The sequence below is a fragment of the Hypanus sabinus genome, chromosome 13 (genome assembly GCF_030144855.1).
Source record: "Hypanus sabinus isolate sHypSab1 chromosome 13, sHypSab1.hap1, whole genome shotgun sequence".
NCBI classification, from domain to species: domain Eukaryota; kingdom Metazoa; phylum Chordata; class Chondrichthyes; order Myliobatiformes; family Dasyatidae; genus Hypanus; species Hypanus sabinus.
The window spans coordinates 78,267,006-78,327,953 of NC_082718.1; the positions used below are offsets into that span (position 1 = coordinate 78,267,006).

A 60,948-nucleotide genomic window follows, 5' to 3' on the forward strand; every position below is an offset into this window, starting at 1 on the left:
TTGCACGTCTCAACTCTAAATTATAGATGTGAAGAGTTTCTTTATAAATGTTGTAATGGACTTGGAGTTCTGTTTTCCACCACCTGTGTTCAGTTTTTTGACAATCTTTTTGGAGTTTAACCAGCAAGGTGTTTCCCCATGGTGCTTTTTCTTTCCCAGAAGCAGCTTTTATTTTTGTTGGAGTAATTGCATCAACGACGTCCGTAATTTTAGAGTTGAGATAGTCTAAATAGTTGAGATAGACAGAGGCCGGAGGTAAGGCAGTTGTGGAATAAAAGGCCTGTGTGAATAACACCTTGGTGTTTTCAGTGATATACTGTTTTGTGATTACCTCAGTTTGAGCGCTAGTGAATAGAACTTGGAACATAGAAATCTACAGCACATTACAGGACCTTCAGCCCACAATATGGTGCCGACTCTAGAAATGCCTAGGTTCTCCCTACCGCATAGCCCTCTATTTTTCTAAGCTCCATGCACCTATCGAAGAGTCTATTAAAAGACCCTATTGTACCCATCTGTATCACACTCACTGGCAGTGCATTCCATGCACCAACCACTCTCTGTGTGAAAAGCTTATCTATGACATCTTCCTTGTAACTATTTCCAAGCAGCTTAAAACTATGCCCTTCATGTAGCCATTTCACCCCTGGGAAAAAGCCTCTGGCTATCCACATGATCAATGCCTTTCATCATCTGAAACAACTCAATCAGGTCAGTCCTCATCCTCTGTCACTCCAAGAAGAAAAGGCTAAGTTCATTCAACCAATTTTAAAGAAACACAGACATGATCAAAAAGACCGACATCGGTTACCACATCCTCAAAAGCGTTAGGAGCTTTGGAAGTGACTAGATCAAGGGTGTGGGCCTTGCTGTGTGTTGGCCCTGTCACATGCTGCATCAGTCCATAGTTGTCTAGGATGCAGAACAGTTAATTAGCATGGCTGTCCTTGGGGTTATCAGCATAAATATTAAAGTCATCAACAATAACTACCCAGTCATAGTCAATGCAAACAATAGACAGTAGTTCAGTGAAGTCATCAAAAAAGGTTGCACAATATTTTGGTGGCCCATATATAATTAAAAATAAAGCACAACAGGAGGGTTTTAACTGAAAAGCAAGAAAGTCAAAAGTTGCAAATGATATCTGCTTACTCTTATAACAATTATTAAACAGAACAGCTACTTCCACTATAAAAGATATCAATTCATCTAAAAGACTATTGAGTGACATCAGACAGAGCACTTACATTAAAGAATGTAAGTTAGCATGGTAAATAGTGCAACTTCATACATTCCCATTCATATACTTGAAGAGTTCTTCATTGTTATAAACTTCTACCTGTACACTGCAAACGAATTCTCTCTCAAGTGCAGCTTTTTAGTGAAGTTTCAATTAATAAATGTAAAAGTTTCATTAATAGTATTGCTAAATTGGTTTATTATTGCCACACATATCAAGGTACAGTGCAAAAGCTTGCCTGTCCATACAGATCAATTCATAACAGTGATGCGCTGAGGTAGGACAATATAAAACAATAACTTACTTGCTGCCTGTTACAGCACTGGTGTTTAAGGCAGCAATAAAGGTCCTCCATCTCTGCCTGTCCTTGGTCATCTTCTCTGTTGTGCCCCCGGTGTGGTTCAGGGTCTTGGTCTTGACAGTGTTTAGGGCTTCCTTCATCATGGCAGTATCTTCCTTTCAGTTTTCACTATGGTTAGCTATGCAAGACCTGGATGGAGACCCAGGAATACCATCACATACAGATATAGAATGATTCTTCATTGCTGTCTCCATGACAATTATTTTTCACCAATTAGGGTTGTTAGCCCTGAGATGAACCCCAGAAACTGGAAGACTGGTAGGCCCCTCTTAGTCTAGCCTCCACCCTTTGAGCTGTTTAGCAAAGGTGACCCTACCCTTTTCTCTTTCAGAACAGCTAGACAGAGAGATAATTTATTGATACAAAAGGAATTTACAGTAGCACAGTAGCATTACAAGTGCAGTAGCATTAGAAGAGAAGTAAGAAAGAATAAAAAAATAAGTCACCTAAACAGTCTAACAGGAGGGTGCCATCACTTTCCTGGCTATAGGCTGACTCATTATAGAGTTTAATGGCCGAGGGTAAGAATGATCTCATATAGCGCTCTTTGGAGCACACAGGTGTCTTAGTCTTTTACTAAAAATGCTCCTCTGTTCAGCCAAGGTGGCATGCAGAGGGTGAGAAACATTGTCCAGAATTGCCAGGATTTTCTGTAGGGTCCTTTGTTCTACCACAGCCTCCAATGTGTCGCATTTGACTCCTATAACAGAGCCAGTCTTTTTAATCAGTTTATTGAGCCTATTGGCATCACCTGTGTTGATGCCATTGCCCCAGTGCACCACAGCATAGAAGATTGTACTGGCAACAACAGACTGGTAGAACATGTGAAGTAGAGGCCTGCAGACTCCAAAGGACCTCAGTCTCCTCAGGAAGTAGAGATGGCTCTGGCCCTTCTTCTACACAGCCTCTGTGTTGGTGCTCCACTCGAGTCTGTCATCCAGGTGCTTGTAGGTCCTCACCACATCCATGTCCTCTCCATCAGTAGTAACAGGGAGCAGCGCAGGCTTAGTCTTTCTAAAGTCCATCACCATCTCCTTTGTTTTACTGATGTTGAGCTACAGATGACTCAGCTTGCACCATTTGACAAAGTTCTCCACCAGGGCCCTGTATTCATCCTCCCGTCCTCCCTTTATACACCCAACTATTGCTGAGTAATCAGAGAATTTCTGCAGATGACATGACTCAGTGTTGTATCTGAAGTCCGAGGAATACAGGATAAACAGGAAGGGAGCCAGTACAGTTCCCTGTGGGGTCCCAGTATTGCTTATAGCCATGTCTGACACACAGCTCTGAAACCGCACAAACGGTGGTCTACCAGTCAGGTGGTCCATTATCCAGGATACAATGGAAGTGCTAATCTGCATTGAACGGAGCTTCTCCCCCCAGCAATGAGGGCTTATGGTATTGAAGGCACTTGAGAAATCAGAAAACATGATCCTCACAGTGCTGCCCTGCTTATTCAAATGGGAGTAGGATCTGTTCAGCAGGTAGACAACAGCATCGTCGACTCCAATGTGCTCCTGTTAGGCAAACTGCAGGCGATCAAGGGCTGATCTGACCAGGGGTTGGAGGTGAGCCAGGATCAGCCTCTCTAGAGTCTTCATGATGTGTGAGGTCAGGTAGTCATTCAAGACCTTCGGTTGGCTCTTCTTGGGTACTGGGACCACACGTGATACTTTCCATAGTCGGGCCTCTTTCCAGGCTGAGATTCAGATTGAAAATGTGCTGGAGAACTGCACACAGCTGCTTAACACACTCCTTGGGGTTCACGCCATCCGGTCCCGATGCTTTGCCATGTCTGAGTTTCCCCAGAGCCCTTCTCACCTGCTCAGTAATGAAGGTGAGTCCATGATGACTGGGGAGTTGGTGGAAGGTGGGGACTGGGGGAGGTGAAGGTCGGGATGATAGCAGTTGGTATGTGGAGGTGTAGTTGGTAGGTGAAAGGCAAGGAGGGGATGTTAATAGTGGTAGCCTGTGTTGTTCATCCACATGTTGAACTGGAGGGGGGAAGGAAGCAGGAAGGGAGGTGTTGGTGCTGACGGAGCATTGGGTGCCTCGGCACCTGGACTGATGTGCTAAGGATGATGTGAACTGGAGGGCAATTGTCAAACCTATTGAAGAATTGGTTTAACTCATTGGGCCCATTCTCGGCTGCATTCTGAGACTCTACAGCTAGGATGATTGAAGCCAGTGATGTTCTTCATGTCTCTTCACACCTCCCATGTGCTACTCTGCCCAAGTTTGTTCTCCAGCTCTCTCCTGTATTCCTCATTGGCCACCTTGATCTTCTCCTTTAGCTCTCTCTGCACATGTTCCAATTCCTCCCTGTCTCCTGATATAAAAGAGTCACTTTCTGTGATTGAGAAGAGCCTTAAGATCACTAGTGACCCATGGTTTGTTGTTAGGGAAGCAGTGAATTACAGTGTCCACATAAAAGTTGATGTAGTGATAGAGTCAGTAAGTTCATTAATGTCCTCCCCATATGATTCACAAAGCATATTCCAGTCAGTAACCTCAAAGCAGCCCTTCAAGGCCTCGATAGCCTCTGGAGACCACTTCTTTACTATTTCGGTGGTAGCTGACTGTTGCTGTACTTTGAGTTTATACAAGGGCATAAGGTGAACCAGGTTGTGATCTGATCTTCCAAGTGGAGGGAAAGCTGTGGAGCTGTGTGCATCTTTAATATTTGCATACTAGAGATCCAATATTTATCCAATGTTTTAAGATTCACTTAGCCTGAAATAAATCTAATTCTAATCAGCTGATGAAGACCTACCCAAACTGGTGAATCAGATCCTCTCTATTGTGCCCAGGTGTAGTTCAGGATCTTGGTCTTGGCGGTTCAGGGCTTCATCCATCGTGCCAGTAGCTTCCTCTCAGTTTTCACACCTGTTAGTCGTGTTAAGTCCCTGGTGGAGACTCGGGAATATCATCTCACTCAGATGTAGAAGAATTCTTCATTGCTGTTTCGGTAACAACTTTTTTGACCAGTCAGATGGAGCTGAACCCCCGAATCTGGAGGACTGTTAGACCACTCTTAGTTTGTCCTCTACCTTTTGACCTGTTTGGCATGGGTGACCCTACCAAGAGCCAAAGCATAAAACCCTGACTCCAGACAACATAGCTTTCCGGGCACACAAGCCTCCAAACCATGACAGGACTGTGGTCCTCTTGGAAGGAAAAAGAATAACAGAGTACAGAATAAAGTGTTACAGTATAGAGAAAGTGCAGTGCAGGTAGAATGTGAGGTGCAAGGTCACAACAAGGTAGACTGTGAGGTCAAGAGTTTATATTATCATACAAGGGGGACAATGGATAATCTTATAACAGTGGGGTAGAAGCTACCCTTGAGCCTGATGGCATGTGCTTTCAGGCTTTTTGTATTTTCTGCCTGATTCGGGGGTGGGGTGAAGAGAAAATGTCTGGGATGGGTGAGATCATTAATTATGCTGGCTGCTTTACTGAGACTGCAAGAAGTACAGACAGAGTCCGTGGAGGGGAGACTGGCTTCTGTGATGCTTTATTATAAAGTAAATCAGCACAGTTATCCTCATTGTCCTGGTCAATCTTTATTCCTTAACTAAATCTAATAAATATGATTATCTGGCTATTGTGGAACTCACTGTTTCATTAACAATACAATAGTGACTATTTATCAGAAAGCACCTTTTTCACTGGAATGTACTTTGGGAACCCCTGATGTTGTGAAAGGTGATGTACCGTATGATTGGAAGCCATTCACTCAGTGCATGCAGAAGGATGTAAATTATTAAACTGGAAGTAGATAAGTGGAAATCAGGATAGCCAGCCTTTTACCACTCTAATATCAAAATCAGAAATATCTGTTTATCTGCACACAGTAATATCTAGTCCTAAGAGTAGAGCAGGGGTGTCAAACTCATTTTAGGTCACGGGCCGGATTGGGCAAAATGCAGCTTCATGCGGGCCGGATCAGTCGGGCGCGTGCGAACGCAGCTTTCTTTGCCTCCGTTTTTTCAGCCTCTCATGTGTCTCAGTCTCTGCTATAACTACAAAGTGTTTCACTTTACAAATTCCGTTTCTTATGAAGAAGACTGCTGAGCAGGCATTATTTTTATGATTGGTATTAACTTACAATCATAGGCTTCATATCGCCGGGCCATTAATAATTAAAATAATAGGTCTATCTAAAATGATCTCGTGGGCCGGATATAATTGTATGCCGGGCTGGATATGGCCCGCGGGCCTTGAGTTTGACACCTATGGTGTAGAGGAACCACATTACTTTAAGAAAGCACAAAATGTGAAAAACAGCACAAGTGATGCATGAATGCAGATGAAACCAGATGTTTCCTTTGAGATAGACTGGGGAAGAATTATAAGGCAACATTGTCACAGTATAGATACCTTTATGTTTATGATTACAGCCAGTTCTAGAGCAGCATTGGACAAGCGTTGCAGTGCACTTCTCAAAGCTGTGAAAATATAGGGAGATTTAGAACAGAGAAGCTTGCTTTCTTGATTTGAATGTTTGTTATGTGGCCCAACTGCATGAAAGGTCAGCGCTGTGTATAAATAGCTGTGTTCCTTGGCTGTCTTCAATTTAATGCAGACTTTCTAAGACATTGGCAGAAAGCTCAAACCCATCAGCAACATGTCAGAGGATCCTACACTTTCTAACTATTCCCTGCTGCAGCAGTAGCCAGTCTGTTTTAACATGTCCTATTCAAGCCTATCTTACAGAGTATTTTTTGCTCTGACCTTGAAGCGATTTGTATATATTCAAACACCAAAAGACTAATTCAAAGCTTAAGATGCCGACCGAGTAATCAAGGCAGCTTCTTCAACCCAAGACCTTATATCAAACAAAACTTAAAACTTCAGACAGATTCTTACATGTTTCATGCTATGTCTTATGCTGATGAAGTCAAAAATATAGATTAAAAAACATAACTATTGATGTATTTCAAATATGCACTTAAAATACATAAGATTAATTAAAATTTTGTGTCAGATTCCACTGAATGTACTTTAACAATAGTCACTAAGTATTTTTCATATTTACTATATAGCCATTTCATGTTATGACATTTTTGAACAAATTTCTGTCATTTTAATACAACTATTAAAAAGTACCTATTCTTTCTATCAAGCTAGCAGTAGATCTAGGTTTCATCTGATGGATTACTTTCTCTAAAACTTGTGGAAGATATAGTAATTTTGTACTTAAATTAATTAACGGACAAGCATACAAGCATTCAGTCTGCACCATATATCCAGGGATAAGAGTTCAAACAAATGATTGGCGAGTATTCACATAAATATCAAAGAAAGTTAAAATCAGCATGTAATAAAGAACATCCCCTAACTCATGCCCTCCAAGAAAAGAAAGCTGCCTTTATTACCTGATGTAGCCTATGCTTAATATCAAATCCATAATCTGTATTCTGACATGACCCAGCAAACCACTCAATTCTGAAGGAAAATGGAGTTGGAAGATAATTGTTGGCCTTACTTGGGAATATCCATATCCTATGGACAAATACAAAATCGCAACAATTTTGACAGAGAAAAATCAATCAATGCAACCATACCCTTATGCTAACTGTCATAATTTCTGAGCAGAGCATGAGTTATTAAATATTGTTATTCCTAAATATGGTGTAATGAAGGAATCTGAAGTCCAAGAGGACCACGACCTTGTCGTTGGGTTTGGAGGCCTGTCTGCCTCAATGACCCAGAGAGCTATGTTGGCTGGAGCCAGGGGTTTATGCTTTGGGTCTTGGTAGGGTAACTCATGCCAAACAGGTTAAAGGGTAGAGGCCAGACTAAGAGTGGTCCACCAGTTCTCCAGATTCAGGGGTTCAGCACAAGTAACTCTGACTGGTAAAACAAAATTGTTACAGAAACAGCAACGAAGAATGCTTCTACATCTCAGTGTGACAATATTCCTGAGTCTCCACCCAAGATTTGCATGACTGACAGTAGTGGAATCCAAGAGGAAGCTACTGACATGTTGAAGGAACACTACCAGAGATGGAAGACCTTCATGGCCGCCCTAAGTGCAGCATCGTAATGGGTCATAAGTAAGTAAGAAGGAATTGAAATACTCTAGCAATGACTGATTATAGACTCTAAATTTCTAATAATTACCATACTGGAAAGAAATGTAAAATGGCCTTTTAAGGATTATATTAAAGGAGGTTACCAATTTATCAAATGTAGTTGATTGTCTTGACATTGTTTACATGTGATAAAATAATTTCAGGAAATGGACCACAACTTGAAGGCAAACTTTAAAAACTGGAATTGCAAATGCTTCAGTTTACTGAAGATACTGTATTGATACAGTATTTGCATAAAACAGCCAAATGAGGTGTTCTGACTTAAAGATGTAACAGTCTTATAAAGCATGTCACAATAGATTCTGCAAATGATGTTCATTATTTGAGAGCTGGAAAAAAGGTGACAACTAACCTTTTTTTACTCATTCACTTTTCAGGATTTGAGCATTATTGGCAAGAATAGCATTTATTGACTTCCCCTAATTACCATTGACAAGGTGTCAAGAGTAGCTTCTTGATTCTTTGTAGATTAAGATACTCTTTCAATGCCGCTGAGGAGGGGGTGTAGTTTCATGATTTACTTCCATTGATAATGAAGGAATAACAATAAATCTCCAACTCTAAAAGTAGTGAATGCTGAAGAATGGTGAATGACATGGAGGGAAAAATACAAGTCAGAATCAGAATCAGATTTATTATTACTGACATATGATGTAAAATGAGTAATTTTGTGGCAGTATTGTAGTACAGACATAAAGTTACCATAAATTACAAGAATAGTGTAAAAAAAGGAAGTTGTTTTGTTTCGTAACTTCAAAACACTAAACTAATTCAAAGGAAGACGTGGAAGTCTAAAAATAGTGTTTACTTTAAGCGAGGTACACATGTCTCACATGGTAGCTTGATGACATATTACTCAAATATAACTGAAATAGCAATACACAACAGAAGTGTTCATGGATTGTTCAGAAATCTGATGGCAGAGTGTAAGTAACTATTTCTCAGTCACTGAGTGTGGATCTTCAGGTTCTTGTCCCTCCTCTGATATTAGTGATGAGGATAGTGCATGTCCTGGGTGGTGAGGGTCCTTAGTGATGGATGCAGCCTTCTTGAAGCAAAGCTTCTTGGAAATGTCCCCAATGGTGGGGAGAGTTGTGGCGATGATGGAGCTAACTTGAGTCTACAACCCATTACAGCCTCATGTGATCCTGTACTTTGGAGGATCCAAACCAGGCTGTGATGCAACCAGTCAGAATACTCCCCATCTCACATCAATAGAAATCTGTAAGTGTTTAATGAAGCACCAAATCTCTTGAAACTCTTAACGAAGTAGAGCTGCTGGCATGTGTTCTTCATGATTGGGCCTAAGATAGAACTTCTGAGATGTTGGCATGAAGCTGCTCATTATTTCCACTGCTGATTCCTTATGAAAACTGGTGCGTGCTGTCCCAACTTCCTCTCCTGAAATCCACAAACAATTCCTTGGTCATGCTGACATGAGTGCAAGGTTGTTGTTGCAATGCCACTCAACTATCCAATCTATTTCACTCTGTATGCCTCCTCATCATCATCTGAAATTCTGCCAACAGTGGTGTCATTGGCAAATTTATAGATGTCATTTGTGCTGTGCTTTGCCGCGGTCATGAGTGTGCTGAAAATGGACCAGTAGGCTAAGCGCATGTTCTTGAGGCGTGCCAGTGTTGGTTGTCAACAAAGAGGAGATGTTACTGATCAGAATCCAAAAGTGGAAAACTGGTAAAGAAGTCAAGGTTCCAGTTGCAGTGGGAGGTACAGAGGCCCAGGCTTTAAATTTGTTGATTTGTACTGAGCAATAATGGTGTTGAATACTGAATTGTAATAGCTTGTAACAGCAACCAGGGGTATGGTTTGCTGTTCTCTTGTTGTGACATCACTCAACTGGTCAATTGATGAAGACTTGCAGCAAAGCTGGAGTTAATTTTGGCCATAATCAACCTCTTGAAGCACTTAATTTTGATGGATGTGAGCACAATCAGGTGATCATTACTGGGGCAGCTCACATTGTCCTTCTTGGGCACCAGTATGATTGCTGCCCTTTTGAAGCATATGGGAGCCTTGGACCTCAGCTGTGAGAAGTTGAAGATATCCCTGAACACTCCAGCCAATTGGTTAGCACGTTCTCAATACCCTGTTGAGTGCATTGTTGTTATTTTTATTTTTTATTTAGTAATAGAGTGGAGTACACCCTATGAGCCACACCACTCCGCAATCCCCCGACAAGCCCGATTTAATCCTAACAACATGTAACAACCAATTAATCCACCCAGTATGTCTTTGGACTGTGGGAGGAAACCAGAGCATTTCACAGACTCCTTACAGAGGACGGCGGAATTGAACTTCAAAGTCCAACGTCCCAAGCTGTAATAGCATTGCGCTAACTGCTGCACTACTTTGGTACCCTAATATTTATTTGTTTGTTTGTTTGTCACTAGGGCACCCAGGGAAAACCCCTGTGTTCCACCGAGACTCCTTACAGGGGTGCCAGGATTGAACTCCAAAGCTCCGAGCTGTGATAGCATTGTACTAACTGCTACAGTATCATGGTGCCCTTGTTGGGTCCTGATGCCTTGTGATATTCTCATATCAGCCTCTAAGACATTCCCCTTCTCCTCTTTAAAGTGGCCATCTCACTCTCTACTCTCCATTCTGATGCGGGGTTTTGATCTGAAACATCGACTCTTCCTTTCCTCCCACAGGTGCTGCAGGACCCACTGAATTCCTGTAGCAGATTTGTGGTTGTTCCATGTTTTAATATAGCCTATTCTGGATCCTGATGGTCAGGACAAGCACAAGCAGATTAATATATGCAAGCATCTTCTTCATGCATCAATGACTGAGTTCGGAGTGACTTTGGTTCTGGAATAGAGATAACAAAATGTGAGCAGTTTCCTCTTTGCCCTGTATAACTCCACTCTGGGAGGAAGCTTGTTGGAGCAGAAATGTAGTAAAGAGGCAAAGAAGGCTGAAAGAAGTTTAATATGTGATACAGTCTTTCTTGAAAGCCTGTGGAAGACTCAATTGGGATCGTGGCTTGCATGTCATTGTGTAGCAGTAGAATGGTAATGAATGTCTAAGGACAGTCAAACTTGTGAATTCCCTGTACTTGGTTCACATAGTTGAAGACTTTTGTGAGGTCAAAGACCATGTAAAGTGATTGATGCTGCACTCAGCATTTAACTTGTATTTACTGTACAGTGAAGATCATCTCCACTCTTCATGATGTATGGAATATGCATGGTAACTCTGGTAGATCATTTTTGGCTGGGTGAAGGTGACTAAGAAGGCTGCATCAGGAGCATTGGGTACAATAGACAACATCAGCAGATATGCAGATGAAATGTTGCCTCACCTGGAAGGAATGGTTGGAGTCCAGAATGGAGGTGAGGGGAGAGGTGAAGGGGCAGGAGTAGCACTTTTTACTTGCAGGGATAAAAGCTAGGAGGGAGATTAGTGGGAAGGGATGAATGGACAAGATGAAGACCTGCATCTCCTCCATTTCCCATCCCATCTTCCTGCCACCTTAAGAGGATAGAGTTTCTTTTGTCTTAGACCATAAGACCATAAGAAGTAGGAGCAGAATTAGGCCACCTATCTTCATATCATCTGCAAACTTTTCAACAAAACCATTAATTCCATCATCCAAATCAATGACATATAACATAAAAAGAATCGATCTCAACACAGACTCCCACGGAACACCACTTCTCACCAGCAGCCAGCCAGAAAAGGCTTCCTTTATTCCCACTCTTTGCTTCCTTCCAATCCACCACTGCTTTATCCATGGCAGAATCTTTCCTGTAATACCATGGGCCCGCAGCTGGTTAAGCAGCCTCATTAGTATTCTGCAAAGTTGGAGGAGAGTGAAATATGATTAATAAACACAAACAATTCTGCAGATGCTGGAAATCCAGAATAATCCATACTAAATCCTGGAGGAGCTCAGGAATTCAAACAGCATCTATGGAAATGAATAAACAGTCGATGTTTTGGGCCGAGACCCTTCATCGGGAGTGATGAATAGAATCCATCATAGGAAAAGGGAATGCTCAAATTGTTGGACTTTAAGAATCGTTTTTTCCTGGATAACAATGTCAAGTGCTGATAGACGTGCACTTAATGTTTAAATGAGATGTGTAGAAGCAAGCTTTTTTTAAAAAACACCCCCTGGAGGAATGCGTGCCTAGACTGCCAGGGACCGTGTGGAAGTAAATACAACAGAGACATCTAAAAAGCTTTTAGATAGACACGAGAATATGCAGGGAATGAAGGAATATGGATTATCAGAATCAGAATTAGGTTTATTGTCACTGGTATGTGACACGAAATTTGCTAATTTAGCAGCAGTGGTTCAATGCAATGCATAATCTAGCAGAGAGAGAAAAAATAGATTCTTTTAAATATGCAAAAAACAGAAATACTGTATATTAAAAAAAAGTGAGGCAGGGCCCAAAGCTTCAATGTCCATTTAGGAAGCGGATGGCAGAGGGGAAGAAGCTGTTCCTGAATCGCTGAGTGTGTGCTTTCAGGCTTCTGTTTCTCCTACCTGATGGTAACAGTGAGAAAAGGGCATACTCTGGGTGCTGGAGGTCCTTAACAATGGATGCTGCATTTCTGAGACACCGCTCCCTAAAGATGTCCTGGGTACTTTGTAGGTTTGTGCCCAAGATGGAGCTGACTAGATTTACAACCTTCTGCAGCTTCTTTCGGTCCAGTGCAGTAGCCCCTCCATACCAGACAGTGATGCAGCCTGTCAGAATGCTCTCCACGGTACAATTATAGAAGTTTTTGAGTGTATTTGTTGACGTGCCAAATCTCTTCAAACTACTAATAAAGTATATGTGCAGGCAGAAGAGATTTGTTTTAATTTGGCAGACTTCGTGGAAACAAAGGACCTATTCCTGTATTACGTGAAGAGTTTTTTTAAAATTCGGGTTCCAGACCCATGACGGGACTGGGCAGTGCAGCAGGTATTTTACCTGCGGCAGGTTGGTGCACTATTTTACCTGCGGCAGGTTGGTGCACTATTTTACCTGCGGCAGGTTGGTGCACTATTTTACCTGCGGCAGGTTGGTGCACTATTTTACCTGCGGCAGGTTGGAGCACTATTTTACCTGCGGCAGGTTGGAGCACTATTTTACCTGCGGCAGGTTGGTGCACTATTTTACCTGCGGCAGGTTGGAGCACTATTTTACCTGCGGCAAGTTGGTGCACTATTTACCTGCGGCAGGTTGGTGCACTATTTACCTGCGGCAGGTTGGTGCACTATTTTACCTGCGGCAGGTTGGTGCACTATTTTACCTGCGGCAGGTTGGTGCACTATTTTACCTGCGGCAGGTTGGAGCACTATTTTACCTGCGGCAGGTTGGTGCACTATTTTACCTGCATCAGGTTGGAGCACTATTTTACCTGCATCAGGTTGGAGCACTATTTACCTGCGGCAGGTTGGAGCACTATTTTACCTGCATCAGGTTGGAGCACTATTTTACCTGCGGCAGGTTGGTGCACTATTTTACCTGCGGCAGGTTGGAGCACTATTTACTTGCGGCAGGTTGGAGCACTATTTACCTGCGGCAGGTTGGAGCACTATTTACCTGCGGCAGGTTGGAGCACTATTTTACCTGCGGCAGGTTGGTGCACTATTTTACCTGCGGCAGGTTGGAGCACTATTTTACCTGCGGCAGGTTGGAGCACTATTTTACCTGCGGCAGGTTGGAGCACTATTTACCTGCGGCAGGTTGGAGCACTATTTTACCTGCGGCAGGTTGGAGCACTATTTTACCTGCGGCAGGTTGGAGCACTATTTACCTGCATCAGGTTGGAGCACTATTTTACCTGCGGCAGGTTGGAGCACTATTTTACCTGCGGCAGGTTGGAGCACTATTTACCTGCGGCAGGTTGGTGCACTATTTTACCTGCGGCAGGTTGGTGCACTATTTTACCTGCGGCAGGTTGGTGCACTATTTTACCTGCGGCAGGTTGGTGCACTATTTTACCTGCGGCAGGTTGGTGCACTATTTACCTGCGGCAGGTTGGAGCACTATTTTACCTGCGGCAGGTTGGAGCACTATTTACCTGCGGCAGGTTGGAGCACTATTTACCTGCGGCAGGTTGGAGCACTATTTAACCTGCGGCAGGTTGGAGCACTATTTACCTGCATCAGGTTGGAGCACTATTTTACCTGCGGCAGGTTGGTGCACTATTTTACCTGCGGCAGGTTGGTGCACTATTTTACCTGCGGCAGGTTGGAGCACTATTTTACCTGCATCAGGTTGGAGCACTATTTACCTGCATCAGGTTGGAGCACTATTTACCTGCGGCAGGTTGGTGCACTATTTTACCTGCGGCAGGTTGGAGCACTATTTTACCTGCGGCAGGTTGGTGCACTATTTACCTGCGGCAGGTTGGTGCACTATTTACCTGCGGCAGGTTGGTGCACTATTTTACCTGCGGCAGGTTGGTGCACTATTTTACCTGCGGCAGGTTGGTGCACTATTTTACCTGCGGCAGGTTGGTGCACTATTTTACCTGCGGCAGGTTGGTGCACTATTTTACCTGCGGCAGGTTGGTGCACTATTTACCTGCGGCAGGTTGGAGCACTATTTTACCTGCGGCAGGTTGGAGCACTATTTACCTGCGGCAGGTTGGAGCACTATTTACCTGCGGCAGGTTGGAGCACTATTTAACCTGCGGCAGGTTGGAGCACTATTTACCTGCATCAGGTTGGAGCACTATTTTACCTGCGGCAGGTTGGTGCACTATTTTACCTGCGGCAGGTTGGTGCACTATTTTACCTGCGGCAGGTTGGAGCACTATTTACCTGCATCAGGTTGGAGCACTATTTTACCTGCGGCAGGTTGGTGCACTATTTTACCTGCGGCAGGTTGGTGCACTATTTTACCTGCGGCAGGTTGGAGCACTATTTTACCTGCGGCAGGTTGGAGCACTATTTACCTGCATCAGGTTGGAGCACTATTTTACCTGCGGCAGGTTGGAGCACTATTTACCTGCGGCAGGTTGGAGCACTATTTACCTGCGGCAGGTTGGTGCACTATTTTACCTGCGGCAGGTTGGTGCACTATTTTACCTGCGGCAGGTTGGAGCACTATTTACCTGCGGCAGGTTGGTGCACTATTTTACCTGCGGCAGGTTGGTGCACTATTTTACCTGCGGCAGGTTGGTGCACTATTTTACCTGCGGCAGGTTGGAGCACTATTTTACCTGCGGCAGGTTGGAGCACTATTTTACCTGCGGCAGGTTGGAGCACTATTTTACCTGCGGCAGGTTGGTGCACTATTTTACCTGCGGCAGGTTGGAGCACTATTTACCTGCGGCAAGTTGGTGCACTATTTAACCTGCGGCAGGTTGGTGCACTATTTTACATGCGGCAGGTTGGTGCACTATTTTACCTGCGGCAGGTTGGTGCACTATTTTACCTGCGGCAGGTTGGTGCACTATTTACCTGCGGCAGGTTGGTGCACTATTTACCTGCGGCAGGTTGGTGCACTATTTTACCTGCGGCAGGTTGGTGCACTATTTTACCTGCGGCAGGTTGGAGCACTATTTTACCTGCGGCAGGTTGGAGCACTATTTTACCTGCGGCAGGTTGGAGCACTATTTACCTGCGGCAAGTTGGTGCACTATTTACCTGCATCAGGTTGGAGCACTATTTACCTGCGGCAGGTTGGAGCACTATTTTACCTGCGGCAGGTTGGTGCACTATTTTACCTGCGGCAGGTTGGAGCACTATTTACCTGCGGCAAGTTGGTGCACTATTTACCTGCATCAGGTTGGAGCACTATTTACCTGCGGCAGGTTGGAGCACTATTTACCTGCGGCAGGTTGGAGCACTATTTACCTGCGGCAGGTTGGAGCACTATTTACCTGCGGCAGGTTGGTGCACTATTTTACCTGCGGCAGGTTGGAGCACTATTTTACCTGCGGCAGGTTGGTGCACTATTTTACCTGCGGCAGGTTGGTGCACTATTTTACCTGCGGCAGGTTGGTGCACTATTTTACCTGCGGCAGGTTGATGCACTATTTACCTGCGGCAGGTTGGTGCACTATTTACCTGCATCAGGTTGGAGCACTATTTACCTGCGGCAGGTTGGAGCACTATTTTACCTGCGGCAGGTTGGTGCACTATTTACCTGCGGCAGGTTGGAGCACTATTTACCTGCGGCAGGTTGGAGCACTATTTACCTGCGGCAGGTTGGAGCACTATTTACCTGCGGCAGGTTGGAGCACTATTTACCTGCGGCAGGTTGGAGCACTATTTACCTGCGGCAGGTTGGAGCACTATTTACCTGCGGCAGGTTGGAGCACTATTTACCTGCGGCAGGTTGGAGCACTATTTAACCTGCGGCAGGTTGGAGCACTATTTACCTGCATCAGGTTGGAGCACTATTTTACCTGCAGCGGGAAAATCAAACACAAATTCAGCGGCCGATTCGACAGCAGTGAGGTATCCCGGCAGCCCCCATGACAAATGTCCTTGGCAACCGAGGACGCTGTGACGTTTAACCAGGACGTACTATGCCGGGCGATGGCGCATGCGCTGTTCGTTAAGATGCGCAGTGCCAACAATGGCGGACCGTGGATTATGGGAATCCTTGTAGCCGGCGAGGGTAATAACGTAGAACGCTACTTTATCGTTGCCAGAGATGGAGAGGCCTTTGATTTGATGATCTTTTTTACCGAGTGTCGTTTCGAGCTGGATTAAACAGGGAAAAATATTTTTCTCTTTCCCTACCCTTTACTCTCCCCAGGCCTTGTCCTCTTCCTTCCACTAACCTGCTCTGTCCCCCCCCCCACCCCACCTTGTGAGTCCTCGTCTGCTTTCTACATCCCCTCTCCCTTTTCTTCTGCTCCCGCCCCCCCCCTTTCCTCCGGCCCGCATCGGCAGGATGTCCGAGGACGGTGTAGACAGAGTGATCAAGGTAAGAGTCTGATGTATGGAAAGCGATGGCTTCGGTGCGCGTTTTTTGTGTGGGGGTTGAAGGCGCAATCGCTAGTTAGGCGCAGACAGTCACTGCATGTTGATGTTTAAATGCAATGTGGTTACGCTCAATACATTACTTTCCTTTGTCAAACTACTCTCGGAGGGGACCCGATACTACCAGAATTGCACATTGATTTCGAGAATTGTGAACAAAAATGCGGTCCAATTAAACTCGTTTTTCCAACAACCATTATTTTATTAGGGTAAATTGCCCTACTCTTCTCGAGGTAGAACCAGTTAACGTGGGGAAAAAGACTTATCTACTTGGCTGAGTTATGGAACCCCATGACATCTTCAACAGGGGAAGTGGGAAGAGTGTTTTTTACATGAATAACTTTAATCTTATGTACAACAGTTTCTTAGATGATCAGATTTTATGTTGCTGAAAGTAGCATATTCAAGAGTTGGTTTTCCTGACTTCAGCTGTCTCAACTTTGTTAACAGTTAATCCTTTGGCAGCACACGATTTCAAGATTGTTTAATGTAATTTCCAGTACACAAGTATAAAGCAGAATAAAATTACTTTGGCTCCAATGCAGCAAAAAAAAACCCCACCATGAATACTGTACCAAGAAAGATAGCTTGGTTGTATGATTGTTAAAGTGACTCTTGACAGGAGTGTCTTTAGGTAAGGTGACTGACAGGAAATGATTAATTAGTGGTGGGGGGGGGCAGATGAGTGAGTGAAAGTGTTGATCAGCCTTACTGCTTGGGCAAAGATAACTGTTTTTGAGTCTGGTGGTCCTGGTGTGGATGGTACATAGCCTCCTTCCTGATGGGAGTAGGACATACAGATCATGAGCAGGGTGGGTGATGTTACTTCAAGATGTTACTGGCTCTTTTCCAGCACCTTTCTATACATTAGCAATCATTTGACTTTAAAAGACTTATGACAAATTATTCTTTAGTCGTCAAGAGTCGTTAGTAAGCTGTAAATACTTTTCTTTGGTATGTTATTAAATTGCAGGGCAGATGACTTTATTTGGCACCGTTCTGGCATTTGTTAGCAATAAGATATTTAAAAGAGTTTTTATTTTGTTGCACACGTACAAGTGGCATTGATTCTGAGAATTCTCACATTTGTATCTAGTTGAGTTGTAAAAAAGGATAAACTATTGACATATCAGTGTTCAGTATTTCATTTGTTACTTTAAAATAAAACATAGGTGTCTGCATCATTTGCCATTTCTGATGCCTTTAAATATTGGTGTTGTCTTTTGGATTGATAATATTTTATGATTTATTGGATGGTAGATGACAAGCTGGCTGCAACAGTGAGATCTGTTCTTAAATGTTTGCACTAGGGGAAATAACTATGTCTTTGTGGTGAGAAAATACATTATGTTGAATCTCTGCATTACGCAGAGTATGTGGTTCTCAAAGGTTCAAAGTATGTTTTTTTATCAAAGTATGGATTTGTCTTCCCACGAACCGCCAGAAACCAAAAAAAAAACACCATGAAAGCTGTTCAAAGGAAACATCAAACACGCAACACACAAAAAATGAGAAAGTGAAAAACACACAAGATATAAAACATCAAGCCACAGGGTCCTTCTTACCATTTAGGAATGTTCAGTTCAGTCCTCAGTCTCAAACATAAAAAAGGAAGCAGAAGTCATTTTGAATCTGTCATTCTTTAATATTATGGCTAATCTTTTACCGTAGCAACTCTGCTTTAACTCTGGAAAAGCTTCATTTCCCAGCCCTCTGCTCTCACTTCTTATTCTTCTGGTCCTTAACTTTTGTCTCCTAATCTTCTTTCACAATTTATAACAGTTCCAACAATATGTCACCACAAGACATATTTCCTTTTCAGTATTTCTGTGTGGCCCCTGGTGAAAAGAAGCAGTTCCCCCAATAATAATTTCTCCTCCTTCCCCATTGTTCAGATGTTAGCAGTATTAACTTTTAAATAGTTAGCTGTCAATTCTGACAACTCTGAGTTGAGGTGCAATTTCAAAATTCAGATGTTGAAAGTCAGTTTTATTATCAAACTACATAACTGTCACCATATACAATCCTGAGATTTACTTAAGTTTTAAATCTAGCTTCTGCATATCCAAAGCTCTCCAGATGTGCTTGTTTTTCTAAATTGACCAGAAAAGTGACAAAAGTGCAAGCACACAAATTGTACAAGCCTCTTCTGCCAAGGAAGTTTTTGAGAGAAGGAAAACAGACATGGGAATTGGAACCCCTTTTTATTTCTTGTTGTTCTTTGCCTGATCTTCCTAATTTTTGTGGTATGTATGGAATGCATTCTAGTCAAAGAAAGCTCTCATGGTTTAAAATAAAATCATGATTGCTTTTGCTTATTTTCTTGGTGAACTAGGCCTCTCATCTGTTGTCCCTTTTCCAGTTGTACTGAATTGATAGCAGTGCCAGTTTGTTTCTTTTCAAATTCAGGTATTCATTCTGACAGTTCCTAATTTATGCAAGTTCAAAATTTATCATTGAGGGTTTTCCCTAATATTTATTAGTGATGTATTATTACTCTTTCAGGATTTCAACTTGAAACATGCACATTAAGAAATGCTATTTGATGGGAAATGTAGAAATGTGATGGGAAATCTCAAATGTAGAATGTAGAAGGAAGCAGTTTTGATCCTTAATAACAGCTGTAAAAGAAAAAAAAACACTTTATTGTACCTCTTGACATAAAAATATAAACTTAGACCTTGAAGCTAAATGATGGGAGGTCATAGCCCCTGGAATTAGAATCGGCTTCTATTATCACTGACATATGTCATGAGACTTATTTGGTGGCAGTAGCTGTACAGTATATTACATAAGTTCCAAAGAAGTATTAAAAATCAATATGTAGTGCAAAAAGAGAGTAAATAGTGAGGTAGTGTTCAAGGTCCCTTCAGAAATCTGATAGTGAAGAGGAAGAGGTTATTCCTAAAACTTTGAGTCTGTGACTTTAGACACCTGTACCCCCTTCCTAGTGGTAGCAATGAGAAGGGGGCATGTCCTGGATGGTGAGGATCCTTAATAATGGAATTTTAACCAGTTTATAATGGTTGTTCTAATAGATACTTTATCACCAGGGGAGCAATTTCCTCCAAGCCTGTAATTTAAAGGCACCAAAAAACTATAACAGATGCATCTCTATGATTGATACATACACCAATCCCTTTGCTTAGCAAAGAGATCTTTTAATATAAAAACTTCTGGCTCATCGCATTTGATAACAAATGATATGTATTCTTATCTCCAACTGGTAGGTCATTGGGAGAACATTTCAGCGATCATAACCATAAAGATATTAACCTTCAAGATACGATGAAGGGCAAGGATAGACTGGAAGTTAAAGTTTCGAATTTGAGATTGGCTGATTTCTATACAAAACAAAATATGGCAAAAGAAGAAAATCTGTGGTTGAGCATGAAAGGAGGTCATTCAGAATCAAGTTCAGGACCAATGTGTTTACATAATAGTTAATCATGGCTGATTTATTATTCCCTTCCCCCCCCCCCCCAGCCCCTTTCTCTTTCCTTCTCCCAATAACCTTTGACTCATTTACTTATTGGTAACATTTAAACCTTAGCTTTAAACATACGTAATTACTTGGCCTCAAAGTAATTACTTTGTCTGTAGCAAAGAATTCCACAGATTCACCACCCTCTGGCTAAAGAAGTTCCTCCTCCTTTCTATTCTAAAGGAACAGCTTTGTATTCTGAGTGTGTGCCCTGTGGTTCTTGACTCAACTATAGGAAACATCCTCTCTGCATCCACTCTGGATAAGCTTTTTTATATTGGATAGGACTCAATGAGATATCCCCCCCCCCCTCCAATTCTTCTAAACTCCAGCAAGTACAGGCCTAGAGCCACTGTTACCCTACTGCTGTCTTAAATAAATAAATTCTATGCAATACTGTAAGTGCAGTCTGATCAGCACCTTATAAAGATTCAGCATTACATCCTTGCTTTTATACTCCAGTTCCCTCGGAATGCATGCTAACATTGCATATACTTTCTTTACCACTGACTCAACTTGCAAGTTAACCTTAGTGAAACCTGCACAAGGACTCCTAAGTCCCTTTGCACTTATGATTTTGAAATTTTATCATTTAGGAAATAGTCTATGCCTTTATTCCTTCTATCGAAGTGCATGGCCATACTCTTCCCAACATTATTCCATTTGCCACTCCTGTGACCATTCTCCTAAATTGTTCAAGTCCTTCTGCAGACTCTGTTTCCTCAACACTAACCGCCCCTCCACCTATCTTCATATCTCATCTGCAAACTTGGCTACAAAGCCATCAATTCCATCATCCAAATCAGTGACATTTAATGTGAAAAGAAGAGGTTCCGACACCAATAGCCAACCGGAAAATGGCCCCTGTATTCCCACTCTTTGCCTCCTGCCAGTCAGCTGATCTTCTATCTTTTATCCCCAGTGTTAAACGTCCTAGAAATCTTACAGGTTAGAACCCTCAAACTATCTTTTGAGCCAAACTATTTTGCTCCAGCTAAAATTTTTTAACTCTAGTTAACACTATGTTCCCAAACATTGGTACTTAATTGCTTAACAACCTTGATACCTTGAATGCAGTACCCTCCCTCTTGCCTTGTAATTCTTTCCCTTGGACTTGCCAGTCTCAAAGCTCCATGTTGCTGTATTTTTCTGACAGTTTTTAAACTATATAATAGAAAACACAAAAGATTAATGACATAACAGTAAAAGAGTTAGAAAATTGTTTTTATTCACTCTGCGGTGGTGAAGATAATCATAATGCTTTGGGTACTAAGATGCATCACTCATTTTAAAGTGATTTCTACGTTGATTTGAACGATACAATGGAAGTGTTAGATTAAAGCTGATCTGCAATAGTTTGGCCTCTGTGAGGAGAACTAAGTTGTTATTTGATGTTAACAGATATTCTTCCTTCACAGGAGTCTTCCATATTAGATGAGTACGCTATCAACTGGACCCAGAAACTAGGAGCTGGGATCAGTGGGCCTGTACGGTAAGAAAATCAAAGGCAGATGCAATTGTTCATTGTGCAGTGTTTTTGGAGGCTGCAGACTTGATCAGAGTTCACATGAGATAATAGCTTCATTTAGAATTTCAGTAGTACATAATTGAAGATGACTGAAGTTTGTACCCTGCCCACTAAACAGTTTATAATAAGATTTATAAAGAACAATGAGTGGTGTCTGACATTTTTTTTACAGTGTAAAGGGACTGCCAGTGACTGTGTGATTAGTTTGAGATACTGTTGTTTGTACTTAAATTGGGACTTCCTTTGCTCTTTCATTTAAAATGAGGTAATTGATTATGTCAGAGGTGATGTGAAAGCATTAACTATTCATTTTAAAATTTCTTCTCTGTTGTACCAAAATACCAAGTGCACAGAATAGGAGGCAGATGCTGGATCACAAACTCTTCAAGCTTCACTTCTAATGCCTATCTGAAACACAAAAATGAATTCTGCAGAAACTCATTTATTATCCTGCATTCTCTACCTCTGTTACTTTAGTTATTCTTGAGATATTATGTGTGAAGATCCTGGACTCTTGGTGTCTACTCAGATTTTTGATGTAGTCCATGCCCCTGCCTGCACAGAGGATTAAGAATAGTTGTGCATTAGTGGATTTCCATGAAATTCATATTTCAGTGGTTCCATTTTCTAACAGAGAATGTAACCTGAAATTCTTGCTCTTCACAGACATCCACGAAAACAGAAGAGAACTCCAAAGAATGAATGCCAGTAAAACATTAGAACCCCAAAGCCCCTTCACCCCCCCATGCACAAGCAGCAGCAAAGCATCAACCCTCCCCTCCCCCATTTACTTCAGCAGAAAGTACCAGCTCCCATCAATAGCAGTCCCCAAAGAGAGACCATGAATTGCAACCCAATAATTCAACATGCCACATTCTCCCCCCACTCTCTCCTCCCCCCTCTCTCTCCTCCCCCTCTCTCTCCTCCCCCCTCTCTCTCCTCCCCCCACTCTCTCCTCCCCCCACTCTCTCCTCCCCCCACTCTCTCCTCCCCCCTCTCTCTCCTCCCCCCTCTCTCCTCCCCCCTCTCTCTCCTCCCCCCTCTCTCTCCTCCCCCCTCTCTCTCCTCCCCCCTCTCTCTCCTCCCCCCTCTCTCTCCTCCCCCCTTTCCACAACAAAAGGGGAGTTAATTGTTCACCTGACAATTCAACATGCCACAAGAGGAGACTAACAAGACAAAATAACTCACTGATTGTGATGTTATAGTCTGCATGTTGCTTTTATTTCAAGAGTTCTGTTCCACTCTAAGGAGATTGAATAAGTGTTAACTGACTCAGGGAAATGTAATATCTTCATATTTTCTTCTTTTCATTTCATAATTTCTTACATAAGAGAAATGGAAAAAGTTTCTCTCTAACTACCTCATTCCATGGTGATTTGTATTTCTGTTGCAATGAGATTTGTACGCAACTGCATTACCTGCATGAGAGGCAAAAAAGACTGCAGTTACTGGGTTGGTGAAAGTTGGAAAGTGAAAATTCTCAGTGGGCCAGGAAGCATCTGTGGAAGGAGAAGCAACATTCAGCATGATTAAATGTTAATCTGGTTTTCTCTCCATAGAGAAATTTGCTGAGCATTTTCTGGTTCTATTCCCTTGGATAAGATTGTGGAACTAACCACATTTAAATGTTTCAGAGTTATTATACCAGATGGATGAATGAAGTCTCAAAAGCTTTAAATGGGCTGTGTTCTTCAAGAATGCTTCATTAGTAGTTATGAGCATGGTTTGAAGGAAACCCCATCTTATCAGAATGAAGCCCAGGCCCTACTCAGCAATTAAAATGTTGTGGTTATTGGGTCATTTTTAGTATTTCACTTACTGCCAAGCTCAACCAAAGTTGGAAATTAATCTGTTATGATCCACACAAAATGCTGGAGGAACTCAGCAGGTCAGGCAGCATCTATGGAGGGGAATAAATAGGTGGTGATGTGCTACTATACTAAATGTGGACCTTGCTCACAAAGCAATGTGAGAACTGAATAATGAACAAAGCACACCTGATTGAAAGGAATTGATTTTTGTAGATACCTGTCTATCATATGGTTGGGTTGCAGTGGATGGCCATGACTTCTGTGCTTTATCATACCCTTTGCTTTCTGCAGAGCATTGCAATACTGCCTTGCTGGCCATTGGATCTCACTGTAGATCTCTTCCATCCAGTCCGGCGGAGTTGGCTTTGGATTTTTGGGGGTATTATTGTTGGAGAGAGGGTTTTAAGGAATGACGGAGGTGGTGGGTCGGTTGCTGATGGTGAGTGGAGCTGGAAGAATTGTATAGTGGAAGGATGTAGAGAGAGAATAGTACTGTGAGGGGAAATGGTCGGTGTACCAGAGAGGTTCATAATATAAAAAGATATACACAAACTGCTGGAGGAACTCAGCAGGTCAGGTAGCATCTGTGGAAGTAAACAGTTGATGTTTCAGGCTGAGACCCTTTTTCACTGTCTCTGCCTAAAACATCAATTGTTTGTTTATTTCCATAGATGCCACCTGACCTGTTGAGTTCCTCTAGCATTTTGTGTGAGTTGCTTTTGATATTCAGCATCTGCAGATTTTCTTGTGTTAATGATTGACAGTGGATCATGGGATTGAGAAGATTGGAGAAGACTGTGCATTGTGGATGGGGGATGTTTCAAAGAGAGCACCTTATGCTTATTGGTTCGGAGAGTGCAACGGGATCAGGTAGGTGAAGGGGTAGGCTGAGGGCAATTGGAAAGAGTGTTTGGGAGTTGTCCTTAAAGATAAAATTAAAGAACAAAATGGATGTCTATTCTGCCTAAGTACTTTAAGCTGGCATCAGACTCTTTAACACCAATACAAATCTTGATCCTTTGACATTCACAAAATCCGCTGGCAACTGGATGTCAGACTTTTTTTTTAGTGTCGCTATGAATGCCCATCAGCCACTATCTACCAGCACCTTCTGTGTGCAGAAGTGTCCATCAACAAGTGTGCAGCAACAATTTTGTCCTGCAATTTTCTGTTTGACATGAAAATAGCCCTCCAGTCACAAACATTTGAGCATTAATAGCCTGTACATTGTTTGTTCCAAGGTGATTATGATGCATCACAGCCAAGCCTCATTTATCCTTCCTGTTTTAATTAATCCCAGCAGGAATTCTTATCCAGTAACGAGAAGCAGCTCAAATAACAGGGTTGCCTTTCCATTTGTCCACCCGCCCAACAAACGCAATCTCACTTTCTTTGGCCTAGTCCTGTTATAAATACTCTGGCAAAATTAATTTAAATAGCAGTTCATCTTTCATGTGTATTGTAAGGACTTACAGCAGCCCTATTGCAGGCATGTGAGAGTTATTCAAAATAATTCTTCGAAGATTGGAATGACCCATCATTCAAAATGGAAAGATAGATAAAATAAGGCATTTAAATTTTTGGCATTCATCCGATTGCCTAAGGAAAATTTGCAAAACAAATGCTTATACTGTTGCAAGGGTTCCCATGTTCAAAGTTACATTGACATGTCATTTAAATGCCACTTGAAGTAAACTAAGACCACTTTGTATATGATTCATTCCTTGCTTACAATGAGCCTCAATTTTAGAAATGTAGTTTGTTAAAGAGTTAATTGAATTTTGTAGGCGATTATTGACCTTGGTTTCACATTGATAGAAGTAAGTTTATTTACTTAGAGAAGTAACAGGCTTTTCCGGCCCAACGAGCCTGTGCCACCCAATTAAACCCAGGAGATCAATTAATCTACTAACTTGTATGTCTTTGAATTGTGAGGAAATTGGAGCACTGGAAGAAATTCAAATGGTCCCGGGGAGAATGTACAAAATCCTTACAGACAGCGGCAGAATTAGATAATAGACAATAGGTGCAGAAGTAGACCATTCGGCCCCTCGAGTCTGCACCGCTATTCTGAGATCATGGCTGATCATTCACTATCAATACCCAGTCCCTGCCTTGTCCCCATATCCCTTGATTCCCCTATCCATCAAATATCTATCTAGCTCCTTCTTGAAAGCATCCAGAGAATTGGCCTCCACCGTCTTCCGAGGCAGTGCATTCCACACCTCCGCAACTCTCTGGGAGAAGAAGCTCTTCCTCAACTCTGTTTTAAATAACTGACCTCTTATTCTCAATCCATGCCCTTTGGTACTGGACTCTCCCAACATCTGGAACATATTTCCTGCCTCAATCCTATCAAATCCTTTAATTATCTTAAATGTTTCAATCAGATCCCCTCTCAATCTCCTCAATTCCAGCGTGTACAAGCCCAATCTCTCCAATCTCTCTGCGTAAGACAGCCCTGCCGTCCCAGGAATCAACCTAGTGAATCTACGCTGCACTTTCTCAATTGCCAGAATGTCCTTCCTTAAACCTGGAGACCAAGACTGTACACAATATTCCAGGTGTGGTCTCACCAGGGCCCTGTACAAATGCAAAAGGACATCCTTGCTCTTGTATTCAATTCCCCTTGTAACAAAGGCCAACATTCCATTTGCCCTCTTCACTGCCTGTTGCACTTGCTCATTCACCTTCATTGACTGGTGAACTAGGACTCCTAGGTCTCTTTGCATTTCTCCCTTACCTAACTCTACACCGTTCAGACAATACTCTGCCCTCTTGTTCCTGCTTCCAAAGTGGATAACTTCACATTTATTCACATTGAATGACATCTGCCAAGTATCTGCCCACTCACCCAGCCTATCCAATTCTCCCTGTATTCTCCTAACGTCCTCTTCGCATGTCACACTGCCACCCAGTTTAGTATCGTCAGCAAACTTGCTGATATAGTTTTCAATGCCCTCATCTAAATTGTTGACGTAAATCGTAAAGAGCTGTGGTCCCAATACAGAGCCCTGTGGTACCCCACTAGTCACCTCCAGCCAGTCAGAGAAACACCCATTCACTGCTACCCTTTGCTTTCTATCTGCCAACTAGTTTTCTATCCATGTTGAAACCCTGCCCCCAATGCCATGAGCTCTGATTTTACTCACCAATCTCCTTTGTGGCACCTTATCGAATGCCTTCTGAAAATCTAGGTACACAACATCCACTGGCTTACCCTCGTCTAACATCCTTGTTACACCCTCAAAAAACTCCCAACAGATTAGTCAAGCATGATTTGCCCTTGGTAAATCCATGCTGGCTCGGCCTAATCCTATTTCTGCCATCTAGATGTGCCACTATTTCGTCCTTAATAATGGACTCAAGCATCTTCCCTACGACTGAGGTTTTCTCCTTCTCTCCCTTCTTGAAAAGTGGGATAACATTAGCCACTCTCCAATCTTCAGGAACTGATCCTGAATCTAAGGAACATTGGAAAATGATTACCAATGCATCTGCAATTTCCTGAGCCACCTCTTTTAGAACCCTCGGATGCAGACCATCTGGACCCGGGGATTTATTAGCCTTCAATCCTACCAGTCTACTCATCACAGCTTCTTTCCTAATGTCAATCTGTCTCAATTCCTCTGATATCTTATGACCCTGGCCCATCCATACATCTGGGAGATTGCTTGTGTCCTCCCTGGTGAAGACAGATCTACAGTACGCATTAAATTCTGTTGCCATTTCCCTGTTTCCCATAACAATTTCTCCCAATTCATTCTTCAAGGGGCCAACATTGTTCTTAACTATCTTCCTTCTCTTCACATAGCTAAAAAAACTTTTGCTATCCCCTTTTATATTATTGGCTAGACTGAGCTCATACCTGATTTTTTCTCTCCGTATTGCTTTTTTAGTTAAGATCTGCTGTTCCTTAAAACTTTCCCAATCATCTGTATTCCCACTCATCTTAGCCCTGTCATACTTCTTTTTCTTTAATGCTATACAATCTCTGACTTCCTTTGTCAACCACTGTGGCCCCTTCCCCCTCTTTGAATCCTTCTTTGTCATTGGAATGAACTGCTTTTGCATCTTTTGTATTATCCCCAAGAATATCTGCCACTGCTGATCCACTGTCTTTCCTGCCAGGGCATCCACCCATTTAACTTTGGCCAGCTCTTCCCTCATGGCTCCGTAGTCTCCTTTATTTAATTGCAACACTGACACCTCTGATCTGCCCTTATCCCTCTCAAATTGTAGATAAAAACTTATCATGTTATGATCACTACTTCCTAATGGTTCCTTTACTTCAAGATCACTTATCAATTCCTGTTCATTACACATCACCAAGTCCAAAATAGCCTCGTTCCTGGTTGGCTCAAGCACAAGCTGTTCCAAAAATACATCCCTTAGACACTCCACAAACTCCCTATCCTGGGGTCCAGCACCTACCTGATTCTCCCAGTTCACCTGCATGTTGAAATCTCCCATAACGACTACATTACCTTTAGCACATGCCAATGTTAACTCCCTAATCAACGTACCCAATATCCACGCTACTGTTTGGGGGCCTGTACACAACACCCATTAGGGTCTTTTTACCCTTACTGTTCCTCAGCTCAATCCACACAGACTCTACTTCCCTTGTTCCCAAGTCACCTCTTGCTAAGGACTGAATCTCATTCCTCACCAACAGGGCCACCCCACCCCCTCTTCCCATATTTCTGTCTCTACGATAGCACGTATACCCTGGTACACTCAATTCCCAGGCCTGATCCCCTTGCAGCCATGTCTCCGTTATCCCAACAATATCGTAATTCCCCATTTTCATCTGAGCTTCAAGCTCATCTGTCTTATTTCTGACAATACGCGCATTCAAGTATAGAATTCTTAGCCCATTCCTCCTCTCTTTGCTTAAAACACTGTCTATTGTACCTAACCCAGCTCCTTGAACTTCCATCGGGCTAATTGCACCTTGAATTTTGATGACCTTCTCAAGATCACCCAAACCTTCTACACATTTAACCCCATGCTCCTTCTGACCAACCCTCTGGATCTGGATCCCTGCCCCCTGCACATCTAGTTTAAACCCCCCCGAGCAGCACTGGCAAACACTCCTGCAGGAATGTTAGTACCCCTCCGGTTCAGATGTAGACCGTCCCTTCGAAACAGATCCCAATGTCCCTGGAACAAAGACCAATTAGCCAAAAACCTGAACCCTTCCTTCCTGCACCATGCTCTCAGCCTCGTATTAATATGCATAATCATTCTATTCTTCGCCTCACTCGCACGTGGCACAGGTAGCAATCCCGAGATTGTCACCCTGGAGGTCCTGCCTTTCAGCTTCACTCCTAAGCAGGACCCCCTCACTCACCTTACCTACATCGTTGGTCCCTACATGGACCACTACATCTGGGTTCATGCCCTCGTTCTCAAGAATAGCCAGCACCCGATCTGAGATGTCCCGGACCCTGGCACCAGGGAGGCAACATACCATCCGAGATTCCCGATCTGCCCCACAAAATCTCCTATCTGCCCCCCTGACTATAGAATCCCCTAAAACTATCGCTCTCTTCTCTTCCCTCCTCCCCTTTCTAGTTGAGGGTTCAACCTCTGCCAGAGGCAGGACCACTACAACTCATTCCTGGTAGGTCATCCCCATCAACAGTATCCAGTACGGTATACTTATTGTTAATGGGAATGGCCGCAGGGGTGCTCTGCTCTCTCTGCCTGCTCCCCCTGCCTCTCTGGACCGTCACCCATCTGCCTACTTCTTGGTTTTTTGGTGTGACTACCTCCTGATAACTATCTATCTCTGCCTCTGCCTCCCGAATGATCCATAGTTCATCCAGCTCCAGCTCCAACTCCCTAACTCTGGCTGATCAGAGCTGCAGCTGGACGCACCTCTTGCAGGTGTGGTCATCAGGGACAACTGTGTTGACCCTGACCTCCCACATACTGCATACGGAGCACACCACTGCTCTGACTGTCTCCCCCATACCTGAACTGAATTAATAGAATAAGTCTAAAAAGCACCTAGCGACCTTACCTTCTACCCCTCAGCGAGCAATCACACAGCCTTACCGAAGTCCCCTTACGCCGAAGCCCACTTAGCCAAAGCCCAGGACTCTGCTTCCACGGACTCCGCTGCCCGCTCAACGCTGACGTCACTCGCGCCTGCGCAGTTCCCCCTCCTCCACAGGTATTGACCAGGTAGGCTTAAATCCTACCTACACGGTCGAATTCTCTGAGCTCCCAGCTGAATCACAAGCTGTAACTTGCTCCCGATTCAAATGACCACTCTGACAAGAAGTCCTGCCTTTTAAAGTGCGCGCTCCACGCTGACGTCACTCGCGCCTGCGCAGTTCCCCCACCTCCACAGGTATTGACCAGGTAGGCTTAAATTCTACCTACAGGGTCGAATTCTCTGAGCTCCCAGCTGAATCCAGAATTGAACCCAGGTCACTGGTGTTGTGGTTTCTTGTGCCCCACAAATGACCAGGAGATGCAGAAGATTCTTCAAGAAGTGTTAAACTTTAATTTGCAAATCAAAGCTGAGACAGTCAGTGAGCTAGTCGCTGATTGCCCACTGATCCTTGTGCATAGCATTTTTTATAGCAATCTCCTGGTTTAGTTGCATTAGCATATCCTATTGGTCTACAGTTGCGTATCACCAGTACATCAGCTCCCGACTTCCCACTATTGTTTCTACCCATTAACTTAATCATGTTCTAATCTACTTTTTGGGCCACGTGTTACCTCATCCCTTGCCTCAGGCTAGCCTCTCATTAACACATCATTATCTTCTTATTTGGCTACATTCTTAAGTCACTGATGTGTTCAATAGTACAGAGACACTACAGGGTTTTCATTCTCCTACTAAATTGGATACATACCTAGCAAATAGCAAACACAAAGCTGACTACATAGTTTTGGTTACACAGCAAACAATGTAACTTTATACTCCAATACTGGTGCTATGATAGTGTTAATACATCATAGTTAATTTGGGTTGATTTGATACGTTCTTCAATCTATTAATGAGAGCTGATTTTGTTCTGTGCTAATTCAGGTATTTGCAGATGGCATTAGCACTTGGTAGTTCTTTCCACAGTAGGTCCTTTCTTTTGGTGCCTGAGTCCAGCACTATACTATATTGCTTTACTTTTTATGTGCAGCTTTCCAATGTGTAATCTTTTATGAACATTTATCCAATCATAAAATGCATCACTTCAACAGAGATTCCTTATTAATTGTTATATGAACAGGCGTAAGCAAATGTGGCATGCTAAGGAATTGCTAGAAGCACAGTTTGCTGCAAACAATTCTATAAACAGGCATGTAGACCCATTTATAAGCCAATGTGGGCAAAATTCCAGTCAATACACAGAGTTCGGCACACAACCAATCAGTTAGAGACCCCCTCCCTATGTAACAATTGAGTTTCCATAATGATGACCAATCAACTGATTGATAAGCATATAAAGGCCAAGCACTCAGAGGACACACCGCAAGTGAACAGGGTGCTGATAACATCTCTAATATAGTGATGAAACGCTTGCAAACGATTCACCAAGATTGGAGAACAGCTCAACCCAGCCACTGTTCTATGAAGTTTGAATCCAGTTGCCCATCTAGAAAACTTGAGGTCACAAGCTGAGTTGATGAAAGTAGATAACTTTAAGCTGGCATTGAATGTGCTTGTTTAGTTTTTCAATTAAAAGGAATGCCTACTGAAAATGGAAATGGAAATGGTGAAAAGCATGCCTTTGTAGTTTCTGATATAAATAGGATTTGACAGTGTGTATTCTGTGACGGATTCCTGTCCCTGCTTGTCATGGTAAAAGTCAACGTTCAGTTAGTACTTCATGCGTCAATGAAGTGCAACCATTTGGCTGAGCCCAGATGTCAGAGGAATCTTAAGTGAGAGGTTTCCCTTCAAGTGGAAAGCAGCAAGGCACTTTGAGTAATATTCAGTGAGAATTACACTGGTTCAGGAATGATCTCTCCTTAGTCACTGTGGCAGAACTACAGATAAGCAATAGCACTAGTCTCTCAGGAAAACTAAGAGCTCATTCCTAGTCATAAAATTGAACAGCTTGGCTCATATCATTTACCGTCTGTCAAATATCCTGCACTATGCTGAATTGTAATGAAGAGGAGCAAGAAAGAGAGACAATATACCAGCCTTATTACCGTACTTCAACCAGTTATAGAGAGACATTAAAAGGTTTGAGTCTAATGCTTTGAGTGCCTTTGTGTCAAAAGGCGCTGCTGGATGCAGACAAAAGAAATGCTTGGAATGATGAAAATAATCCAATAGTGGCAACTTTGAAATTCTGTCCAAGAACTCCGGGTACCATTTAATCTGTCTTCCCCAAATGGGAGACTGCAGGTTGTTTACAAAATTATAATCTTGTAATTTTATTTTTTAATTGCCTGTCATGAAAATATTGATCCACATTAACTTAAGCTCTTGTCCTTGCTTTCACTGATGTAGTACCATATCATATTTAGTACAACTGTGGCTGTTTTTAAAAATAATCCAGATGACAACACAGGTCTGGACATAATTGATTTGTCTTAATAAGCTAAGATTTATTCATTTAGAATTGAAGCAAAGTTCTCCACTAACATGTCAGAAATGAGCAATACTTTTCTCCCACATGTCGTAAGCCACTTGTATGTTTTCTCACCATATCAAGAGGGACCATATTGGCTAGGATATTAATTGATACCTCACTGTATAAAAATCAAATCTCAAACACAATAAAATCTGCAGATGCTGGAAATCCAAGCAACATACACAAAATGCTGGAGGAACTCAGCAGGCCAGGCAACATCTCTGGAAAAAAGTTCAATCGCCATTTTGGGCCAAGACCCTTCACTGTATAAATGTTCAGAATTTCTACAAAGACCACAAGTCTTACCAATCTTCACTGGGCTTTTGTTTTATGGTAGACTCCTCAGTGGCAAGTTGCCTCAATTCCCTCGTTTTTGTGTTGGTGCAGTACTGAAATCTCTACGTACTAAAGTATACACAGTGGATTCTGGTTAATTGGGACACATCAGGACCAGTACATTTTCGCCCAGTTAAGTGGCTGGCCCAAGTCTCCCATGCGCGCACAACTGCCCACACAAAGGTTCACAGTCACGGTAGTCTTTCTCGGGGTAAACACATGTATAAAGCAGGCATCTTCTTTTCATAAAAGTGAAAATCTTCTTTGGACTAATGGTCTTTCGTAACAGCGTGCTGTTGTAAAGCGAACGTTCAAAAAACGGGCCACTTGTATCATCTTCATCGCTTTCCTTGTCTTCATAATTGCCGCTTTAATGTTTTTATACAATGCTTTCGATGATTGCGACCTCCAAATCTTCATCTTCATTATTACATTCAAGTTGAGTGTCAAAACTTTCAAATTCTTTGTAGTTCCTAACTTACTAAAGTAGTAAAATGGTTTCATTTTCACTCCCAGCTGTTTTTGGCATCTCTAAGCCTGAATGCTTGAAACTGATGAGTAAAAAAACAGTTCTGCTTTTTTCTTACCAACTATCACTAACAAACTGTACTGCCTACAAAAGATAAAACTTTGCACTCATTTCCTTGGCTGTTGAAGATGTCAGTAGATTTTCTTCAATTGCTTCAAAAATATGGTTCACCAACTTTCAGTGGTACATCTTTAAATTTTTTATGTTTCCCACATCCATTGGTTGCATCAAGGGTGGCATTTTGGCAGACAGAAATTCCAACTGGATGTAGTGTCTAACGTGACTGACACTAGTTAGGAACTGTTCAACAACAGTCTCTTGTCCCAATTAAGCAGCATAGTGTCCCAAATAAACAAAGGGAATTCGAGCAATTTTCTTGATTAGTTTATGTTCTTTAAAAAGTTGCTCCAAGTAAGCGGCTACCCCAATTAACTGGAATCCACTAACTTTATTTCCCTCTCTTCATTGCAACTTTTATTTACCATTTTTGACATCTGGCTTGAGATGTATCAGTGGGACTTCTTAATGCTGCAGGCAAACTCTCTTTTATTGTACAAGTATTTCAACTGCCCTGCTTTACATAGAATTCTTGCAACTATTGAGAATATGCAAGAGAGAGAAAAAAAAACCTTGCTGCTGATCTTAATTGGAAAAAAACAGGATTTGTTTTTGCTAGAAATATGAAACTGCAGCTTAGAATGAAATTGCTCCATTTTGTTGTAGCAAATTTTTCCTTGCTGCACAGAATCCTCTGTATTGTAAGTGTACTGTATTTGAAAGTTTCAAACGATGGTTAATGCAGGAGTCATGTAACACCTCATTTTGGGTTCAACAAGACCGGCGTTGTAATGGGGAACTTCAAAATGCAAAGGGATTGGGAGAATCCGTTTGTTGTCAGATCACAAGAGAGGGAATTTGTTGAATGCCTACGAGATGGCATTTTAGAGCAGCTTGTGCTTGAGCCTACTAGGGGAAAGGCTATCTTTGATTGGGTGTTGTGCAATAACCCCAGAACTTGTTACGGAGCTTAATGTAAAGGAACTCTTAGGAGACAGTGATCATAATGATTGAATTCATACGCAGTTTGAGAGGGAGAAGCGTAAGTCTCATGTATCAGCATAGCAATGGAATAAAGGGAATTACAGAGGCATGAGAGAGTGGATTGCAGAAGAATGCTGGTGGGAATGACAGCAGAGCAGAGATAGCTGGTTTCTAAGAATAGTTCAAGAGGCACAGGTTAGATATGGCCCACAGAGGAAGTAGTTCTCAGATGGCAGGGCTAGGCAATCATGGCTGACAAGGGAAGTTAAGGACTGCATAAAAGCCAAGGAAAGGGCATATAATGTAGCAAAAGTGAGTGGAAAGTTGGATGATTGGGATGCTTTTAAAATCCAACAAAAGGCAACTAATGAGAAGCTGTAAGGAAATATGAAGGCAAACCAGCAAATAATTTAAAGCAGGATGTCGAAAGTTCCTTTTTTCAGTTATATAAAGAGTAAAAGGGGGGTGAGAGCTGATATTGGACCATTGGAATATGAAGCTGGTGTGAAAGTAATGGGGGAACAAAGAAATGGCAGTTGAACTTGATGGGTACTTTGCATCTGTCTTCACTGCGGAAGACACTACAGTGTGCTAGAGGTCCATGAGTGTCAAAGAGCAGGAGTGACAAAGGAAAAAGTGCTTGGCAAACTGAAAGATCTTGAGGTGGATGAGTCACCTGGACCAGGTGGACTACATCCCAGAGTCCTGAGAGAGGTTGCTAAAGAGATAACAGATGCATGATCATGGTCAGGATTTTTCAATAATCACTTGATTTGGCATGGTCCCTCAAGACTGGAAGATTGCAAATGTCACTCTACTCTTTAAGAAAGGAGGAAAGCAAAAAGAAATTTTAGGCCAGTTAGCCTAACTTCAGTGGTTGGGAAAGTGTTGGAGACTGTTATTAAGGAAGGGGTTTCGGGGTGCTTGGAGACCAATGATAAATAAGTCAAAGTCAGCATGGTCTCTGTAAAGGGAAATCTTGCCTGACAAATCTGTTAAAAAGGATGGACAAAGGTAAGGTAGTGGATGTCATTAACTTGGATTTTCAGAAGGCTTTTGATAAGGTGCCACACATGAGGCTGCTTTACAAGATAAAATCCTATGGAGTTACATGAAAGATTCTGGCATTTAATTGAGACTAAAGGAGGCCTTTTCCGGTTGGCTGCCAGTGGTGTTCGTTGGGGGTCAGTATTTTTCACATTGTTTGTCAATGATTTGGATAATAGAATTGATGGCTTTGTGGCAATGTTTGCAGATAGTACAAAGATAGGTGGAGGGGTAGGTAGCATGAGGAAGCAATGTGATTGCAGCAGGCCTGAGACAAATTGGAAGAATGGGCAAAAAAAGTGGTAGATGGAATACAGTGTTGAGAAATGTATGGTAATGCATTTTGGTGAAAGAGACAATAGTGCAGACTATCATCTAAATGGGGAGAATGTTCAAACATCAGAGATGTAGAGGGACTTGAGAGTCCTCATGCAAGACTCCCAGAAGGTTAATTTACAGGTTGATTCTGTGGTAAAGAAGGCAAATGCAATGTTGGCATTCATTTCAAGGGGCATGGAATGTAAAAGCAAGGAAATGATGCTGAACCTTTATAAGACACTAGTCATGCTGCACTTGACATATTGTCAACAATTTTGGGCCCCATATCTCAGAAAGGATGCGTTGTCATTGGAGAGAGTTCAGAGGAGGTTCATGTGGATAATTCTGGGAATGAAGGGGTCAACATATGAATAGTGTTTGGCAGCATAGGGCTTGTACTCTTGGAATTTAGAATAATACGGGGGATCTCATTGAAACCTTCTGAGTGTTGAAGGAACTAGTAGGGTCAATGTGGAAAGGATGTGTTCTGTGGTAAGGGTATCCAGAACCCGAGGGGACTGCCTCAAGATTGACCTTTAAGAACAGAGGTAAAGAGGAATTTTTTTTTAGCCAGAGAGTAGTGAAGGTGTGGAATGCGCTGCCACAGACTGCAGTGGAGGTCAAGTCTGTGGGTATTTTTCAGGCGGAAGTTGATTGTTTCCTGATCGGTCAGGGCATCAAAGGATATGGCAAAAGGGCAAGAGTATGAGGTTGAGTGGGACCCGGGATCAGCCATGATGGAATGGCGGAGCCAGCTCGATGGCCTGAGTGGCCTAATTCTGATCTTTTGTCGTATTGTCTTCTGGCATTACACCTTTTGTATCTTGAGTCTATTAATATTATTTGTTTAAAATACATCAAATAATAGGGCTATAAAGTTCCAGAACTTATGCAGTTCGGAAATATAGAACTGCTGCATTCCTGCTGGTGAAGATGCTCTAGTTTTGTTGGATACAGAATTTAACTGATTATCTGCCATTTGTCTTTATTTATATTCATTAATTGATTTATTTTTAGTGTGTGCATGAAAAAATCAACTGGAGAACGTTTTGCACTAAAAATTCTCCTTGACCGTCCAAAAGCAAGAAATGAGGTAGGTATGATGCCTTTAAAATGTATTTAATGTAACTTGGAATTCATGCAGAAGGACAAGCTTGTTCACAAAAACAAGTAGACCACACAAACCGTGAGAACTACACAGTGAAATATCATTACTCCATTGGGAACATTTCGAGAAGAACCACAATTCTCACCATTTGAGATTTTTTACATCAGGGTTCCTTGCACTCTTGATTTGTAGCATTGGAAATTAAAGAACAATTGGATCTAGTGTGCAACTTGCAGTCTATTGTGATTTAAAAGCTGCAGAACCTTTTGAGAAATTGAAGAATGTATAAGATGTAGCTTTATGTCAATAACTACTGAAGAACACTTATACTAAAATCTGCTTGGCAAAGGAGATCAAGCTATTTTGCTGTGTTTCTCTTCTACTTTGTTTAATATTGCCTCCTTACAGCAGAAGAACAAATATTCCCAAGTGCTGGGCTCTTAGAACATGGTACGATGAAATATTGTGATACGTGCTTGTAATATGGTTTTTGTATTATGAATTGAGGTCATTTTCAAATTTGCGTGTACCTGATCTTGCCATAGGAAATAAAGAGACGCCAAATGCATTCATCAAGAAATGGGAAGACAGAGACCAGCTACATTCATTGCAAAATTTTGTCAAAACTCCAGTAGCATTCAGATTATTTACTGTTGTGTAGCTTTTGATCAAAATAACTAAACACAAGTTAAGCTTTCTTAAAACAAAAATAGAATAACCAGAAGTTCAGATAATACCTAACTAGGTTTTACATGGTGGTGGAGAGGTGAACCTCCAGCTGAAAGGTAGCATCAGAAACTTATTTTGCCATGCCAAGCTTTTTGTAGTGTTAATGAAATAATAAAAAATAAACAGTCTCTCCTGAATAAATGCTGAGTCTACCTCCTGTGTTTTTTACACTCTTATTGCTCTCTTAGGCTTGTAATGTACCTAATAATTAGCAGGAGTTTAGAACAAGCAGTCCTTCTAATTATAGTGTGGATGTGTGCGGAGTGTTAATCTGAGCAGCCCTAATTAAGGCTCCTGGAAGCCTATCCTTTCTCCCAGCACGCAACCCATGCCAACTTTCCCAGGTAAAATTAAGTAAGAATCTTGAGAGGAGTGCTGGTCTTTCAAGTGTAATTTTCTGATTACATAGGAGAACAGCAGGAATGAATTCTGAAGAGATAAATGCATTGAAAATAAAATATGGAAATATTTTAAATAAACCAATCTTGAGTTGTTCTGGCTAGATTGCATTTTAATCCATTTTAATTTTTTTTTAAATCAGTGAAGGAACAGCAGAAGCATTAATGCATATTAAATCATTTGTTAGAAGTCTTGGAAGACTTGCAGAAGCTAGGATAGTATATGTACAGTACAAGAGCAACGGAATATGTTCTGATAATTATAGACTAGTCTGCTTAATGGTCATAGGAAGGTAAAGAAAAGAACAGTTGAACTTCAGACCATGTGATGAATTAGGCCATTTGCCCCATGAGCCTGCTCCATTATTCCACCGTGGCTAATTTATTACTCTCTCAACCATATTCTTCTGCTTACTCCACGTAACCTCTGATGCCCTTACTAATCAAGGACCCATCAACCTCCGCTTTAAATATGCCCAGTGATTGGTCGTCCACATTTAACACCTTTATTAATCAAGGACCCATCAATCTCTGCTTTTAAGTATACCCAATGATTTTGCCTCCTTCTGAGGCAATGAATTCCACAGATTCATCACCTTCTGGCTAAAGACATTCCTCCTCATCTCTGTTTTAAAGGAAATACAGCCTTGTATTCTGAGGTTGTGCCCCACATCTGCTCTCTGTAGGCCTCTTAACACATAGAAAGCTTAGGCAAAATGATGAATAGTCAGCATGGATTTCAAACTGAAAGGTCTTGCTTTGATCCACGTACTGCATTTATTTTTTTGAAGAGGAAATGGAAAAAGAAGACAATGGTAATGCAGTAGATGCTGAATGAAATATTCAAGGTAACAAACCCCTTCATGGACCAGTGAAGTTAGAGAATGTAAAATTAGGGCCTGATTAGACACAAAGCAGTAAAAAATGGCTGGAAGGAGATATCACAATCAGGTTTAATATCACTGGCATAATGCCATGAAATCTGTTGTTAAAACAAATATGGTGTTCACAATTTATAATAACTTAGTGTTTGCAATTGAGAACAGAAATCCTAAAATGGTGAATGGTGACCAAATTTATGGTATAACCTATAATGTCAAGAGGTTAGTGGGTAGTTAATGGATAGGAGGTCTACAACAAATTACAAAACAACATTAATAAAAGTATAGTAAAGTACAGATAAATGTGAAGTGATACATTTTAGTAACAAGAGTTGGGTAGACCATTTACTACTTTATAATGTAATTCTTGGTAGGGTGAAAGAGCAAAGATATCTTGAACTATAAAATATATGAATTACAAAGATGCTCTGTAAGTTAACATGGTCATAAAAACAAATGAAACATACTGCTTTACTTCAAGAGATAGAGAGATTAAAAGAAGGGGAGTCGTACTTGAACTGTATTTTTACAATGAGTGGTTCAGTTATGTTTTAAGTTTAATAATAAAGCTTTGTGGAAATAAAAGAAAATGTTTGATACTGTACTAGGAAAAGATTATACGTTCTTGCCTTGTTTTCTTACAAATGACTAAACATCTTAGATTTTAATGCAAGTTAATCATTTTGCAGGTTCGACATCACCTTATGTGTGTGGGCCACAACAATATTGTCCAGATAATTGAAGTATATGCTAACAGTGTTCAGTTTCCTCATGAATCCAGTCCAAGGTACGCCTTAGTCACAGCCACTCATTAAGATGAAGTAAACTGAGTCATTTCATTATTTGTGGGAATTGTAGTTATACCTTTGAGCAAAATGCACCTTATACTGAATTAAAGTGTACAAAATCTTAGTGTTAGATAATTACATTTCCATTGAATTGAATACTTTGTACTTTGGAAACAATTTCCAGGGCTCGGCTGCTAATTGTAATGGAAATGATGGAAGGTGGGGAGCTGTTTCACAGAATCAGTCAACATAAGCACTTTACAGAGAAAATGGCTAGCCAGGTTACTAAACAGGTAAGGATCCTTTCATGTTTATAGAGATGAGAAAATAAAAGTATTCCTATTTTATTAGACAATATTGAGGAGTATCAAAGGGCAAACTGGACTTTTACTTTCATGGTGTGCATCATTTTATCTTCAGAAGATGGAAGAATGCTCTTTAATAAGTTGCAGAAGTAATACCTAACTGAGATTTTGTGGCATGGGAGCTTTTGGGAGAAGGAGAGATTAATGTGTTGCTAAAAGGAAATTTGGAATCTGCACAAATTGCTTAAAGTCAACACGTAACTGACCCTCTCTCCTCTATAAGGTGTAAACTAACATGGCAGACAAAGAAAATACTCTGTTTAGTGCCACCATCTTTATATATACTCATCGCTTAAAGTGTTCTTCTTTTGACCATTACACCACTGGCGTTTAGGGCAGCAGTGAAGGTCCTCCATCTCCACCGGTGATCCTGGCTTCCTTCATTGTGTCAGTTGCTTCCTCTCAGTTTGCTGTCAGTCATGCAAGTTCCAGATGGAGACCCAGGAATACTGCTGCACACTGATACAGAAGGATTCTTCATTGCAGTTTCCCTAACAGTCTTGTTTGACCACTCAAGTTGTTAGCCCTGAACTTAACCTCCAAACCTGGAGGGCAGGTGGACCACTCTTAGTCTGGCCTCTGCCCTTTAACCTGTGGTGATCCTACCAAGAGCCAGAGTGTAAAGCCCTGACTCCAGGCATACAAGCCTCCAAATCACAGCAAGGGTATGATCCTCATGGAGGACCTAAAGTGTAGTTCATGTTTAACTTACTGTTCTAGCTCATTACTCATTAATTTGTAAAAATCATTTCTTGAACTAGCAACGTATGATGATCTGGCCAGGTTACTACTGCTGTGATGGCTGTTTTATGGCTGCCATTTCCCATATGCTTGACGTACCTCATGTGTTTCCCTCTTCTTTCATATCTCCATTAAATTAATCAAAGGGTGAACATGCATTTATTTTAAGAATGGAATTATCCTGCCTTTTTGTCAGCAATTTTTATCACACTATCCTCATTGGGATGTTGTAGAGTCGTTATCTTTTCCCTCACTGCTTTTTCTGAGAGATTTGTCTTCCAATCAGGTCCACTGTCCTCTTACCCATCCACAACTTACCCAGTTTTGCAGGCGGAAGGGTTAGATGTTCTGTTGCTTTGGCTTTGTGGGTCATTCAGTTTTTACAGTATACTGGTGCCCAAATAAAGTTTGCTTTTTATCCATCGTGTTTTATGGAGCATTAACTGTTTGCCTCACTACTACAAAAAACGGTATGGAACTCAGAAGGCGGATGATATGTTAGCTGTTACTGCTAGGGAATTCGGGTACAATAATAAAGATGCCTTTCTGCAGTTATCCAGGGCCAATAATACCATAAAACAAAAGAGCAGAACTAGGCCTTCGGCCGATCAAGTCCATTCCACCATTCAGTCATGATTGATTTATTATCCCCCTCCATCCCATTCTCCTGCCTTCTCTGTGTAATCTTTGCCCTTACTAATTAAGATCCTATAAACCTCCTCTTTAAAGACACCTAATGACTTGATTTCCACAATCATCTGTGGCAATGAATTCCACAGGTTCACCACCTCCTGGCTAAAGAAATTCCTCCTCTTCTCTGTTCCTAAGGGACATCCTTGTATTTTCAAGCTGTGCCCTCTGGACCTAGATTCACCCACTATTAGAAACATACTCTCCATGTCCACTTTTTCAATGCTTTTCAATATTTGGTAGGTTTCAATCAGGAAGGTTATTGAGTCCTGAAGAAGGGTCTTGCTTTGAAACGTTGACTGTGTATTCATTTCCAAAGGTGCTGCCTGACCTGCTGAGTTCCTCCAGTATTTTGTGCGTGTTACCTTGGATTTCCAGCATCTGCAGACTTTGTGTTTATGATTTTAAGCTATAGTTGAAATGTGTTTAGAATGGAAAGACAGTATATGTGGCTTCATAAAAGTGTACCCCTTGTACAGTTGATTTTATTGTTAATGGCAGTGCCTTCAGTCCTTCTAAGGATTTTTTAACAATTTGATTACTTAAATATTTACAAGTATCTGTACTGTATTTTGTGTAGATTGCACTGGCTATACAGCACTGTCACTCCTTGAATATTGCCCATAGAGACCTCAAACCTGAAAACCTCCTCTTCAAGGACAATTCTCTGGTGAGTGTCTGAATCAGCACTTAACCATTTAAGTAATATTTCTAGTATACCAGATAAATGAGATTTAATAATGTTGAATTGTTTAATGATAACTGTATTCTCTGAGAAGTCGCAATTTAAAAAAAAACATTATACCTTTGAAAAATATAGTTGAATGTATTAAAACAACACACACAAGGTGCTGGTGGAACACAGCAGGCCAGGCAGCATCTGTAAGGATGCAATGTTTCGGCCCAAAACATCGACAGTACTTCTCCTTATAGATGCTGCCTGGCCTGCTGTATTCCACCAGCACTTTGTGTGTGTGTGCTGTTTGAATTTCCAGCATCTGCAGATTTCCTCGTGTCTGCTTTCTGAATGTATTGTCTGTTTCTGCTAGAAAGTGTATTTGCTCAGGAAAAAATGGGGAAAAAAAAGCTGGAAGTATAGAACTTAACATATTTTTTATAGCTTGTAGCAGTATTATTACCCTGCTATGGTTTTGCTCATGTTGAAATTTAAGAAAACTTCAAACAACTTTGGGATCCTTTTTAATCTGTAATTGCACTCCCATGTTCTCTCCATTATCAAAACCCTTTTCATACACCTCATTAATGCAGGTATAACATGCATCACATCCCATTCAGTAACAGGCCTGATTCAACAAGCAGATTCCCTTTGGTTTCACTCCAGGTTAACTGTAACCTCTAAGTCTTATAATCCTCCAAAAGCTCTGTGTACTAATTTTGCCCTCCAGTGGAAACCCAACGTTCATCTCTCCAGTATAGCATTGTCTTTAGCTATGGTGGCTTCAAGCTTAAGAATATCCTTTCTAGAGAATATAACTCTTTAAAGATGCTATTTAAAGTTTTCCCCTTTAACCATACTTTTGGTCATTTCACTGTGGCCTGGTGTAAAATTTTGATTGATACCAGTTCAGTAAGCTACCTTGGAACTTTTAAGTATGTTAAACTCAGTGTTTAACATCCAAAACATTATTGAAAGATGTGTTCTATCTACTCATTCTTTTAAAAAATTTTTAAAAATTCCTGCTCTTTACTTTTCTTTTTTATCTTGCCCTTTTTTTAGTGGGAGGTGCAAGATCTGGTCAGAATGGGGTGTGGCCAAGTTAGAGGCTAATGAATCGGGGGTGCATTTGTGTTTGTGGTTGGAGAGAGGGTAAAAGGATCAGGCCTGGAAACTACATTTTTATGTGAGGGGCACAGCTTCACCTGCCTTGGAGACTCATCTTTGAGAAGACCAGAAGGCAACACAAGTAAGTTCATGGGGTAATTTAAACCTAAAGTGAGCACAGCATACAAACATGGTAGAAACATGATGTCCTGATCACATTGTGAGCATGAAAAGTGTAAAATATGTATCATATAATATAGATAATATTCTTCCCAAAATTGATTGTCTTTTTTAATGTCGTAAGTAGCAGCATACTAAATCTTGGTCAGAATGTTACTAGAGGAGAGACACGAGAATGCAGGTGCTGAAATCTGGAGCAACAATCAGTCTGCTGGGGGACTCAGCAGGGAAAGAGGAAGGAATTGCTGACATATTGGGGTGAAGCCTGTTGTAGCAAGTTGTCTATTACTAGAAGACATTCCTAATTGGGCGAGGAGAGCCATTTGGGGTGGGGGGGAATGAAATTCTTCACAATACTTTGCAGTGAAGTTATTTTTTTTATGCTGGTTATGCTGCTGATTAAGTTTTATGATGAGATCAGTGAACTTCCACTTGATACCTTCAACTTGCCCAAAATAAAATGGTGACATTATTTACTTTGGTCTTTATGAAAATGTAAGGATCAACTTATTACGTTTATTATTTGTATGCAAAAGACCAGAGGGTTTCTGTTCACTTTTGATTATTTGTATCCAGGGAAACTGGCATCTATGTTTCATATTTTCCTGGTATAGGCCTATGTTTGTGCCTTCTACATTATTTGAATCATATAGGAATCATATCTGTACTGATATGTGTAAATTTAGCTTCTCTGAGCACTGATTTTTAACTTGAAAGCAAGTATATGGAGTAACTTTACCAACTATAGATGTTTTTTTTTAATGCTCAAGACATTGACCACTGGAATGGTATGCTGATAAAATATTTACACCTAGGCAGGAGCACAAATGTATTGGTTGGAATAGAAAACCTTCATAATTTTTTGAAATCTGATGAAACTTTTTAAAAAAATACTGTTGAAATGGGACACGTGCAATTTAGAACAAAGTAAATTTATTGAGATTTAGTATTGCACAGGCCCTTCTGGCTCTTCAAATCACATGCACAGCAACCGCCGATTTAACCCTAATCACAGTACAATTTACAATGATCAATTAACCTACCAGTCGGTACATCTTTGTTATATGGGAGGATACCAGAGCACCTGGAGGAAACCTAAATGAGAGAGCATGGTGTTACGGTAACTAGTGTTGGACTGCATATCTCCCTGATCTTTTAATATATAGTATGCTGATTATTTTGTTTTCAATTCCTGGCTTTGATGCATAGTTCTTTCATCTTGTAGGATGCACCAGTTAAACTATGTGATTTTGGATTTGCTAAAATCGATCATGGAGATCTGATGACACCACAGTTCACTCCGTATTATGTAGCACCTCAGGTAATTGTGTGTGCGTGTTCTTAAGCCTTCCAGATCAAGAAAGACTTTCCTTCCACTCTGCCTTTGTGGGCTCTGAAGAGGCTAGTGAGGATAACGTGAAAGCCAAGGACTCGTCCACAGTTGAGGCAGCACATGGGTGGGTGATGTGGGAGTCGGTGTGCTCCTTCCACCTTTTTACACTGGGCTTCTCAATGAATAGACCCTGTTCTTGTTACTATTAGGAATTCTCCTTCTTGATTTTGAGCTTTTGTAGGTGCTATGGAGTAAAGGGGATAAGGAAGCTTTGAATTCATCTTGGAATGTTTTTCACATCCACCTATAATTTCTACCATTACAGTGGGTGGAATTGATTGTTTTGAGAGTCTAGTGTTAGGCATGCAAATAACATGCCCTGCTCATTGCAGAGAACTGAATGCAACTAGTGCCTCAGTGCTGAGAATTTAGGCTAGGGAGAGCTGGCCATTTGGTAGATTATTGGAAAGTTATTTGTAAAATCTGCAGCTCTGAGGCTCTTTCTGATGACTGTTGGCCACATGTGCTTTAGTAGTTAGACATCTGGGACATTAGCAACTGTATGTTCGTCATGGTTACCAGTCTCAGATTTGGAAGATGGTGTGTACTAGTGATACTTTGCATTTATTTAGGGCAGGAAGCAATGCAACATACTGGAACTTTTTCAATTGACCATCAACAAGAAAGAGTAATGCTATCATTTCCAAATAATGTTTTCATAAACCAACTATAATCTCAGTAAGATTGACAAATTAATGCTACTTTAAAAGCAACTTTGTAAATTGACCTAGACAAAAAAAAATTAAAATAAATCTAGATTTCATACAAGCTCTTGTAACCATATCCTCAATACATATCTAATGAAATGACAAAAATTCTTATGGAATCGTGGCTAATGATTTCTCACTTTTGAGAAATAAGAGTGGAAATGGGCAGAGGTGGGGAACAAGTACTGGGGATTCATATACTTGCAATGACATCTAATACTTCCTTCATTTTGATGTTAATTGTTCTGGAATTCGTACATCCTTCTCCTTGAATTCTCCAACTACTGTGTCCTTCTCTTGGGTGGATACAGGTGAGGAAGCTTATCCTTACGCTTGAGGTCTGTTGGTCAGGAAGTCAGAGATCCAAGTGCAAAGGGAGGTGTAGGGTCCCAGGACTAGGAATTTGGAGATGTTTGCTTGGAATTATAGTATTGAAAGCTGAGTTGTAGTCAATAAACAATAGTTTAACATGGGTGGTCTTTACAGAACAGTTGCTCCAGAGATGAGTGTAGATCCTGGGAGATGGGATCTGCTGCCATGGACTTATTTCAGGGTTAGGTGAATTTTAATGGACTGAGATTGTCTGAAGGCTGAACTTAATGCAGATCGTTACTAGCCTCCTGAAGCACTTTACAATGGTGGTTGTCAAAGACATCGGGCAGTAATAGTTAAGGCATATTACCTTGTATTCCTTAAGTATAGGGATTAAAGTGGTCTTACTAATGCAGATGGGAATCTTAGATTGAAGTAAGAAGAGGTTAAATATAACTGCTAATACCCCTGCCACCTGATCTAAGACTGTGGCCAGGGACACATTCTACGGGGTTACTCACTGGAAGACTGAACTTACAGTCACACTGGTGACTAGGTTTTGGTGTATTAGAGGCTGTTGGGGTGAGTGGTGACATTCTGATTCCCTTCTGTTTGAAACGTACACAGAGTGCATTCATGTAATTGAGAAGGGATGTACTTTAGCAATGTTGTCTGACTTGTAGCCCATTCTAGGACCTGGTCTGGGACTCAATTTTGGACTGATTTATATCTTGGCATTGCTAATAGCTTTACAGCGATTATATCTTGATTTCTTGTAACGGTCAGGGTCACCTGATTTGAACACTGCAGTCCTAGATTTCAGTAGGGAGCGGATCTCCTGGTTCGTCCATGGTTTCTGCTTTGGTATACATTCATCAATGTACACGTGAGAAAGTATGGGATGGTGGTGACATACTCATCTAGGCCGGCTGCTGAGACATCGAGCATAGGCCAGTCTACTGATTCAGAACAGTCATGTACTTGAAGCTCATCTACTGTATTTCCTCAAACTAGCACTGATAACTTTCTTTACTGAGTATTGTATTTCAGCTCTGTTTGTAGGGAAAAGGAGCAGAGCTTGGTGGTCTGTTTTGCCAAAAGTGTGGACAGGGAGTGGTTTGGTAGGCATCTTTGGCTGTATAGCAGTGATCAAGGAAAGGTATTTGGGGCCCCTGTGGGACAGAAGACAAGCTGGTAGCATTTTGGTAACACACGTTTGAAGCTGGATTGGTAGAAGTCACTGCCAGTGATGATGTGGGCCTCAAGGTGTCCCATTACAAGCTTGTTGAACACACAGTGTAGTTCATCAAGTGCAGGTTTCATAATTGCCTGGGATAGGATGTTGAACTATCATCAGGATAGCTGAAGTGTACTCCCACAGTAGGTAGAATGGGCAGTATTTCCATATAACCATATAACAATTACAGCACGGAAACAGACCATCTCGGCCCTTCTAGTCCGTGCCGAACACTTACTCTCACCTAGTCCCACCGACCCTCTCTCAGCCCATAACCCTCCATTCCTTTTCTGTCCATATACCTATCCAATTTTGCTTTAAATGACAATATCGAACCTGCCTCTACCCCTTCTACTGGAAGCTCATTCCACACAGCTACCATTCTTTGAGTAAAGAAATTCCCCCTCATGTTACCCTTAAACTTTTGCCCCCTAAGTCTCAACTCATGTCCTCTTGTTTGAATCTCCCCTACTCTCAATGGAAAAAGCCTATCCACGTCAACTCTATCCCCCTCATAATTTTAAATACCTCTATCAAGTCTCCCCTCAACCTTCTACACTCCAAAGAATAAAGACCTAACTTGTTCAATCTTTCCCTGTAACTTAGGTGCTGAAACCCAGGTAACATTCTAATAAATCTTCTCTGTTCTCTCTCTATTTTGTTGACATCTTTCCTATAACTCGGTGACCAGAACTGTACACAATACTACAAATTCGGCCTTAACAATGCCTTGTACAATTTTAATATCACATCCCAACTCCTACACTCAATGCTCTGATTTATAAAGGCCAATATACCAAAAGCTTTCTTCACCACCCTATCCACATGAGATTCCACCTTCAGGAAACTATGCACCATTATTCCTAGATCACTCTGTTCTACTGCATTCTTCAATGCCCTACCATTTACCATGTATGTCCTATTTGGATTATTCCTACCAAAATGTAGCACCTCACACTTATCAGCATTAAACGCCATCTGCCATCGTTCAGCCCACTCTTCTAACTGGCCTAAATCTCTCTGCAAGCTTTGAAAACCTACTTCATTATCCACAACGCCACCTACCTTAGTATCATCTGCATACTTACTAATCCTATTTACCACCCCATCATCCAGATCATTAATGTATATGACAAACAACTTTGGACCCAGTACAGATCCCTGAGGCACACCATTAGTCACCGGCCTCCAACCTGACAAGCAGTTATCCACCACTACTCTCTGGCATCTCCCATCCAGCCACTGTTGAATCCATTTTACTACTTCAATATTAAAACCTAACGATTAAACCTTCCTAACTAACCTTCTGTGCAGAACCTTGTCAAGGCCTTACTGAAGTCCATATAGACAACATCCACTGCTTTACCCTCATCAACTTTCCTCATAACCTCTTCAAAAAATTCAATAAGATTTGTCAAACATGACCTTGCACACACAAATCCATGTTGACTGTTCCTACTCAGTCCCTGTCTATCCAGATAATTATACATACCATCTCTAAGAATACTTTCCATTAATTTACCCACCACTGACGTCAAACTGACAGGCCTATAATTGCTAGGTTTACTCTTAGAACCCTTTTTAAACAATGGAAACACATGAGCAATACGCTAAACCTCTGGCATCATCCCCGTCTCTAATGACATTTGAAATATTTCTGTCAGAGCCCCTGCAATTTCTACACTAACCTCCCTCAAGGTCCTAGGGAATATCCTGTTTGGACCCGGAGATTTATCCACTTTTATATTCCTTAAAAGCACCAGTACTTCCTCCTCTTTAATTGTCATAGTTTTGATAACTTCCCTACTTGTTTCCCTTACCTTACACAATTCAAAATCTCCTTAGTGAATGTCGAAGAAAAGAAATTGTTCAAAATTTCCCCCATCTCTTTCGGCTCCACACATAGCTGTCCACTCTGATGCTCTAAGGGACCAATTTTATCCCTCACTATCCTTTTGCTATTAATATAACTATTGAAACCCTTTGGATTTATTTTCACCTTACTTGCCAAAGCAACGTTGTATCTTCTTTTAGCTTTTCTAATTTCTTTCTTAGATTCTTCTTACATTCTTTATATTCCTCGAGCACCTCATTCACTCCATGCTGCCTATATTTATTGTAGATATCTCTCTTTTTCCTAACCAAGTTTTCAATATCCCTTGAAAACCATGGCTCTCTCAAACTTTTAACTTTTCAACCTAACAGGAACATAAAGATTCTGTACCCTCAAAATTTCACCTTTAAATGATCACCATTTCTCTATTACATCCTTCCCATAAAGCAAATTGTCCCAATCCACTCCTTCTAAATCCTTTTGTATCTCCTCAAAGTTAGCCTTACTTCAATCAAAAATCTCAACCCTAGGTCCAGTCCTATCCTTCTCCATAATTAGATTGAAACTAATGGCATTGTGATCACTGGACCCGATGTGCTCCCCAACACATACCTCTGTCATCTGACCTATTTCATTCCCTAACAGAAGATCCAACGCTGCCTCTTCTCTAGCTGGTACCTCTATGTATTGCTGCCAAAAAACTATCCTGCACACATTTTACAAACTCCAAACCATCCATCCCTTTTACAGTATGGGCTTCCCAATCTATGTGTGGAAAATTAAAATCTCCCACAATCACATCCCTGTGCTTACTACAAATATCTGCTGTCTCCTTGCAAATTTGCTCCTCCAATTCTCGCTCCCCATTAGGCGGTCTATAATACACTCCTGTAAGTGTTACTACACCTTTCCCATTCCTCAATTCCACCGAAATAGCCTCCCTGGACAAGCCCTCTTATCTATCCTACCAGAGCACCGCTGTGATATTTTCTCTGACAAGCAACACAACACCTCCCCCTCTTGTCCCTCCAATTCTATCACACCTGAAGCAACAAAATCCAGGAATATCCATGTTTCACTAATAGCTACAACATCATATTTCCAGTTATCAATCCATGCTCTAAGCTCCTCCACCTTTCTTACAATGCTCCTAGCATTTAAAATAAATGCATTTAAGAAATTCTCCACCTCTTCCTCTCTGTCTATCTCTAACAGTGCAAAGAACTTCATTGTCTTTTTCTTCCTTCTCCCATACATCTGTTCCTACACTCTGGTTCCCCTCCCCCCCCCCCCCCCATATCGCCATTAGATATTCCAAGCTGGGTCAACAGGAACTCGCTAAGACTGTCATGACTAAGCACTACATCCCTCAGAAGAAATTCTCCCACATTTTAATCAAATTGGAAAGAATTTTTTTGTGTGGTATATTTTTGCATGCCATGCCACAGAGTGAGTAAGCCGGTGTTTACTTCATAGGAAAGCTGAGCCAGCCAGAGTAGATGTATCAAAGTTCAAAGTAAATTTATTATCAAATGACATACGTGTCACCATATACAACCCGAAGAATCATTTTGTTGTGGGCATACTCAATAAATCCATAAAAGAATAATAATCGCTCAGAGAAGGTGACGCAGCAGACTTCTTGGGTACTGGTATAATTGAAGCAGGTGGATACCTTAGTCTACTTAAATGAGAGGGATTAAAAACATCAGTGTACAGGTCCACAGTATTCTTTTGACAGTTTGTGCGTGCCTTCAATAATTCACTAGTCACTACATCTCTATCTGTATCTTTATTCCACAGCCCCCTCACCACTATTCTTTAAATACAACAGGGTCTTTTTAAACAGGGTTTTCCTCTGTATTTTAAATTCTTTAATGTACTTTGTTACTATTGAAATGAATTGAGGTTCTATCTTTAAATTTTGTGAAATTTAAGGAGACTCCCATGATATATTTCTCAATTTTAATCTTCTTGCTATTTTTGATGCAGGTATTGGAGGCACAGAGGAGACATCAGAAAGAGAAATCTGGAATAATACCTACCTCGCCAACTCCTTATACATACAATAAGGTAATTCCTTGCCACTTTATTGTCATCTTGAATGAAACAGAATGGGCAGGCTCACTTGTTAAATGATGGAAATGAAGTTTATTTTTCTTCCTGTTGTAAGGTGCATTATGTGGAAATGAGATAAATGTGTAGTTTTCCACAGTGTAGTAATTCTGCCCTATTTCATTTGCCATCCCATTTTCCATTGTCCATTTACAACCCACCTTCCCAAATTGGAACAATTTTTAGCTATGATTCCATAGTAATTTTGGTAATCTCAGGCTGGCATTGTGTTTGGAGAGTCCTTTTTTCCAACCCCTCTCTCCTTGGTAGCCGGCGGAACAGGTAAGTGAGACATCTTGAGATGTAGACAAAATGCTGGAGGAGCTCAGCAGGTCTGGCGGCATCTATGGAGAGGAATAAACAGTAATGAAGGGTGTCAGCCCGAAATGTCAACTTTATAGATGCTGCCTGACCCACTGAGTTCCTCCAGTACATTGTATATGTTACTCTGGTTTTCCAGCATCTGCAAAATCTCTTGTGTTTGTGACCTTGAGCTGCACTTTCATGTTGCCCAGCTTCCGTGTAAACTGGTGAGTATTCTGAAAGATTTGAATATTATTTAAACAAGGAAATAGTTAAGTGTGCTGTTTTGATGAGAAGCATCAACCTTGCCTCTTTTGTGATCACTTAATCTCTTCAAAATTTAATCCCTCAAAATAAGGATGTTTCAAATCACTACAGTAGATTCCAGTCAATGTGGGCACAGCAGGATCAGTACATTTTGGCCCAATTAAGCTGCTGCCCCAATTAGCTGAAGTTTCATTGAAATAGTTAAAGGGTACAGAAGAGAGAAATTACCAGTTAACTGAGTAAAATTTGTGTATTTAAATAAAGTACAGAACAATTTAGAACACTACCAGTATTTCTATAGTACTAGACAATTGTTTATTAGTTCCTAATAGTTATCAACAAAGGAATTTATCTGCAGTATTTTCCTGATTGACCATAAATGAACAAAATCTGCAGGGACACCTAGTCCCTATCTTCATACAATGCTTTAGACAATTGCATCCTCTATATTTTCATTGTAACATTCAAGATGATTGTCAAATTATTGAATTTGTGCAATTGTCTCATTTTCACTCCCGGCTATTTCTTGCCTCTTCAACCCTGATGCCTAAAACCACGGCAAGTAAAACAGTTCTGAATTGTCTTGCTGCTTATTTCTCACCAACTATCAGCAACAAAAATCACTGCTTTTTGAATACAAACACACATGATTGACGCTATTTTGAAAACTGATCATCTAACAGCCACAGAAGTTCACGCAACTGATACTGGTTTGAAACTGTTCGGCAACAGTCTCCTGTCAAGATTAAGCAGCATAGTGCCTCTGTCAGCTATTTTCTTCATGTAGTTTTTGTTCTTTAAAAGTTGTTACAAATGAATGGCTGTTCTGATTAACCAGTGACCTAATTAACTGGAATCCACTGTATTTAAATAAAATAAAATTAGATGTTTATTTAAAAGCACCAGTGACAAGTAAAAGTAAGTTACTGAAGCCTCCCTGAAGCAGCATGTTTTACATAATGTAAAATGAGTCATCAAGTTTAACATACTGTATAAATACACTATTTTGTAGATTATTTAGAAAATAATTATTAGCACCTGTTATGGATAACAGTAACATTGCTGAGCCCAACTAGGAATCTTCTCCCTATCTATTTCTTTATGATATCCTTTTACAAAATCAAATCTTAATTTATCTCATTACAAGTTTTAGCATAAGGCAATATTATATTTCTTTTCATTTCCAGCTAATAAACATAACTAAATAATACAGTTTTGATTAAAATTATATATTTTTTGTATGCTAATCATTTCACTTGTATATCTGATGCAGTCTGGTGATATTTTGGGAAAAAAAAGTCCAGTGATACACTGCAAATAGTAAAGGATACGGAAACAGGTGGTTTGTAAGATTCTCACCACCACCCCCAACCCCAATTTGATGTTCCCAATCTTGAAAAAGGGGCAGTAGATAGTGCTAAGCAAATCAAAAATGGGAAATTTCTACAGGAAAATAGGAAAGCCTTGTAGGTCACGTGTTCCTATCCTACCCAGCACCATTGATACAGACCTGAGCGATGGCTAACTAGCTTCCGCCCGAGTGGTGTTGGGAGATATCGTTAGCACATTTACCAAGAGAACCCCAAGATATAATCCCATACTATTTTATAAATGGCATTTTTCTATATAAAAACTTTTTTTGTTTATGCCAGAGCTGTGACCTGTGGTCGCTGGGTGTAATTATTTACGTGATGCTATGTGGATATCCACCGTTTTATTCCAAACATCACAGCCGGACAATCCCAAAGGACATGCGAAAAAAGATCATGACGGGAAGTTTTGAATTCCCAGAGGAAGAGTGGAGTCAGATATCCGAGATGGCAAAGGACATTGTGAGAAAGTGAGTTGAATAGCTGGGTCTCTGTTGTATAGTAGGACTAGTCTGAGGTAGTATTGGAGACATTGTAGAGAAATTTGTAACAATGAATCAACCAGACAAAATATTGGTGGACCTTGCACTCAGCAAACCTTTCTATTATTGGACATGTATTACAGTCAACTGGTGTTTGGTTGTTTTCTGGTTGGAATTGGTAATCTGATTGTAATATGCTTTTTCTTTACTAATAGAAATAGTTTTGTGGACTTGGTTCCTTTTTGAATGCTGGTTTCACTGTTAAATTGTTCCCTTCCACAGATTGCTGAAGGTAAAGCCAGAGGAGCGGCTCAATATTGAGGGGGTGCTGGATCATCCCTGGCTGAACTCCACAGAGGCTTTAGATAACATTCTCCCATCTTCTCAAATGATGATGGATAAGGTAAATCGATTAGGGCACAGCTAGTGGCTAGTATTACGTGTAGTATTTGTGGTGCAGGCTGCAATGTGCAGAAATGTCTGTGTTCTTGAAGAGTTAGTATTTTTCATATCGCTTAAACCGGAATGGTAAACTCATGTAATGTCTAACCTTGAAAATTTTACTCCAAAGTCAGAGCCTGTGACAAAATTTAGGATAAGGGATTCTTAGACTTTCATCAAGTTTTAAACCAGAGAAATTGATTCATCTAAGACTTTCTGTTCCTCTTGTTGAAATTTATTGGAGCCTCTTCTCAAGTTTTCTTCGGGCAGAAATTTGTGTGGCAGTCGTTACATCTGTTTGCAGGCTCGTATCGTCCCTCTGCTTGTCTCTTATTGTCTTGTAACAGAGCATGTGTTGATGTTGAATCTGTGCATTACAGGCAATGGTTGCTGGGATCCAGCAGGCTCATGCAGAACAGCTGGCCAGTATGAGAATTCAGGATCTGAAAGTGAGCCTTAAACCTCTAAACTCTGTTAATAATCCAATTCTTCGCAAGAGGAAACTGCTGGGGTAAGTTGTACTGAATGAAATGTATATGGCTCAGACATGCTGGGTGTTGAGATATCTCGGTGAAGCTATAGTGGAATTTCTGTTTGGTGCTTGGCATTGTGAAGATACCATGCAAATTTTTTTTTTACAGTGTTTGGCAATGAAGCCTACCATCTGTTCTTTTGCTGTGCCAAACTTCGTAAAGTTCTACATTAAAATTGAGCACAGAGGAGCAAATAAGTTGGAATAATATTCCAAGCAATTTGAGCTCATTTTTAAAGTGTGTGTATATTTTAGGTTTCCAGTATCTGCAATTTTTTTAATATTTTAATTTACTGCAACATTCTGACTGATCACATCTCCCAGTTCATATGCTGATGGATATATGCCCTGTCCCCTTTAGATAAAGATCACAAGGAAAGGTGAGCTGAGTGCAGGAGAACGCACTGAGCCATGGAGTGCAGGATGGTTACAGATACAGTAATACTTCAGCTCTGCAGATTGATTTCTGTGAGTTTCTCAGTTTGGCTCAGTGTCCTGAAATGACAGTAGAGTGATTGGAAAATCAACTGGATACGTTTGTTAGGACAAGATGTGACTGTTGCATTGGCTTTCACATTTTAAAATTCTAAAACACTCATGTCTATAAAGGACATGTAAGATACTTTTTTTTTCCCAAACAAGGCTTTTTTTTTTGTATTTACAAATTAAGAGAATACGAAACAATTGGTTTTCCCATATTATCAAATTTAATGAATGTCCAGTGTGGATTGGAATTGTTTCTCTCTGCATCAGGTGAATATTGCAACACGGGGTCCACGGGGTTCTTGTGTAATAAGCATGAGAAATGCTGGGAATCCCTGATCGTAGGCACGTTATGTTGGTGTTGTAATGTGTAGTGACATTTGCAGGCTGCCCCCAGCATATGCCAGTTGTTAACACAGATGACACATTTTACTGTATGTGTGATAAATCTAAATCTAATCTTTTGCTAGCATTATTTAAAATGTGCTGCAGCAAATTCAGCTCTTATTTTAGATGAAGTAAATCCGGTGTATTCCTGCTTTCTTGTTCCTCTGTGCTAGAATTTGATTAAATAGTTCGATTGTGACGTGCCTAGGTAGTGCCCTATGTTTCTTTCCTTTGCCATTCTCTTCCCCACCCAGAACAATTTTTTCCCACTTTTCAATTTGGAATCGGAATTAGTTTGCAAAGAAACAGTGTTGTGAAATCTGGAAGACAAATAATAGGAATCATTTTGTGAATAACCAATTAATGTATTAACCAACTTGTCAGAATAAAAACAAAATTCAAAGTAAATTTTATTATCAAAGAACGTTTGTCACCATATACAACCCTGAGATTCATTTTCCTGCAGGTATACTCAGTAAATCTATAGGATAATAGCTATAACAGGATCAATGAAAGATCAACCAGCGTGCAGAAAACAACAGACTATACAAATATAAATAACTAGCATTAAATAACATGAGATGATGAGATAAAGAGTCCCTAAAGTGAGATTATTGGCTGTGGGATCATTTCAATGATGAGGCAAGTGTAGTTATCCCTTTTCTTAAAGAGCCTGATGTTTGACAGGTGGGAACTGTTCTTGAACCGGGTGGTGTAAGTCCTGAGGCTCTTGTATCTTCTACCTGATGGCAACAGTGAGAAGAGACCATGATTTGGATGGTGGGGATCTCTGATAATGGATGCTACTTTCCTACGACAGTGTTTCATGCAGATGTGCTCAATGGTTGGGAGAACTTCAGTAAAAGACTTTTTTCTGCATAAAATCACACTTGGAAGAATATTAAATTTACAAATGGATTAATTTTACAGATACTCATCATCCAATTTTGATTTATGTTGTTGTATTTAGAGTTGTACAGAAAGGGTTATGAATAAGAGATGCTGTGTTTTGTCTACATTCCCTGCTGAGATCAGAATTATTCATTTCTAAATATTCAAGTGCACGTCGTTGAACTGAGCATTCTCGTGTACTGCAAAGTATAAGCTGCACAGACCACACGTTCATAGGTTTCATCATTTGTGCTAGATTAGTTGATCTTGCACAGGACAACAGTCGGAGGACTGCAGTTAGCTTAAGCATCCCATGGGTAGGAAGATCTAAACCAGCTGAAGATCCTGCTTTTTGCTGCCAGTGAGTTGGATTGCTGGAAAGTGTCTCTTTTTTTGGTCAGGATTGGCTTGGCTGTGATGCACTTCTTGATCAATTATTTTCTGACTGTCATCTTTAATTTTGCTCATGAAGGGTAGGTCAATGTAACCATAATCCATAAACACACGAGAGACCACAGATGCTGGAAATCCAGAACAGCACGCACAAAATGCTGGAAGAACTGCCATCGGGCAGCTTCCATGGAAAGGAATAAACAGTCGATGTTTCCAGATTGATGAAGGTCTCTGCCAGAAACGTCAACTGTTTATTCCTCTCCATAGATGCTGCTTAACCTGAGTTCCTAAAGGCATTCTGTGTTTCTTGAACCATATCCATTATGCATTCAGGGAAGAAGAGGACATAATTGTAATTAAAAGCTAAATAATTTGATTTTATAATCTTTTGGCACAGTTCCTGATGCTTTTAATGTTCTGCAAAGTATCTATTTGCTGCTAGACTGTCTGGGGCCTTTAGTACTAACTGAATATTGGATAACAGTCTACAAGTGAGTTGAGATCAGCTTTCTAAATTAAAGTACTTGATAAGACTAAGTTATTAACATATCAAGGGATTTTTTAAGGTATATTGCAAAACTGAAGTGACAAGATTTTAACATAATTCAGTGTATTTGAATTACATGATAACATAGAGAAACAAAAGGCATTGCTTGTGTCATAAAGGCAATGAAACCTGGCAAAAGATTTTAGCGGAGGGGCAAAGCAACATTCTGTATTAAGCTTTCTAGCTGATGAACCTACACAAGTTGTAGCAGAGAGATGTGACTGAATCCAAGATAGAGGTGCAAAAATCTCAATTAAAGTTTAACAAGCAGTTAATGTTTATCACAAAAAGTTGAAACAGGAGATTTGTTATTTTACCCAATGGTTTTTTTAACAGAATGGTATTGTTTACTACATCACTGCAATCACTTCCTCTTTTAATAAAACTGTTAACCACCATTTGAGTCTGGAAATTATTTCAGTACATTGGTGGTCATAAGCCCAAAGACTTGAGGAATATTCTAATTTTTTTAACCATTTTAAAAATTAGTATTGTTGTCAAGCCTTGAACACATCTTGGAAGGTGGTTGCATGGGTACTTGTTGTTCCTGGTACCAATTCCAAGAGTCCATTCTGCTTATGTAAGCTAGGATTGTGCTGGCAGCAGGCAGTTTGACCATGGGAGCAGGAGGAAGAATCACAGCCATGCCCATTCCATTTTTACATCTGACAGCTACATGAAGCACTATTGGGAAGACCTGGATGAGTTATTTTTTTCCCCACCCTCTCTCCCTGAGAATTCCCTTCTCCCACCCCCACCTTTGCCCCCAATCCTGGGACTGAAGCCATTAGTTGTTGCCTCTGGCAAGGAGCTAATCCAGACAGACGTGAGAGCTTGCAGGTCTGTATGACTCAGTACCTCAGTGTGTGGCATTCACCCAGAGTCATCAGCAACCTCTCAAAGTTTTGGTTAAAGCAGGTTTTATTTGAAATGGACATCATTCCAAAAGGACACTTTCTAAAACTTGTTTCAATCCATGTGGTCAGACATTTTCACCAATACTGCAAGTTGAATCCTCCTTAAAGGGAAACTGTGTTCATTTGAATTGCACGGCAGTCCTAAGCGTTATAAAGATTGGTGCATGTGGTTTCTTGCTCCTCCTCTCTTTGATTATTTTCATGGTTTTTAAAATTTTGCCTATGGTTTCTTGTTATGGCATTTTCAGTGGTGATTTGAAAGGAAGAGTAAAATTCACTCTAGGCTTGTTGAATTCCTAGATAGTGCCATCATTTCAGTTATTGACATGGAACTTCATGATGTCACAGCACAGGAGATGCTGCACAAAACGACAATCCTGGTTCTCCATCTGACTAACGGTTTTAAAGCATAAAATAAGATCCAGGCAAGGCTGAGATGCTAGTAAGTGTACAGAAAAACCAAATGTTATCATTGAAAGTGTAGAGCCAGACATGATCAGAGTGCTGGTGTTCTGGCTTTGGCAAGGCTTGTGTGATAAGTGAACACTGGAGATGTTGAACTCAGTAAGGAAGTCTTTGTTGGACTGCCACTGAGTTGAATAACATATGGGGTTATTATCAACAAATCAAATACATTGATCAGTGCATGGGGTTTAATGGAGATTCAGTTGTTGTTACACCTGTGAAGAGGAATATTTGAACTACAGATTTTCAAATGAAATCTTACGATGAGGAGGGATGTCCTTTTTATCACATTTAGGATTATACATTGATTCAAGTGAAGACTGTTCCCCTTTAAGAAGATTTTTAAAAATATTATTTCCCTAAATGTTCCCCATTATTGTTTTTCTCATATGGCTGTTTGCCTCCAGATAGCCTCCTTCAGCCAGCAGGTGAGGCAGGCAATCCAGACGTCGGACTTCTCCAATGACCATCACCAGTGCCACAGCGCGATCGCCTGATAGATGGCACACTTGTAGTGGGGGCGAGATGGGTAATGTCAGTTTTCCCGTCGCTCTTCTCGTGTTTTCTTTTTAATTGCTTTTCATTTTTATTAATTCTTTCTACCTTTCCTTCCTTTTTATTTTTTGTTTGTTTTATTTTAAGAAAAATAAGCCTGCTTAATGTCTTAGCCCACTAAATGTGTCTCGGATTTGGCTGGCTAATTGCGCCTGTTTTTACAGGGACATTTCCCCTCCCATAATAGAATGTCATTTTGTTACAGCACGAGGCCCAAGGACAGTGTCTATATTCATGATGCGGAGGAAGAGGCTGAGGATGCCAACGTCGCTGTGGAGAAACTGCGGGATGTCATCGCCCAATGCATTTTGCCTCAGGCTGGTAAGGCAGCTGATGCTGAATAAGGATTAAATTAAAATAAGACTATGTCAGTTGCACAGGTTTTATGCTGAAATTCTGTTTTGTAGGAGAGAATGAAGATGAAAAGCTAAATGAGGTAATGCAAGAGGCTTGGAAATACAACAAAGACTGTAAAGTTCTGCGTGATACACTGCAGAATCTCAGCTGGAACGGTGAGAGAATAGCTTCCTGGTGTATTTTTTCATGGTGTTTAGAATGGGCTTAGTGATGGTGACGGCTCCAACTTTTCATTGTCTGAATTATCAGCTGCCATCCTCTGGACAGGGTGAGAATTATCCAGTACATTCTCTGGACGGGCTTCCGCTGCAGTGATCAAAGTCGGCTTCATCAGCCACCATTCATCTCAATGTAGGCCATGCGATTAGCTCCCTTGCAGTGCAATAACTTGCCCAGTCTACTTGACCAATTACCTACGCTAATTCCTACCCAACCTAAGAATACTGAACATTGATTGAATGGCATTCAATGAAGCATTCCACATTGATTCCTGTTCATTTTAGTTACTGTGAACAAAGCAATAATCATGTCCATAACATCAACTGCTCTGCCCTATTTCCTTGGTAATTTTATTTGGATTTAATAGTTCAAAACCTGATATCAATTCTGACCATGAGTAATTGAGTACTAGATTTGATTGATTGCTGTTGCTTCTTAGCCTAGCACCTCTACTGGGGCATGGCTGCTGAGAGCAGCTGACCGGAGTCCTCCGGTCCTGGGCCGGAGGCTGATCAGCTTCTGCTGTCACCACATGACCTCATACGTTTTCCAGGTGAAGAACCTTCCTCTCTAAAGAAACTCTTTTAGAGTTTCTGTAGCTCTGAGTTTATGGGATGATGTTGCTCGCCTCATGCCCAACCCACCACCTTTCACAGCCAGGCTTGGGACCATCCACAGCAGAGTTACTCACTTTGATTTGGTACCTTTTAAACAGGGGTTTTATGCCATAGACCCCTACTGTCAACTGAGGGGTCTGTGTACTCCAGGTTGGGAATCCTTGCTTTAAAATAAAACTGTGAAGAGTGAAGTAGTTGTGCTGGTGAAGATTTCCAGTCAGTATTGCACCTGCACTCCTGCTCTATCCTCTATCCTCTTTTACCCTTTTAAAATTGAAGCAGCTTTGCTTTTGTCTGCAAATATTAAGCTTCATGCTCAAACTTTACTTTTTAAAAATTGAACTAAAAGCAGAAACTGCTACAGGAAAGTTCAAATATGGTTGAGGCTAAATAAAGAGTCAAATTTGTTTTGTTCTACATTAAATATATCTTGTATTGGCACGTTAGTCAATTGTGGTCCCTGAGGAAATGGTGCAATAGTGATACACTTTAAAAATTACAAAATCTCTCATGTAATTCTTCAAAATATTCTCTTGTTAATGCAGCAAAATCTCCTTAATGGAGAATTCTCTGTGGGGTAACAGTGCATTTGTCTTTTTCAGGCCGGGGTTTCAATGATAAAGTCGATCGTCTGAAACTTGCAGAAATTGTCAAACAGGTCATTGAAGAACAAACAAACTCACAGGATTCCTAACATTAGTGTATGCTGTTTTTACACTGTACCAGGAGTATTCTTTGATAAATGTAAAAAGGATTTTTATTTAAATAAAAAACAAAAAAATGCAAAAACCAGAAATGTTTCCAAAACTTTAGAAAATTTTAGGCACTCTTTTCAGTACTTGTGTAGTAGTAGCTTTTTGTGGTAGTACTCATAACACCCAGGGGTTCCCGACCTGACGTCCATGGACCCTCTTGCTCAATGATATTGGTCCATGGCATACGAAAGGTTGGAAACACCTGCAAACACTTAGAAGAATTAGATGCTGATCCATCCACGTAAGGACACAATTAGTGCGGGTGACCAAGAACTTGGTCAAAATAGCAGATATTAATGGAGCTAAAATGAAGTTTAAATTTGCAGTTCC

The 60,948-nt window shown here is 40.9% G+C and overlaps 1 protein-coding gene across 1 annotated transcript; it reads left to right on the plus strand.

Annotated features, from left to right (window-relative positions):
• The first annotated feature begins 16,206 nt into the window (after positions 1 to 16,206).
• mapkapk5 (MAPK activated protein kinase 5) lies at positions 16,207 to 60,673 on the plus strand. The gene is made up of 14 exons (XM_059987971.1): positions 16,207 to 16,620; positions 21,579 to 21,652; positions 36,394 to 36,469; positions 39,182 to 39,279; positions 39,465 to 39,573; positions 41,657 to 41,746; positions 44,265 to 44,360; positions 50,515 to 50,595; positions 52,860 to 53,047; positions 53,342 to 53,462; positions 53,881 to 54,011; positions 58,876 to 58,991; positions 59,078 to 59,182; positions 60,466 to 60,673. Exons 1-14 carry the CDS (start codon positions 16,588 to 16,590, stop codon positions 60,555 to 60,557), a joined length of 1,410 nt encoding a protein of 469 aa, XP_059843954.1. The 5' UTR covers positions 16,207 to 16,587; the 3' UTR covers positions 60,558 to 60,673.
• Positions 60,674 to 60,948: the final 275 nt, after the last annotated feature.

What these genes read in the sequence shown, in the direction of transcription:
- mapkapk5 (XM_059987971.1), top strand. Translation starts at nt 16,588, where the DNA reads ATGTCCGAGGACGGTGTAGACAGAGTGATCAAG. An exon ending in CTAGCCAGGTTACTAAACAG is followed by an intron (nt 39,574 to 41,656) that starts GTAAGGATCCTT and finishes TATTTTGTGTAG; the next exon opens with ATTGCACTGGCTATACAGCA. An exon ending in TCTTCAAGGACAATTCTCTG is followed by an intron (nt 41,747 to 44,264) that starts GTGAGTGTCTGA and finishes TTCATCTTGTAG; the next exon opens with GATGCACCAGTTAAACTATG.